Genomic DNA, 72,089 nt, shown 5'->3' with positions numbered 1-72,089 from the left:
TTTATACAGCATTTAAAACCAAATGGGACATTCTGCATAATGGGTACTTGTACTTTTGGTACTTTAAGTATATTTTGCAGTACTACATTGCAGTATTGATACTTTTATTTAAGTAAAACCATTTTGTACTTTTACAACCACTGGATAGTCGACTGTCATGGATAGAACATGAAAACAGCCAACGGCATCTCCATTGCCACAAAGTGCTTACTGTAGGCCACATGTTACAATTTTACAATGTAGGCATTTAGCAGACACTCTTAACCAGAACGACTTACATTAAGCGAGGTAAACGCATATACATCAAATGCAGAGAGACAGTGTAACAAAATAAATTCCAGCACACATTCTGGGGCAGCTGCAAGTAGTTAAATGTATAATTTTAAGCCACCTGGAGTATCCACCTGTATCCCTCTGCAGCACAAAGTGTACTGAAGAACAAATCAACCACAGCTGCTGCTAGACTAGTCTCCTATTTCCCAGTAGGCACATAAACACAGATGCCATGCATAATAAACTCTTATGGTTACCATTCGAGGAAAGTACATTCGTCAGCAATAGCATTTATATTATAACACTAAATCTAAAATTAGGGTTAGTCACTGACTTATACAGTCAAAATATCAAATGTATATTTTCACAGTCTCTAGAACTTCCGGTGTTGACCAAATCACAGTCAGTCACAGGTCCCACAATCCAATACCGTGGAAAAAGATCATAGTCATTTATAGTGCCATCATCAACCATTGGAATAGCTGCAACCTTCACAAACGTCAATCTAATAGCAAAGCCTCATCCCAATAGGGCATAGCAGTGGCGGACATTTTGTGGTTCCACAGATAGAAAGCCCATATTTTTTTCCCATACAGATCAAATGTTGTATGGTCATGATTCGCCAGGAGCCTGGATGGCTTGGTTCCAGGCTTAAAAAAAATCTGTGAAACCACAACATGGCTATGCTCTATACCAGTGCCATTTTACGAATGCATTAATAAACTGCCGACCAACAGTCACATTGATGTGTCGGGTGGAAACCTCATATGTCCAAAACTGTTACTTTTCAGGATTAAAAAAAAAAATAGCAAAAGTAGCAGATCTTCAAGCTCAAAATGTGTCGCTTCAAGCCGCGTTTCGAGCTTGCTGATATGCTACTTTTGATGCTTTTGTGTGACACTAGTATGATGAAGTAGGGCGTTAATTTTCGACACAAAAAGTGAAAATATGGAGATTAGAGGTTTCTGCCCGACAGCAACAATGTGATATAATGGATTTTGGCTGGTGCCAGTCCCTGTAATCAGCTAATGGGGGTCCTTTTAAAGAAATAAATTGGACCAACATAATTATACACAACACCAGATGCATTGTACAAAGACTCATTTTCAACTCTGTCCACACACAGATTTTATAAAGGGAAATGAAAATCGAGAAAAATAAATATCATCAACAGCTATTATATACGGTAACACAATTTGGAAGGGACAGAAGGGGGTGGGGAAAGAAAGGAAAGAAAGAGACATACAGAGGGAATTGATCAAGTCAAAATGATCCATTTCTGTTTTGCTAAACGGGAACCTTCCATTTCAGGAACTTTTGTGGTTAGAAGGTAAAAAGTATAATCTGCAACACAATTGTATACAATATGTTGTGGGATCCCTGCTTCATCTCTCTCTCAGCTAAGGGGTCCTTGACCTGGAAAACGTTGAATACCCCTGTTTTACAGTGTACAATGCTCTATAGAATTACCTTTACCCTGCTGCTATCACTGTGCGCGTACACACTTTAATTCACTTTGACCTTTAGAAGTCTAGGAAGTGTTGCCGTTAGCCTTCGTAGAGGAATGGTGCTTTATTAAACTTTATCCAAATTCTATGGGCCCTGCTGGCTTTAACATTCTGGTAAAATAAAATGAAAAATAAAAGCATTTTTGGGCCATTCAACCTTGGCGAACAGCATTGATGGAGTTACATTTTATTAACCTTGAATGAAAAAAAAAAGAAAGGGAAAATTTAAACGTTGACAAAGTTGACTAAAGTGACTAAAAAGAGAGAGAATCTGCTTGGTCCTTAGGGAGGGGGTGCAATAGCAATGTGCAGTTTATTGACACTGTCCAACAATTCTTCACACTTATCTGACCCTATTTGAACCTTGAACCACTTAAACCCTCTAGACTTAGTAAACTGGACCTGAGTTGGCTCTCTGTCTACACCAAATGTCGTTGCCAAAAATAGCCGATCTACAAGCTCATAACGTGTAACGCTGTGACGTGTCGAAAGCTTGTAGATCCGCTGTTTTTGGCTAATGTTCCTCCCAAAATATGAATGCTGGGGTTCAAGTGGAAGTCCATATCTGGTGCGGAATTCAGCCTTTTAACTTTACAGAATGAGATTCAGTTGTCTTATCCCCCTCCCCCCCCTCTGTCCAAGCTTTTACATGTGAATCTACAGTAAACGAGCTGACAACAGCAACGCAAAGAGTTCATAGATGGGCTTGGTGCATAGGAGTAAGAAAGAGAGGGAGGACATCAATAGAAATTAATTCTAAGATTTTACATGGCAGAACAATCACCTGCAGGCTGCAGGTATTGTTGATTTGATGAAATCTTTCTGCTGGGATCGTTTTAGGACACCTGTACAACAGTCGGGCAGACACCTTGTATACCCATATTTCAACTTTTTATGTTTTTTTCGCAATCTGGGAACCCATTAGGTAAAAAAAAAAAGGGAACTCGGTTTGGCTCCTCCTCTTTCATAGTCCACTTCCTCCCTGGTGCTTCTGTATTTATTCCTACTAACAACAACACTTCATGTTTAGGGCAGTGGTGCCCCGAGAGATTCGTTTTTTTCGTAATTCAATGCCCTGCTTCATCATCAAGAGTGTTGCATAGAAGTAGCTAAAATAGCAGAGAAAGGAACGGTATTGGACATACAAGGTTTTTCCACCCGACAGCGACCATATTCACTTTCTCAGTTACAGGTTTAGTTTAGTTTCTCGTGCTATTGAGCAGATGGAGAGCGTGAATCGGTGTTCTGGGAAATGTCCTCGGTTTGCTCAAGATGTTATGCTTCTGTCAACGCAAACATCTGTTGAGATGATGACCCATATGTTCTGAGCAAAGATACTAGTGTATTATTAACTAGTGTACTGTGAAAGAAGGTGCAAGGAGCTCTGTTCCGGTGCTGATGTTGTACAATCCATTCCTCAACTACAGTGGCAGTCAGCCCGCTAGAAACATGTCCCATGGGCATCAGCATACATCTTTGTTCTTCATTCTTTGTTGTTCTTGGTGCTGTGACGATTACGTTGTGAGATGTGAGGTGTCAGCTGTTTGCCAGCTTTGTTAAGAGGGTGTAGGAACAGCACGCTGTGTGTGAAAGTGTGTATTTTCAGGCGAATTATTATTGCTGTAGGAAAAAAACAGCGTGAATCACAAAACAAAATATAGCTGCAAGCAGCGATAATACGGGGCCAGGAGAGAGAAAGAAAATTCCTTTAACAGGTCAGTTCATGAAAGTCCTTGCGGTCTTGTTTCCAATGAGGGCCTGTGAGCAATTAGGGGTTAAGAGTCTTGCTCAGGGACAAATTTCATTGACACATTTGCTGACCTGGCCTGGAATCGTACCTGGGGCAACCAGAGCCTCTGGCTCCCTAGGCGGGCTCACTAACCACTCAGCTATGGCCGACCCTCTGAGAGAGCGAGAGAGAGAGAGAGAGAGAGAGAGAGAGAGAGAGAGAGAGAGAGAGAGAGAGAGAGAGAGAGAGAGAGAGAGAGAGAGAGAGAGAGAGAGAGAGAGAGAGAGAGAGAGAGAGAGAGAGAGAGAGAGAGAGAGAGAGAGAGAGAGAGAGAGAGAGAGAGAGAGAGAGAGAGAGAGAGAGAGAGAGAGAGAGAGAGAGAGAGAGAGAGATAGATAGAAACGGAATAGATTGAAGAGAGAGAGACATGAAAACGGAATAGATTGAAGATAGAAACGGAATAGATTGAAGAGAGAGAGAGAGAGAGCCATGGAAACGGAATAGATTGAGTCATGTTTTTTGCAATTCAACTTAAATGAGTCTGCATCAAGTGAGGCTTGAACCGGCAACCTTGCGGTCGTGAGGCACTCTTAGGTAGCTGCAACACCACCTATAGTGCTATAGCTTTGTCCAGGCTGATATTGTCTGTTGAGGATCACAAACTCTTGCCTTCTGTCATGACCCAAGGCCCTGTTTCACTAACACTAAGATCACTCGTTCACAAACCATTTACCATTGAAGAAATTGTAAATCTCCTCAGAACCAAAACTAGAGAAAGTAGCCGATCTACAAGCTCACAAACCATTAAAAGTTGTCAGATTGTACATCGGCTATTTTCACAATGAAGTATGTTATACATTGAAAAAAAAAATACTCTCATTGCTATCTGAAAAGTTGTGAGATTGTAGATCAGCTATTTTCACAATGTAATATGTAAAAAACACTCAATTAAGTATTTCATGTTATCTTTAACAATTGCAAATGTATTCATTGATAGTCATGTTGTGTGAAATGCAACTTAGATGAAGTCTGCACCAAGTGAGGCTTGAACCTGTGACCTTGAGGTTGTGAGACATACACTTAAGCGGGACGCTATTGGACCAACAGACAAACCTCTGAAAAAAGAGATCACGCTGATCATACAGTTTCACGCAAATAGCTGAAAAATCCTGGGTTTAAGTGTTTTTCAAACTGCTCAAGATTGCGGACAATCTAAGGGCGGTGCTTACTGGTCAACGTGATAGATGTGTTCCTCATTAGTCAAGGCACATGTGTAAGCAGGTCTAATGGCTGTCGGCCAAACGAGGCATGACTTTTGCCTGTTTAAAGTTTCAATTTTCAAAAAATTGCTATAGCGCCCCCGTTTGACCAATTGGAGTAAGATTGGTTTCAGTGATATTTGGAATGGTCCTTTACATTTCTGCAAAGTTTCAAAGAATGGTAAGTCTGCATGTATGTGTTAGGGGCAGATGAATAATTGTCATAAAACTGCAATATTCATTGGCTCATTAAAGCTTCATTTTTTCACTTATGGAAGATATTTTGCAAACGTTTTTTGGTATAGGTCCAAAGTTCATGTGTAAAAAGTTTCGTGCAGATTACTCAAAAATCCCAGGAGGAGATAGGTTTTAACTGTTTTTCATATAATTCGAAATGGTGGGAGATCTAAGGGTCAGAGGTCAAAAGTCAGAGCGTGAAAGTTGTTCATCATGAGGAGACGCATGTGTGTATTGAAGTTTTATGGCTGTAGGTAAAACAGGGCATGAGTTGTACCTGTTCAAAGTTGGCATTTTCAACTGAGTGCTATAGCGCCACCTTTTGACGAAAGATTGTGAGATTTATTTTTTGATCGTTTTTCATGACCATCTATCATATGGCCGAGTTTCATAAAAAGCGTATGCACGGTTCAGCCAGAACTGGCAAAAACGGCAGAAGAAGAAGAAGAAGAAGAAGAAATGGAATAATGCGAATAACAATACGGGTCCATGCTGGAAGCCTGGCCCCGTAATTACAGTGCATGTAGTCAAACATTCACATTGCTTTTGACGGATTAAATATTAAACACATCTAAACACATCATGGGAATATAAATCTAACCAGTTTCCAAAGTACATATTTCACTTTATTTGACTATTGGTTTGGTAAATGTCTCCAAATGGTCTATGCTCCCAGAACAGTTATCATAGCCATCTAAACACTTGGCAAGTTTTCCTAAACTAATAGTATTTTTTTGTATTTTCATTGTTGTCACACAAACCTCAAATCTTAATTTTGCCTTACTGTGATGGCTGCTTCAGCAGCCACACATTGAGACAGCCTATACCAGGGGTCTTCAACGTTTTCAGGCCAAGGACCCCTTGGCTGAGAGCGAGATAAAGCAGGGATAAAATATTATTTTTTTAGTAGATTTCATTGGCAGCTTCATGTTGTTTCTTGTTTCACAGCACTATCATGTTGGATTCATGTTGTGTATTTCCAGACATTTAACCATGCACTTAAACAATACTTAGTGAACCTGACCTTTCACTCTGTACTTAGTCTGCTCTTTTTTTCCCCTACACCAAACCACTTTGCCGAAAATAGCAGATCTACAAGCGCAGAACGCCTCGCAGTGCAAGGCGTTGTGTGCTTGTAGATCTGCTATTTTTGGCTAAAGTTCTCCTCAGAATAGGGATGCTTGGTTGAAGTGGTTAATGTAAAAATCACACAAAGATTTGGCGGACCCCCTGTAGTAACTCTGAGGACCCCTAGGGGTCCCGGACCCCCTGTTGAAGACCTCTGGCCTATACTGTATGGTGACTTTTTGGTTTATTTATTTAGTTTATATTTATTTTCAGTACATTATACACACACATACAAACAAATATAGATAACCACACACAACCAGTTGAAATAACATAGTTTATTGTTTAGTTGTTTTATCAGTGAGTTATTCATTTGCATTGGAGTTCACTGAGTTGTCTTTGAGTTACCAGTTCTGTGGGAAGGTGCTGGAGAATGGAGATGATTGGCTGGCCAAAGAAAGGGGAACCAGCTGCTCCATATCTGCAGCTGATGGGGACAATTGGACTGCACCACAGTCTCTCTGCACCATGGGGAGGGGCAGGGGTTATTGGTAGCGTGTTTAAGTTGTAGCCTTTGTCTTTACCCCCTTTTTGTTCCCAGTGGTCTGACCGGCCCATATATATCATCCCAGCATGTGGTAATCAGGATAGATCAGTTGTGTTGCTTAGTTCAGTTACTTCAGTTCATCTCCCTTGTTTTGGGCCCACATTTTGTTATTTGTGAAAACATTTATTTGAATAAAAAAAAGAACATTATTTGAAACAAACATGAAGTCTCCCTGTGTCTCTCCCACTGACCAACTCGGTCCCTGACAGATGGTGGCCTGTGGAGAATACAGGAGATTTTCAGAAATCCCCCCCCTTTTTTTGTTTTTACAAACCCTGATAAGCCAAGAAGACCACCAAAACTAACACAGGAGGAGGAGGAGGAGGAGGAGGATAGTCCTTACTCTGGAGCCACTGGAGGGGACACTGAGGAGACCAGCCGAGAGCCAACACTAGCGGACCTGGCTGGTATTTTTCAACGCTACTGTATGATGCACTGAAAAATCTGTTCCAGCAGCTGCAGCTGGAGGTGCAGGCTCATACTTCCCCAGGCCCAGAGCGCACTACAGGGGATGTACCTGGTCCACAGGCCGAAGCAACATTGTCTCCAGAGGGTTCTCCAGACGTCGCTACCTCAGGTCGGTTTCAGTTCTCTCCAGAGCCTGGATAGGAAAAACTAACAGAGTGATGATATTGAAAATGTTCTGATAACTTTCGAAAACTTTTCAGCAGCATGTAGGTGGCCTAAATCTGATTGGGTTTTCCGCCTAATTCCACTGCTTACTGGTAAGGCGAGAAGTGCCTATGTATATGGATGTTGATGAGACATACGAGAATGTTAAAAATGCCTATTCTAAGAAAATATGACATGAATCCAGAGACCTACAGTATAGGCAGAGATTTCGCTACACAGATGTTGAACCGGGTGAAACCCCCAAGGAACTGTATGTACGTTTTTTATTTTGGGGGGGGCTTTTTCTGCCTTTATTGATAGGTACAGTAGACTGACAGGAAATGGGGAGAGAGGGATGGGGAGTGACACGCAGCGAAGGTTGTCGGAATCGGGAGTCGAACCCACGACACGCTGTCAGGCAGCATTAACAGCCTAGGTGCCCAGACGGAGCCGTCCGAGCCAGGAACTGTATGTAAGGTTAAAGGAGCCGTAACAAAAGTGGGTCCGACCGAAAAACTGTTAATGATGTTGGTGAAATGTTGCTGATGTGTTTGTGGCAGCCAGGAGGAAAGGACAGCCGTGGAGCTACAACACCTGGAGGGCAGCAAAAGACAACCGCCTCTCCTCAATACCACCCGGATGCAACACCAGGTGTGGGTAAGGCTTCCACCAGGGAGAACCAGCCAACAAATACACAAACAAAACAGCTTAAAAGAGTACCCACTTGTTCCTTGTGAGGACAGGAAGGCCACATAAAACCAAATTGCCCAAAGAACCCACTCAAGCTCACATTCTCCGTCCTCTGTGTGATGCCCTGAATGAGCTGCGCAACCAGTTCCTGTCCAGAGGCGGTGAGGGCCTTTTCTTGACTGAGATACTCCAGGTTGGCACACGGGGAACAACTCTCCAGCCGGTAATGACGGCTATCTAAAGTGCTGAGGTCCATCTGCCTTCCTTCAGTAAAGAACTTGTCATCTGCAACAGCCATCTCAAAAGGAGGGACATCTGTACAGTACATGTTCCGGGAGCTTGCTGTGGTGGAGTAAATACTCCACTGGCTGCAACCAGCAAAAAGATCCATCGCGAGCTTTCTCAGACGAGGTGTGCACAAAAAAATAGCAGAAAGGATTCCTTGCCTTGATATCACAAGAAGGTTGTGCCAGCGAGTGCTAGTGTAATTGCGAAATTGTTCACTCAATTATCAGTCACCTGAAGTAGTTTTGTTCCTTGGCTACAGGGTTCATGCCATTTACTCAGAATTAGCATTTAAGTCGCTCTGGATAAGAGTGTCTGCTAAAAATCAATTTTGTTTTTGTGAAAGCTATGGAGCCTGAAGAATGGAGCAAGATAATGAGAGTGTTTCCAGATCGAGGAGGTGGGAGCAGGAGAGGGAGATGGAGGTAAATATACCTCTGAGCTTTATTCCAGGGTTGAGGCTTAAGTTATAGCCTTCATTTACAATGTAGCTCAGTTTACAATAACATAAAACGGTATAATCATTACAAATATTACAATGTGCAATTCAATTAGAATGCAATTAAATGCAAGAATGCAATAAACTGACAATAACAATCCAATACACTATAAATGCAAATTTAAATAAATAAATACAATAAGATTGCTTCACCTGAATCCATAGATAAGTTAATTAAAGCAGTTATACAACCAGGAGCAGAAATATTCAAAACTGTTGCTCTGAAATGGTAAATGGTGGTATAGGGCAGTGGTTCTCAACCTTTTCAGGCCACGAACCCCCCCCCCCCTTCAGAAACGTGCAGGTACCCTGTATATACTTCTACTGTATGTTGGTTTGTTTACTGTTGAGTGAGAAATCAGTGTTGCGCATTAAGCTAATCATCTGGGGACCCCCCAAAATAATTTGGGACACCCCTGGGGCTCCTGACCCACAGGTTGAGAACCACTGGTATATAAGGAACAGATTTTTAGAGTTTTGAGACTTATTCCAGGAGGTTGTTGGGGCCACCGACAGAGAATGCTGACTCATTTACAAAGCTCTGTTTGACCATGATGGACCCAAGTCACCCATGCAGGTCAGATAGGAAATAAGAGTTCCATTTCCACTTATAGGCAATGGCATCAACAATAAAAGATGACTTGCGCACTGCCGGGGAAGTGTGTGGGTAATCTTTGTTGTTGATGCTGTTCACTGTTTTTTTTTTTTTGCCTACGCACTTGCTTAAGACTTTTAATATTGTTGCTGTCGGGCAGAACCTCTTATGTTCATATTCTAACTTTTTGTGTTTTTTTCGTAAATTAACGCCCTACTTGATCCATACTCCAGCGTCACACAAAAGCATCAAAAGTAGCAGATATACAAGCTCGAAACGCGGCACGAAGCGACGCGTTTTGAGCTTGTGGTTCTGCTACTTTTGCTACCTTTGAATCCTGAAAAGTTACAGTTTGGAACATATGAGGTTTCCACCCGACAGACGAGATATACTGTAGGTGTGCGAAAGGTTTTCTTTTGATGAAATATCAGGAAGTAGCATTGCAACACTGGCCTCATAAAGTGCACAACCTTAACCATCACTAGTAATCCATCTATAAGGGCAGAATAACAGACTGTGTGTCAAGTCGCCTGAGAGTAGCTGGAGCAGCGGTTCTATAAATCATAAAAGTCATATACTAACAACTAAGAGGAATCTATAGCTTCGATAGTCATTTCCCTAGAGGTCATGGCCAGAGAAACCATTCTCTGTGATGTGGATGCGATGCTCTGGCCTGACAGAAATGAAAGGGTGGGTGATGAATAATCAATGTGGACACAAGAGTAAACATGCATTGTGGTTTTGCTTTTGAAGAAATTGTCATGTGTATATAATATCGTAACTGTGACAGATACTGTATGACATTATTACCACAATTGATGCACTTTTCATATCGCTGCTGTCGGACAGAAACCTCTTATCTCCATTTTCTAACTTTTTGTGTTTTTTCGTAAATTAACGCCCTACTTGATCATACGGCAGCGTCACACAAGCATCAAAAGTAGCAGATCTGCAAGCTCGAAACGCGGCGCGAATCGACACGTTTTGAGCTTGTATATCTGCTACTTTTGCTACATTTGAACCCTGAAAAGTAACAGTTGTGGACATATGAGGTTTCCGCCTGACAGAGACGGATGTGTAAAGATGTGAAATATTACATACTGCAGTAAGTTTGATGAACAGAGTATATTTTTGCATATAGATAAAATCATTGTTCATGAGAAAATTATGATAATTATTATTAGTTTTTAATAACATAAAGATTGCTGAACATTCTGATAAACTCGTTTTAGCTTCAGTACTCCTCTGTGGATATAGCTCAATATATTATGTGTGTGTATAGTTGTGATTACAATAACATTTTTATTTTTTTTATAAAGTTGCTATCTGAAATGAAAGCTATGCTTCATTTAGCAGTGGGGATAGGCTGTTTTGAAAAATTCTAGTCTGTTCAGACGGCTGTGTTAACTCATGTCTGAAGAGATTTGCCCAACCAATTGAGAAAAAACAAAAACGGTTAATAAATAATTACACTTTTCCACACGTGTGTAGGAGAGGAACAAAGTAACATCTCATTGCTTACCATAAATGTAATGCCACAAATAGAAAAGGATTGTGCTGTGATTCTTAGATACAATGTTCCACACAGAAGAATACAGATTTTGATACAAACATACGTAGTGTGTGCTCTCAGTAGGCTGAGCACATTAAGTTTCGTGGAAATCCACCCATTCAATTTTTGGAAAGCATTTGTGCAAAACAAATGGCGACACTAGAGCAGTGGTTGTCAAACTTTTTAATTTCAATGACCCCCATAATTATGAGTGTACAAATGGAACCAAACTGGACCCGCCATTGGGTCGGCAAAGAAAGAATCAATAAAGGGTCCTTGTCTGGACAACATGTATGCCCTTGTCGTTGTCGCTGGTCCTACGTCTGAGGGTGGCCTCTGAAGTGAGCTTTATGTATGTATTTTTTTAAATATTGTTTTATTTTGCCTTTTTTTTGTATTAATAGCATTCCGTAGCCTATGTGAAATTATGTACATTTTGCTTTAAATTAGATCTTACAATACTGTAGGAGGAAAGGTCTTGAGAACAAAGGGCACATTATAAATTAAATTGCATGTAGTCAATCAATAAGGTGAATATTTCACCCAAAAAAGTAATATTTTTGAGATTATAATATTTTTGTTGCATTCCTGAGCCAATAATTTGATGACAGGTTGGCTGGTCGGTAGGAGACTCAATTGAGTCAGTCTCCGCTGGTCATCAAATTATTGGCTCCAGAATGCGACAAAAACTAAAAAATCTCCATGAATTCAAAGCTTCATTGGGTGTGTAATTGATGGAAAATAAGTATTTTTTTGGGGGGTGAACTACTCCTTTTAAATGGGAGTCATTTCATAATCCAAGTCAAAGCTCACACCAGTTAATGATCTACTTTATGACAGGTGACCAATAGGACCTCACGTGCCCTGTGTTGGGAAAGCAACAACGAATAAATGATTTGACGAGGTCAAGTCATTGAAAGTTCAAACAGAGCTTTGATACAGTAAATGCAGGAAGAGAAGGGCACATGGAGGTAGTTCTGTCTGTGTAAAAGCACTGGTGGACAGTAACTTACAAGTACATTTACTTTGGTACCGTACTTACAGTAGGTAAAACATTTTAAGTATTTGATTTTTGTCTTATTTGCAAGCTGATGGCTTTCACTCTGCTACGTTTTAAATTGAAATATTGTACTTTTGACTCCACTGCATTTCTAGGAAGGGACCCTTCGGACCGTAACGTAAATATATTATGAATTAACCACTTATTTCAAGCCCTATTTCAAATCTATACTAGATTTTCAGGCAGCTACTCAGCCTTCAAACCTAGTCCTATGTTGCACATATCAGAGGTAATGGCTACCAAAGTAATGGCCATGAAGTGTTAAACACTGCTGTAACACTGCTGCCGTGGCCCATGTGAGTGCAATGTAGGTTTGTCGGTGGCAAAGTAAAAAAAAAACAAAAAAACATTTCCCTACAGCCATTTACCATTTAATGGTTTTGGGAAGAAATAACATACTTAAAGCTTGTCAGTCAAATCCAGTCTGTAAGTGTTCAATTCTGTAAACAAAAGTCATCCCCTTTCTTATATCCTTCAAAGAGATTTGAATTGTAGTTTGGAACAGAATGTTCTGATGATAGAATGCCTCTTTTAGCCCAGTAGTTCTTAACCTTTTCAGGCCGTGACCCCCCAAAATAATCATATTTTAACTGGGGTCCTCCCAAAATAATCATATATGAAGTGGGGACCCTTCCACCATGACAAGCACTTGGAATGTAGGAGTTGAGGCATCACATGTAGTTTGGGCTAAACTTTAGCACACTAACCAAATGTATAAATCTACCCTTCTATTTGTCTGTCTAATGTTGTGTGTGACACCAAGGTGCCCTTTACTTTTTTCAGATAGTGCTGTGCCCCCTGCTGGAGAGATTTGGTATCACAACACTTTCAAATATTGTGCTCTAATTGAGAACTGTCTTAAGAGGGATCTTGTTGATGGTAGTGTGTGAGGAGAGTATAGTTTTAAAAGTCTTTAAGATAGTGTCTTAATTCGACATTGTATATTGTTGCTGTCGGGCAGAAACCTCTTATCTCCATATGTAAACCTTTTGTGATTTTTTGTAAATTCATTCCCTACTTATTCATTGCCCTTATCATACTACAGCGCCAAACAAAAGTATCAAAAGTAGCAGATCTGCAAGCTCGAAACGCGGCGTGAAGCGGCACATTTTGAGCTTGTCGATCGGCTACTTGATGTACAGTACATCTGAGGGGACATCTTTTATCAGCTAGATTACTACAATACATCAGCATGAGTACCATAGTGGTATCATTTCTGTTCAGATCTCCAGTCACTGTGGATGTGCATCCGTTGCCAAAGTTGGTGTTTAGATTGTTTAGTTACGGTTGGTGATTTGTTCTTTCTCTCTTGACAAGTTATAAGCTAAAGTTACCACAGTTGTTATGCATTTAGTTGGGCGAGTTGGGTTAAATTACGTTTGTCTGTCAATTAAGTGTGTGCACTAGCATGATGCATTCATTATTTTGTACAGTAGGCCTACTGTTCAGAGCCCGTTTATATCTTTTGGTTAAATGCACAGTGTTAAAATACTCATTTGTAAGGTTTATTGTATGGTTTAAATGGTGTTTGTTATCTCTATCTTATGTTTGTGTGCAATCACCACAAACGGAAGCAAATCCTGCTTCATACATGTCCTGACTAGACATGTAGGTACCATTTCATAAGACCTTCAAAACACTAGACAAAAAATATACATAATCAGATGGCATTTAATGAATCAACACCAGACAAAATCACTTGAATAATATGAATCAGTGTCGTGAAGCTACATTTAGGCAGAATTAGGCAGAATCTGACTGGTTCTTCTAAACATGTTAATGGGACACAATGCATTGATACAGTACAGATTTTAAACTAGATAACACAGTTTTGACTTAAAATAATCTACAGAGCCCAAGTATTTGTACAGAACACCTGAGATTAAATTCTATAAACCTAATTAGATGTGGTGATGTAATGTTTCCTCTTTAGTGACCTTTGTTGTTTGTGTGTTGCAGGCTGTATGGAGGGGCTCAATTGCAGAGGTGCAGGAGGTGACAAACAACTGGATCTGGGAAATTATTGTGACATTTGTAACCCTGGCCGAAATTGGTGTTACTAAAATACATAAAATCTTCCTAAAGATCTTTACTTTATTTAGGTAGTGGGTTTGCAAATATAAATCATGTAAATGAATTTCCAAATGTAGGCCTAAATAAAGATATTACACAAACCAAACACATATAAACATTGAAACAATACTAGTATTTTTCTATTAGCTACAATGGTGATGTTCACTGAAAATAACTGATATCAACAGGTATGAGTTTGTTGGTTTTAAAACTGCCATGGTTAAAAATGATTCACCTGTACAAATACAGTCAGAGTAACATTAATTCTGTATTGGTATTCATGTTGAAAAGTTTAGTTTTATTTACATAGAACACCATCACAAATTCTGAATAAAAACGTTTGAAGATAACACGAACCAAAGCAAAACTACTCCCCCCCCCCCCCCCCCGCCCCCACTAGAAACTGGGCAAAAGTACAATGTGGGTTATATAATGTATATAACCTCTGCAATTTCTGAACATGTATTTTACAAATCTAAATCTAGATCATCATGATATGGAAATTCCATTTCAAAGCTTTCTGTTTTTAAAACAGTGGTGTCTCAATAGCCTGGAAAGAGGTAGAAGTATTTTGTCAAAGTGCATCTGTCTTTGGTGGGCATCTGTCTTATTTTGTCAAAGGCTCCTTCAAAGCAGTTCATGACCTGTGTGGTTAAAACAGTGTATTAAAGGTACAGTAGTTGGACTGTAGTCAATAGAGCAGATCACACATGCATTATTTTGCACTTAATTATTGTTCATCCTTGCAGTTAGATTGATCACAATGCAAAGCAGTGAAATTGTAGTCAACACTTGCCCTCATGAACAGATCCTCAATGTGCTCCTCATGGGCATACTTGTGGAATATCTCAATGATGAACAGGATTAGAAAGGATCCATGTACTTGATGTCTATATGAAACAGTATCTGCAGGATAAAATAATAGAAAAGACATCACATACAGTAAATGTTTTGAAAGTAGTTAAGTATCATCTAGGATTTAATTTACAAAGCTCTTTTAATGAAAACATATTTTTTCCCACACTCACCAGACACACTCACCTGGGGTGCATGAAAGGAGGGAGATGAAGTCGTTTTCTTTGTGTGCACGCGTGGAATCTCCATCAGCCTCTATGCCTTCTGTGTCAAGGTAAGCGTCACTAACAATGTCAGCATCACTAGCAATGGCACCATCATGGACAATTGCGGATCCATCCACCACTGAAACAAGAATGTCTTATTTTTAACTTCACACACTGAAAGTCAACAAGCCTGAATTCAGTTACACAGAAAACAGTTGTCATAACAATGGCCAGGACAATAGGTAGGAAAACATTGCAGCGCAACTTCAGGGGCATTCCTATTGTAACGAGAGCATCACCTCCTCTGCAGGCCTGGAGGATGAAAACTTTGGGTTTGTTCAGCAGAGCCGGACAGTTCTGTGTGTTCAAGTGTGTGTGTAGAGCTTTTCAATTTGGAAAATGTCATTATTTCTCGGTGTCCAGTGGATGCCTTTGATGACTCCCAAATTCCCATGAGACATGATGACGACAAAAACGCTGTCTGTGCCATAGAGACCCGGATCTTGCGAAAACTTCAAGACAGTCGAGTCCATCTCCTGTGACAAAACATTAAATCAATCAATGAATCACTAAATCACATCACATTAAGTCAGTCACTTACTACATCACTCAGTTAAGGATGAAAATCCTTCAATTGGAGACAACAATTTCCCTTGTTAAGCCTACAGTACCTTCGCACTGAGATTTCTGTGTTTCTGCACATCGTATCCCAACTCATTGAGCAACATCAACATGGTCTCATCTTTATCAGTACCATTCCTTTTCATCTGAGGTATATCAAACTCCACATTATTGATTAATAAGGCCAGGCGGTTCCTAGAGTACTTCTTACACACAGGGTAAATCTGTGAAGAAAACAGTTTTTAGTACAACAGATTAGAATATTTAGAATAGCCTAGGGTATGGGGGTAGTTAAATGACTGTAATAGGCTATACAGGGCTGGGTCCAGCTGGAATAGGCTAGACTAGAATGTTCTAGGCCTTACTAGACTCTAATAGGCTCTATTAGGCTGTACTAGGCTCTTGTCAGCCCTGTAGCCCCTTTGCACTTGAGATTAACCACTGTGTCCACGGGCGATAGTTTTACATGGGTTTGTGTCCACCGGCAATAGTTTTACATGAAAATGTCTAGGCTATAGTATAGTACTGCCCCGTACAACCTAACAGAGCCAAGCACATTCCAACAGATCCCATTATAGCCCACCAGAGCCCAGCAGTCCGGCACATTCCAGCACACAAAGTCCAGCCCACTGGGAATATAGCCTAGGATATGGGGGTAGTTAAATGACTGTAATAGGCTATACAGGGCTGGGTCCAGCTGGAATAGGCTAGACTAGAATGTTCTAGGCCTTACTATACTGTAATAGGCTCTATTAGGCTGTACTAGGCTCTTGTGAGCCCTGTAGCCCCTTTGCACTTGAGATTAACCACTGTGTCCACGGGCAATAGTTTTACATGGGTTTGTGTCCACCGCCAATAGTTTTACATGAACATTTCTAGGCTATAGTACTGCCCCGTACAACCTAACAGAGCCCAGCACAGCCCACCAGAGCCCATTATAGCCCACCAGAGCCCAGCAGTCCGGCACATTCCAGCACACAAAGTCCAGCCCACTGGGAGAATAGCGTAGGGTATGGGGGTAGTTAAATGACTGTAATAGGCTATACAGGGCTGGGTCCAGCTGGAATAGGCTAGACTAGAATGTTCTAGGTCTTACTAGACTCTAATAGGCTCTATTAGGCTGTACTAGGCTCTTGTCAGCCCTGTAGCCCCTTTGCACTTGAGATTAACCACTGTGTCCACGGGCAATAGTTTTACATGGGTTTGTGTCCACCGGCAATAGTTTTACATGAACATTTCTAGGCTATAGTATAGTACTGCCCCGTACAACCTAACAGAGCCCAGCACAGCCCACCAGAGCCCATTATAGCCCACCAAAGCCCAGCAGTCCGGCACATTCCAGCACACAAAGTCCAGCCCACTGGGAGAATAGCCTTTTGTATGGGGGTAGTTAAATGACTGTAATAGGCTATACAGGGTTGGGTCCAGCTGGAATAGAATAGACTAGAATGTTCTAGGCCTTACTAGACTCTAATAGGCTCTATTAGGCTGTACTAGGCTCTTGTCAGCCCTGTAGCCCCTTTGCACTTGAGATTAACCACTCTGTCCACGGGCAATAGTTTTACATGGGTTTGTGTCCACCGGCAATAGTTTTACATGAACATTTCTAGGCTATAGTATAGTACTGCCCCGTACAACCTAACAGAGCCAAGCACAGCCCACCAGAGCCCATTATAGCCCACCAGAGCCTATCAGTCCGGCACATTCCAGCACACAAAGTCCAGCCCACTGGGAGAATAGCCTAGGGTATGGGGGTAGTTAAATGACTGTAATAGGCTATACAGGGCTGGGTCCAGCTGGAATAGGCTAGACTAGAATGTTCTAGGTCTTACTAGACTCTAATAGGCTCTTTTATGCTGTACTAGGCTCTTGTCAGCCCTGTAGCCCCTTTGCACTTGAGATTAACCACTCTGTCCACGGGCAATAGTTTTACATGGGTTTGTGTCCACCGGCAATAGTTTTACATGAACATTTCTAGGCTATAGTATAGTACTGCCCCATAAAACCTAACAGAGCCCAGCACAGCCCACCAGAGCCCATTATAGCCCACCAGAGCCCAGCAGTCCGGCACATTCCAGCACACAAAGTCCAGCCCACTGGGAGAATAGCCTAGGGTATGGGGGTAGTTAAATGACTGTAATAGGCTATACAGGGCTGGGTCCAGCTGGAATAGGCTACACTAGAATGTTCTAAGCCATACTAGACTGTAATAGGAGCTATTATGCTGTACTAGGCTCTTGTCAGCCCTGTAGCCCCTTTGAACTTGAGATCAACCACTGTGTACACGGGCAATAGTTTTGCACAAGTTTATGTCCACCGCCAATAGTTTTACATGAACATGTCTAGGCTATAGTGTCCCCGAACCACACTTTGGGAACCAGCCATGGACCCCTTTGGAAACCTTCTGTACACGGTGTACACAGAGTAAATTTTCCATTGAGTTAACTTCCAATAGTTTTGGAAAATAGCCTGCCACCCTGTGGAATTATGCTTGAACTGCAAAAAAAATCATCCGTGGGTGATGGGCGAACAAGTGGTGTCCACACGCAGAGGGGGGCCAAGAGGACATTTAGAGTCCCCCCGGTGAATTTTCATGCCCCCACAGACTGTACAGTGGAACCCAGAAATTGGCCGTGTCCACAGGGCATAGGGACTATGGCTCGTGGACACAAAGCGCTATAAGTGTAATAATAATAATAATAATAATAATAATAATAATTTGACCCCACCTTTAAAACGTATAAAACCATCAATACTGAATACCGTCAACATTCTTAGCGATCCCACTGTTTCTTCATGAACAGTACTTTCTAGTGTTATCTTTACAATTTACAATTTATTATTATTTAATCGTTTTTTGACGGCTAACTAGTCCTTCATACTTTTAGCTACAAACTCTGTTCCAACTGTGCAACGTTCGGCCTACTTAGGACATATTGGCTACAATTTGATTTTTTAAAATAATAACAACACACACACACACTCACGCACGCACGCACGCACACGCGCGCGCGCACACGTGCGCACACGTGCGCACGCGCATACACACAAGCGGACAAGGCGTTGTTTCTTTTCTGCCCTGACTCTTGTTGCCTTCCCATTCTTAATAAAAAAGTATTCAAACTTTTATGTAACCAATGAAAATAATTAACAAAAGATTAACTATTGGAACACAGGCTCCTTTTTCCATTTCCTGAAAATGTATGGTTTTGTACAAGTTCCATTAAGAACCTCTCACTCCGGAGTGAGAGGTTCTTAATGGAACTAGTTTTGTACACCAAGGTTACGATTCTACAGTCACATAAATGACTCAAACTTCTAACAATGATTTATGATTCATGTTGGTGACTCAGGACATGTCAAGAGATATACTGTATTATCTCCTACTAGTAGGATATAAAGTAAAGACATTACCTTCATGTGTACGTAGAACAGATGTTTAAAGAAAAGACGCTGCTGATCTGATCTGTGTGAGTTCATCTGAGGAATGTGGGGTTAACTACCTCAAACTCAACTAACTGTGAAAAACATCTGGCGTCACACTGATCTAAACAGACACTGGTCTAGTGTCAGGTTACAATTGTGTCTCTGTATTTAAGGTAGAAAGAAATGGAGTCATTGGATTTTGTGGAAATTAACAACTTTAAGATTTAAGCTGGCCTTATACACTACAAGACTTTTCCAGTCTTAAACGATTTTGAAATCTGGTATCATCACACACACTACAAGATCATGCACACACTACACGATTTTAAAAATCGGGGGCATCAAGATTCTATCCAGATTGTCGGGCTTGCCCGAACGCAGCAATAATAAATACTTTAAAAATAATAATACATTATTCATAATTAATTATTAATAATAATTATAATTACTGGCAGTGATGTCAGGACTTCGGTGCTCTATAGGATCCTCAAATTTTCTGCTAAACCAGCGAAGTCCACCGGAGTTTGCTGGTTTTGCTGACTCCAGGCTCCACCCCCTTTTGACCTCCAACCTCATTGTGAGCTTGGAGGTCCATTCAGCTGTTCTTATCAATGATGAACGAAACCTCCTAACTCCACTTTGTTTTCATTTCCTGAAAAATGAACATTTTGGAGTTAGCTGGTTTCTGCTGGACAGCAGAGATATGACATAATGGATGTGACAGTGGTGAGCTTCCGGGGCACATGTGGACTCCTGTCATTGGATGAGAGGGAAGGTGATGATGATTAGGATGAATATGATGATGGTAGACGATGAAGGTAGATGATGATGATGATGATGGTGGTGGTACATTGGTACAGGGTCCGAGTGTCTCCATTAACACTTTGGTCCTGGCTCTGACCTGAAGCGTTGAAGTGACCCAGACCCAGTAATGGAAAGTTCTTAACCCATTAAGACCTGAGGCCGATTTTACAAAATGTCTTCTAAATCCTAGCAGGTTTCTGAAAAACGTGTGATGCTAGATGAGTGGTGCTCAAACTTTTTCTTGTCAAGGACCCCCAAAATTATATGTATTTGGCCGCAGACCCCCATCTCAAAATATTTTGTTCCAGGGACCCCCAGAAGCAAAGATTTGAGTTACAAATGTTCGCTTAAGATTTGCAAAAATGTTCATGATTTAAAAAAGAAAGCAGATATACAAGCTCATATTTTGAATAGCCAAATAAATCTTGAAATGACACAGATGCGTTCCCGGTCTTAATGGATAAAGGCATGGCAGTAGGCTACGCATTTCAGTGTTTCGGTGTCATATCTTGCTTAGCATCGCTGAGGAAGATTTGACGCAAGAGAGGCCCTTTTTACCAGATTCACACATAAGGGGCATGTGAATACATACAAATGAAATATATCTTTATCAGATCTATCACTCTGAATGGAAAATTTGTAGTTTTTGTGTGCTTCCATGTCCACATGTTTCACTGAGTTAAACACACTAGACCATACCCGGTCGACGCATCCGTGGGGGGATATGCGCACATGATGTGGCAACCAGGGAGGCAGTTCGTCCCATAGCTGGGCAGCCCCGTAACCATGGCGACAGTGTTTTACACATAAACGCTAATAAGAAGCTGAGATTTGATGAAATTGAAAAACGGGCTTCACAGTTAAGTTCAGATGGTAATGGTCAATGGCTGTGTGCAAAATCAGAGTAATTGGTCCAGCCACTGAGGAGAACCGGGTAGCTTCACCTACCCCCACTACAGACGGACCCACTACAGACAGAGGTTACTAGAATTATAGTATGATAAGCCTAAAGCATAATTATTATTATATTCATAATTTTTGTGTCAGTTTGCCTTAGGCGTGAAGTCGGTCAGGGGCCACCATGGACAAAAATGTTGTTTGACTGGCATGTTTTTCCTACAAGGACATCCTCCTTTCCAGTAAGACAAAGTTAACACTGAAGCCTTGAGATATATTCAACCTTCAGGAAGCTCTTATACCACTGACTGTAGTCTGCATCTACACAAGATGAATGGTAAGTGTAGATTACTTACTACTTTTCCATCAGCAACTTCATGTGTCATTGCATAACTGATTCAGATCTTGTAGACAAGGCAGGTAAGGCAGTTTTAATTGTGTGGCACATTTCAACAACAAGGCAATTCAAATGTGTGAAAAAGTGCTCCTCGGAGCACAGTTCTCCGCCAGGTCAGGTAGGTTAGTGTGGGCCAGCAATGTTTGGAATTCACCAATCAGGCTGGAATGTGAAAAATGTTATGGATTGGACGGATCCGTCTTGACTAAAGAGATAATATATGATAATATTTTTAAATCCTGGTGGTGCTATAATAGGGCAATGTTGAAAGGGTGGCATTTGTTCCTTGGCGTAGTGTGAATGTGCTTGCAAAGTGTCACCGCAATCAGACGCTCCCTTCATGCTTTGCGGCATTTTGTTCAAAACGGGACACTCCTGCAAACTTTAGATGTCAATCTTAGCCGGGATGGATTATGAAAAATAAAACAGATCCGTCTTGATCACCTGACTATAGAGATCATGTGTACCGATTTGTGTTAAATTTGGTCGGTCTCCTGGTGGCGCTATAAAAGGAAGATGTGAAAAATGCATGGGAAAGGTTTTTCCTTGGCCTCTAGGGAGTGCACATCCAGGGCCATATTTTCGCGGGTGCCTTCATGGGTAAGGCACCGGTAAAAATAGGGCCCACAAAGTTTTACACAGATTGGTGCAGTTGTAGGTACAAACACGAATCGTCTTGCAAAATTCACAGAAATTGCACGCTGTGTTCATGATTTGAGCCATTTTGTTCAAAATGGAGCACTCCTGCAAACTTTGGAAGCCATTCTTAGCCAAACAGGATGGAATATGAACAATCTGAAAGACCAGTTTCGTTTACACAACAAGAATTCATTGGATAACATATCCGATGTGAGAGTGTGTGTGTTCAGTGTTGTAATGCTACTTTAAGAAGTGGGGGGGCGTACATGCATGCACATTCACGGGCACGCGCATTTTCGTGCACATGCGCAACACGCGCGGACGGACACACACTATAAAAACATGCTGATGTACAGCGGAAACATTGTGACAGCACACCTTGACTGATATGAAAACATTACATTGCATATGTTATGAATATCATAAAAAATGTGAATAACATCAATAAATATGAATGACCAATTGTACATGTGAGTCTATATCATACATGGGCAACTGGCGGCCCGGGGGCCACATGCGGCCCCCACCTTTACTTAATGCGGCCGCAGGTTGATATCGGGGAATACTGATATATTATTGATTTCAGCTTTACAATTCCAAACATGCAAATATTTAATTACTTCAGTCTATATTAGTAGCTTAATGACTAGCTTAAAGTATTACGATTCTATTGTCTTTTTTATGTCCAATGTCTTTGTATTAAGTTCTTAAAGTTAACATAAGTATAACTAAATGCATTTGAAATTAAAAACAAATGTTATTTTTCAGGATTCTAATTTACTTCTAATCTCAAAAATAGCCGATCTACAAGCCGATCTACAAGCTCAAAACACGCCGCAGTGCGACGCGTTTTGAGCTTTTAGATCGGCTATTTTTGCTACTTTTGTATGACATAGAATGGCATTTTAAAAAGTTAAAATACAGAAATAAGAGGTGTCTGCCCAACAGTATGCTATGTGGCCCTCTGGAGTGAGTGTGGAAATATAGTGGCCCTCTCCATCATCAAAGTTGCTCACCCCTGGTCTATATGCATGGCAATAAGTGCATGGCAAAGGGTGTATTTCTGCCTAGCAAAAAACATTGTGTTTTGATGTGAATAGTTTGTAGTAGTTACAACTAATATAATTTATCTGACGCTTGCTCCAGTCTAATTGCCCACTCTACAATCATCAGCAGTACTGTAGATGAACGTCGGATTGTTTTTCTAGTGATTGATAAGGTTACAATATAGCAGGATATTATTGCATGTCTTCCATACACAGCCACATGAACACTCATTGTGTTTTCTGTGGCTGTGTATGTATCTAATACATGCAATGTATGGAATTAAGCTGCAACTCTACTGACAAACGGTACAGGTCCTTACACACCGGGGGCAATTTTTTCATGCGAATAATTCGGGTTTTTTCATCAACGACAAAGGCTTGCTCCGGATCAATAATTTACTTGAGTGGAAGTACACAAATATTGGTCCACACACCACACACACACACACACACACACACACACACACACACACACACACACACACACACACACACACACACACACACGGATGGACAGGGTGCAAAAATAGTCTGCAGTTTTCTCGTTTTCTGGGAGTTTGTTCCAGATATGTGGTGCATAAAAGAGTATAATGGAAGAAAAAAAAAAGATACAGTTACAGTATGCAGTTATTCATTTTCATCCCAATTTCACATCCGCCAACAGCCAACCAACCTCACCTCACCCAGTCCCAGGCTACAGAGCTGGTCGCCCACCTGTACGGGTTGACGGTGAGTGAGGTCAGTGATCTACCCAGCTACATGGACCAGAACTTCTGTGTGGTGGACCAAGATGGCAGGAAATACATCCTCAAGGTCATTAATTCTGCAGAGAGCCAGAACCCTAGGCTGCTGGAGGTACAGACGCACGCCATGGGCTTCCTTCAGCAGCAGGGCCTTCCTACTCAAACACCACTGCCCACCACCACGGGACAGCTCATGAGTCTGGAGGTAATAGGTAGGACAACTCAATCACATGGGTCAGGGGTACATATCTAACGGGATACATGCGGTACGTATTGTAGCTTTCGGGCAGAAAATATCTCCATATTGTGACTTTTTGTGTGTAAATTAAAGGTAGGGTAAGTGATTTTCTTTGGTCAAAATAAGTGTTAAATAGTTCTATATTCTGATAGTACTCATTGCTATAGAGTGTTTGTTCAGTAACAGGAGCCTCCATGTCTCACCAGTTCTTCAATAAAGAGAATATGCGTTTTCAGGTCAGGATACCAATTTTATCCAATCAGGATAGATAGAGAACTCAGTCAGGATACAGATTAAACAAGTGAAGCGAATCTATTTGTGTAGAGCAGTGGTTCTCAAAGTGGGGTCCGGGGACCCCCAGGGGTACTTGAGGGGGTTCCAGGGGGTCCCCAGCTAAATGATGGACAGGAACCAAATGGACCCTTATGGGTCTGTAACTCTGAGAGTGTACAAATGGAACCAAATGGAACCAAATGGACCCTGACGGGTTCATTTGGTTCCATTTGTACACTCTAAGAGTTAAATTAACATTGATTTCATGATATGATTTGGGGTCCCATAGATAGAAATGCCATTAAATGGGGGTCTGTAGCCCTAATGCATGTCAAACTGGGGGGTCCTTGAAATTAAAATGGTTGAGAATCACTGCTAAAGCCGTAAAAAAAAAACTTCTTTTATTGGGGTCCCTGGCATATCTTTTCAAATGGGGGTCCGCGGGCTAATAAGTGTCAATTTGGGGGTCCTTGACATGAAAAAGTTTGAGAACCACTGGTGTAGAGTGAAATAAGAGCGTACCAAATGCGTTCTTTACTGGTCTGTTTTATTAAGTATAGAGGGTTTAAGTGGTACTGAATTTGCAGCTCAATAAAAGCTACTTATTCCTAGAGCATAACGGAATTTCACGATACATTAAAATCTGCGTGATGCGATTATTGTGTGCGTTTTTTATCACGGTAAACGATAATAACGATTATCGCCCCATCCCTAATGTACTGTATCTACCCTCTCTCGTTAGACTGTGGATTTGGCTGCCAGACATATTGTGTCCGGCTGTTGAGCTACATGTCTGGAACAACTCTCTCACGGATCCCTGCCTCGCCACAGATTCTCCATGAAGTGGGCAGGCTGGGGGCCACCATGGATAAAGTCTTGCAACAGGTAAACCGTCGCTGTCGGGCAGAAACCAGCTATCTCCAGCAATGTTTTAAAAATAAATCAGTGCTATTGATCACCCTTTACATCTGTGTGTTGTTTTTTCATTTCCTGAGAAGTTTATATTTTGGACATAGCTGGTTTCTGCCCCACAGCAGATACATCAAAGGTTTATCATCTGTATGTTTATTTATTTATTTTTGACTCTGCCATTGGATTATGTCCATTCCTTTCTACTGTATCAAATCTGAATAACATTAGGTACACAAATATTAAAGCCAGACAGCAGACACCATAATACATTATACTATGCAACCACTTTGTGATTGAAATAATATGAAATATGAAATGAGCTTGTATATCAGCTTTATTATTTAGGCCATGCGACACCGCCATACAAAGAACCATAGGACTCAAGTGGTTAAATAATCTGCTATATTCTCAGATGACATCTCCACACCTTGGCGTTCTACAACAAGATGAGATGTTCTGGAGCCTGTCCAACATCCATCTCCTGGAGCCGTACCTCCATGTGATGGATGGAGACCCCCTGCAGGAGGTGATAAAGGCCATCATAAAACAGTACAAGACTTGTGTGCGGCCCAAACTCAGCTCCTTTCAAAAGGGTAAAGACAAGTTCAAGATCCATTTAACAAACTCTGTTGTCATCTCTCAAACCAGTTCTCTCAACTAGAGCTTCTGAATTCTAAATTCAAAATGTGAAGTCTCTTTTTTTCTAAATAAATATCCATATTTGTGATGCTGTCATTTGGCCTACTTATTGAATGGCGTTTGTTGTCTGTATTCTGTCTGTATACTTTATGCTAATATTTCTGCATAGTATGGGATTATTTATTGTTCATTTAAAGAAACCTCTCTCTTGCTCTCGCTCGCTCGCTCTCTCTTGCTCTCACTCGCTCTCTCTCTCTCTCTCTCTCTCTCTCTCTCTCTCTCTCTCTCTCTCTCCCCCCCCCCCCTCCCCACAGGAGTAATTCATGGGGACCTCAGTGACCAGAATGTCGTCGTGCAACCTACTACCAATGGTGGTTACGAAGTTTCCGGTATCCTGGACTTTGGCCTGCTGAGCATAAACTGCTGCGTGTTCGAGGTCGCCATCTCCATCATGTACTTGATGCTGGAGAATCCCAGTCCCCTGGACGTGGGAGGAGCGTTTCTGTCCGGCTGGGAAAGCGTCTGGCCTCTGAAAGAGGCCGAGAGGGACTCCCTCTACATTCTGGTGCTCTGTCGGCTTTGCCAGTCTCTGGTTATCGGCCGATACAATGCCTCCAAATACCCAGACAACAAGGAGTATTTCCTGACGACGAGCAGCAGTGGAACAAGTCTTCTGCACAAGCTCTGGGGGCTGGGGAAGCAGGAAGTGGAAAGGAAGTGGTTCCAAGACGCGAAGGCGTACAACCTCAGTTCTGTTTAGTCGATGTCAGTGGGTCATGTTAGAGAACAGAACATTTTGTGTACTATCATTAGTACATTAGTGCATTCACATTATGCAGAATGACAATAAAAAACATGTTTTGATTGTGACTTTTGATTGATTGGTTTTGAAAAAAACTAACGTTTTTTTCTGTATTTGCAGTTCAATCAAAAACGACGTTGTTATCAATCTCACGGTGATGCTGTGTAAACTCCTTCCATATTTCTCATGCCAACCAAGAATAGAATGATGAGATGCACAGCACTATGGTTTCACGGAGATGTCTGTCTTCCTGTCTTCAGTGTTGTTTATCGTTAGTCTTTTCACAATCTGGGAACCCATAGTAAAAAAAAAGGAAACAACAGCGCCCTCTGAGATTAGTCTTTTCGTTGTCCATATCCAGTGTATATGATAGTAGCCTAGTGCACAGAGCATGCATGAACACACACACACACACACACACACACACACACACACACACACACACACACACACACACACACACACACACACACACACACACACACACACACACACACACACACACACACACACACACACACACACACACACACACACACCTCCCTGTGTGTTGACTCTACTGAGTGCATCTCATCCTACTTTCTCCTTGAATCTCATTTTCTTACATGGAGTTGGTAGACATTAGACTTAACTAGACACCCATTACAGCCCATGTGTTGGAGCTGTTATATCTTATCATTTGATGCCACCCTCTGGCCACAATTAGTATTACATCAGAATACACCCTTTGGCAACCCTCATTGAGTATTTATGCTGAAATCTATGAATGAGAGCAGGAAAGCATTCTGTTTTAAATGTATGGGCAGGCCACAATTACGTAGATCCTAAAAGAGTGCAGAGGATGTATGATCTTCATTAAATGGCGCTGAGCAATACTTTAAAAAAGGCAGATATAAAACCATGTAGTAGTAGGCCTAGCAGTATTTTGACTGCAAGTGAGGTTACATTAGTGTTTATAATATTATTTATGATAGGATTCTGAGTAACTTTTGTTGGTAGCAAATACATTTTAGGCTTTAAATTCTTATAACAAATAGTGATATTCAAGCGCATGTCACCTGACCTGCCTGTGGTTTTGTGGCTCAATTAATTAAATGAATTATGCATTTCCAGAAGCACTGGCAAACACATCTATGTATTACTGTGAAAAGAACTTGGCAGGGAAAGGTTCAAATGTGTGTATGTAGGTAACTATGAATAACACCCACTGGCACTGTCAGTCTCAAATGGAATGACTGGTTTGCAATATTTAACAGAGCTTTCACCGGTGAAGGCAAGAGGTAGAAACACATGAAAAGACGGGTTGAGTTGCAACAAGTGAGCCTGTGTTTGAAGCAGGATACAATTACATTTTCTGTATTTTTAGTAACCTCCGTTACTCAAGTACTGTATAGGCTACTGTACTTAAGTACAATTTTGAGGTACTTTTACTTCTACTCCACTACATCTCAGAGGCAAATATTATACTTTTACTCCACTATTATTTGAAAACTTGAGTTACAACTTACTTTGTAGATTTGGATTATTATTACAAAACATACATTAACCACTTCAGTCCTCTATACATGTTGGCCATTTGAATATATCCAATCTACAATGTGAGCTTTTAGGCATCAGTGTTCAGCTATAAGTTCATGTAGGCCTAAATATATGGTGTGTTTATAGCCATAGGTCTGATAATGATGCACCATGCATGTTCAAATCATGTTAAAAATGAAGACACAGTAGCTAATGTAATATTGAGGCCCACTCTTCCTTGGTGTCCACTCTTGTGTGCCTGCCTGCGCGTGCGTGCATATGTGCGCTCGTGTGGCCTATAGTCGCTTCCTGTGGGCTTGTTTTTTGTAGAACTTGATTCCCTCGCAAGATCTGGCAACACCAATAGGGCTCTGTGCTGCTATGTATCATCAAGCATCACCTGTGTGCACTGTAGTGTGCAGTCGGTTGTAGGCCTACACGCCAAGATGTGAAACACTTAATAATAACAACTGCATGTTGAGTTGCACCATAGACTACTTCAACATTCCCCAAACATAGAAAAACCCACTGTTTATTATTTTGTAGGCTGACATTGTTTAAAGTTTGAAACACAACTGTCGGTCGCCTCTATGCTACTTTTTAACACAAACAAGTTTGTCAACACCGAAAGAAAGAAGTTATGCAACAGTTCAGTTAAACAGGGAGTTCAGCTGCTGCTTCAAAACTTGTGGAGAATGAAATGCCTCCTGAAGAAGACAACATCTGGTAAGTAGGTTACGTTGTAGCCTTTGTTGTTGTAGCATTAGCCATTTAATTGAGGCTAATAGCCTAGCCTTAATCTAGAATGGGTGTCAACTGTCAAGGGTTTGGGTTTTATTTGTCAGCCTGTGCCTGTTATACGATTTTGTCACATTTGCTGTGGTGTGACATGGCGTAGCTGTTGAATAAATATGCTCCCCTCCGATAAAGACCCTAGTTCTGTAATATAAGGAGATAATAGGCCTAATTTTCTTGTTATTTGATTAATTGGGCTATTGTTCTAATTGACAGATTATATCTTTATGTTGGCAAGCAATGGTGGAAAAGGTGCTGCATTTTTTTCTTAAGTAAAAGTATCAATACTGCAATGCAGAAATACTCCATTACAAGTAAAAGTCCAGAATTAAAAATGTACTTGTGTAAAAGTACAAAAGTATTAGTATCAAAATGTACTCAAAGTACCAAAAGTAGAAAGTACTCATTATGCAGAAGGTACCATTTCACAAGTTTTCAAATGTATAAAATCTTTTGCAAATAGCAGATGTGACTCATTGTGAGCTTGTAGATTGTCTATTTACAAATGGCCTGAAGTGGCTGTGTGTTCACTGTTTTGTAATAATAATCTAAATCTACAAAGTAAGTAGTAACTCAACCTTTCAAATAATTGTAGTGCAGTACAATTATTTGCAATATTTGCATTTTAGATGTAGTGGAGTAGAAGTAAAAGTATTGAATTTAAAATACTCCAGTAAAGAAAAAAATACCTCAAAATTGTACTTAAGTACAGTACTTGAGTAACTGTACTTAGTTACTTTACACCACTGTTAGCAAGTCGCTTTGGTAGGCTACTAGCTTTATTATGAACGATTTGCATTGTGGACATAGTAGCCATTAGGCCTAATAGACTAGATGTCATACCGTCATGTCACCACTAGAGTTCACTCAACCTCCATGTAAAACAACACCTACAGCACACAGCCATTATTTTCAGGTCCAGTTGTAGGCTACTGTTGATATGATTCCACTCAGACGGTTGGTTGCATTTTGTTGCCTCCAGGATTCTTTCAGACATGAGACAGACGGGGAAGAAGGGAAATGCATGGTGTGCTTTCTTATTTCATATTATTCATTATCATTATGGTCCATAACATTTTCACCTGTTGGATGGTTGTGTTTGTATGGTACTGGTCATTGTCACATGTGGTCCGGCCCTGGACACTGGTCACGTGTCCAGGGCCGGCCGCTGGCATAAGCAGTCTATGCGGTTGTTTAGTAGCGTGGAAACCAGACAAATCTGCCAAAAATAAACAGCCCTTTGCATCTACACAGTGATATTAGTCTGGCCATGCCAGGCTGGTTGCTTAGGGGAGCATATCCCACCCCCTCACACACACCCTCATGCACACACTGTATAATCAAGTGAAATCATCTCTGGAGCCTGTTATAGTCACGGAATTGTTCAGACTAATTGAGAAACCTGTGAACATTCCCACCTCAGAAGATCACACTTCTTATGAAAGCTTGGACTTTATTTCTTTCTGCTCCTCTACAGTCATCTCTGGTGATGGCTTGATTTTTCATCGATTTAATACTTAATTAGTCAGAAATGTAAACAGGCACGGTGACACAGTCGGTAGCGCTGTCACTAGACAGATGGAACTAGCCCAAGCAGGGTTGAGGAGATGACTCAGGGAAGTAAATTGGGCATCAAACTGGGTGATGATGTGGTCAAGAAGAGGAGCAGCCATGTTTCATCTGATGTACTCTTATATGGTTTCTGCAGGAGCAGGCAATCAAAAAGTGTGATCCTATGTTCTACCTGAATGTTCACAAGATTCCCAATTAGCCTGAACCCTTACTCTGACAGGTATCTCAAATGACAGGTGAGAATTATCAGCCTGGTCAAATTAGTCAAACTTGCAGTGGTGGTCACATACTTGTACTTGATCACATACAGTAATCAAGTACACTTGATTACTGTACATTTTTGGAGTATCAACACTGATACTTTAAATCAAGTAAAGTACAAATATACAAAAGATACACTTACGTACAGCATTCAAGTAAAGGTACATTACTACTGTCCACCACTGGCTTTATGGTTTATTTTACAGCACATTTATGGACAATGAATCGAATGATCACTTGATAATTAGTTGATATTTACATGAACAAAAACGCAAGCTTCAACTATTCTTTCTGCCTTCCTTTTCCATGCCTGTTCCAGTACCAGACCCTTCCCCATTCGTCTGCGCCAACTGCAATAGAGACTGTCACTCCAGAGTGGGGCTGTACAGCCACAGTCGCCGCTGCAAGAAAAATTGACCCCTCAGGCGCAACCCATCGTCATCACTGACGGACGGATGCCTATGATGGTGTGTAACTACTTGTCATCGTGTTTATGGTATGTCTATTTATGGTACTGGTCATTGTGTCTAGCTGGCTTTGTGTTTTCACACCCTTTGGTCCTTCTACACTTTACTAATTCTACCGATTTGACCAGAATGGGTTATAGTTTATTTCTGGAAAGTTCCATATCGGATCAAGAGTAGGTTACAGTGGCAATATGAATATTGTCTCTTTTGGGTGGAAACCTCATATGTCCAAAACTGTTTACTTTTCCGGATTCAAATTCAAAAATAGCAAAAGTAGCCGATCTACAAGCTCGAACCGCGGCGTAAAGCACTGCGTTTCGAGCTTGTAGATCTGCTACTTTGTATGCTTTTATGTGACTCTGTAGTATGATCAAGTAGGGCGTTAATTTATGAACAAAACACAAAAAGTAATATGGAGATAAGAGGTTTCTGCCCGACAGCAACGATATGGTTGTACAGCGGTCATCATTAGCTGATGTAGACGTGCTCTCCACCCACGTATCGGAGGAGAGGCGAGCGTCTAGTGTAACCACCAGGCTAAGCGAGTAATGAAGAGAAAGTGCATATAGGCACACAGTTTGAAGTCATATTCCTTTTTTCACTGAATAAACCATGCAAACATCTCAGAGGAGTCGCCCCCAGCGTGACATTTAGGAGTGTGCATGAAGAAGATGGCTCTGGCTCTGACAGGCCTCCGATGGCCTTGCACTGTCCTGTCCTGTCCTCTCTCAAGCTCTCTTAAAATAATACACCAGAAAGCTACTGCAGCGATACCAGCCCTAATGGTCCCCCTCTCTCTCGCCACCATCCAAAACGCTGCCATGCCAAGACCACACACACACACACACACACACACACACACACACACACACACACACACACACACACACACACACACACACACACACACACACACACACACACACACACACACACACAGAGTACGTGCAAAGCACTCACCCAATTTGCAATTAGAGTTCGGATCCGGAACCAGATCCAACATTGTAGAACCATAATCGGTTTCATCACATTTGGATTGGAACCGTTTCCGGAACACACTGTAAGAGCTGGTATGTGGACTTCACGTCTGCTCTACAGGGTCCCCACGGTCATGAAATTCCTGGAAATATTTTGAAAAAAAAAAAAAAAAAATCCAGTACTGGAAAAGGTTTGGAATTGATCAAACTTCATCAAAGGTCCTGGAATTTATCAAGGGTCCTGGAAAAATATTTGGCTATGCATTGTTTTTGACTATTGATTTTTTTTAATACAAAACCTTTTCATAAAGATGTATAACATTACACGAAATATGTAACATAAGTAGTTTTTCGCCGAACAGGCTGTGTAACACCCCATCCGCACTGCCAGCGATGCGACGTGACGCGACGCGAGCGGGCGATGAAATCTCATTAAAATACATGTTTTTGAATGAGACCGTCCTGACCTTCCGCAAGCGACAACGAACCGTGCAACGACGTCGTCCACCCCTCCTATTTTTACTCACAGGCTCTATTTGAGCGAGGTTTCGCGGCTGTGCCCCACCCCCAAACACTTTTTATTGTTTTTTATTTATTTATTTTGCTACACTGCCTATCTTTGGGCATTGTACATAGGAGTAAGAGACACATTATTGCGCTGAATGATTGTTATATAGGCCTGGAAATTGGGCTAAATATTCTAGAAAAGTTTTGGAAAAGTTTTGGAAATTCATTGCTAAAAATGTGTGGGGACCCTGGCTCTACAATTACAATACCAGTGGTTCTCAAACTTTTACATTTCAAGGATCACCATAACTCTGGGAGCGTACAGATGGAACCAAATGGACCCTTACGGGTCCATTTGGTTCCATCTGTACACTCCCAAAGTTACAGACCTGTAAGGGTCCATTTGGAACCCCCTCAAGTAACCCAGATGGTCCCTGGACCTCACTTTGAGAACCACTACAATATGTATGCAATATTGTATATTATGCTGGAATTTGTGTTTGTAAAAAAAAAATAATACCAACGTCATATATTAAAGGGAACCTTTGGACTGTTAAGGAACCGGATCCAAACCCTATTTGCAATGCATGCGAAGATGCACGCAATGCTGTTTTGCATGCCCTCTCTCACACAAACAATTTACAATTTAGGCATACAATACATCACAATGCATAAAGACAGTGTAGTGCCTCAGTAATCATCAGTCTAAACATTATAATATCAAAAATAAATATTTACATTGAAACTATACAAACTATAGGATGCCAGGGCAACAAAGGAACCTGGCATCTGTTTAAGTAACATGCTATCTAAATTGCATTTTAACCTTTGCATAAGCCTGTAAGGTTGTCAAGGCTAGGGCCAGTGCTACGGCAAGTGCAACGGGCTAAAGTGGTAGTCTGAAGAGGTGAGTCTTCAGATTACGCCGGAAAATTGGGAGTGCGTCTGCAGTTCTGACTGCGATGGGGAGTTTTGTTCCACAGTTTTGGGAGCCAGAAGGGAGAAGAGTCTGGGGACGTGTGGAGCGTTGTCCCGGATGTTTTAGGGAAGGTTCTGACAGCTTCCCTGGCAACAATCAATGCATGTTCACTCTCTCCTTCCTCGTTCTCTCAACGGGTCTATCATATGTTTCACCCTCCTCCCTCCCCCACCTCAAAGTATAGCACCATCTGCCCTCTGCCCCAGCAGCCTCCATGCAGCTCGTCGTGTGTTCCGTCCAGTCATGCAGTAAAACTCCCAGTGAGGCTGTTTGTTTTTTGTGCTGCTCTCCATCTGTGCCTTCGCCACAAGTTATTGACATCCAGGCTCAACCGGCCTGAAAGTGGCTTATTTACAAAAATCTCTCTGCTCTGTATATCCTTCACAAGAACTGTGCTGCATTGGTTCTGGTCCGGGGACCCCCCATGGGTCATTGAGGGAAAGCAGATATACAAGCTCACTGTGAGCTTGTACATCTGCTATTTTTGAACATTTTTGAAAAATCTTCAAAGTGTTTGACATTTTCTTTTATAATTTAGATAAAACATTTTTAACACAAATTCTTCTCTCCTGGGGGTCCCTGGCACAAAACATTCTCAGATGGGGTCAATTTTTCAGATCAATTTGGGGGTCCTTGGCACGAAAAAGTTTGAGAACTAAACTGATTTATAAGGCATTAAGAATCGGCTTCAGCTTAATGGGTTATTTACCAATCTGTCTGCAGTGTATATATCACAAGTGCTATACCATTCCCCTCTCTCTCTCTCTCTCTCTCTCTCTCTCTCTCTCTCAATATAATTTCTTGCTATTCCCTTTTCCTCATCCAACTCTCCCCCCACCCACCGCACCCCCACACCGCACCACCTTCTCTCACTCTCTTTCTCTCTTTGTCCTGTGCTCGCTCTATCGTTCCTCTGTAATACTTTAATTCTCTGCTCCACAAATTGCCAGTTGAAATGGAAATGGCAAAACTCAAAGGAGTCGGCCCTAATGCACCGACCCCACTTATGGCCATCATAAATCCTCTTGGCATTTTAAAAAACAGAGCGCTCGGGGTCTGCCTTTTTAGAATACAGCAGAGGAATTAAATTTGCACTCCAAAGACCACACATCCACAACCTTTTTCAGACGTTGATAGGTTTCAAAATATGACTCTGCGCCTATTGCTGGCCCATTGGAAGGATATTATGATGATAATAAGCACTTTTCAAAACAAAGGTTACTACGTGATGTACAGTGCAATGCAGCCTAACGTAGCATTGCTAAGCTATGCAGTAAAAGTGAGTTTCTGAAAACCGTTTAGAGGAGGCCGGTCTGCAGGCCTCAGGGCCCCAGGCAAATCATTTCATAGCCGGAGGACCTCAATTGCGAAGGTCTGGTAACCGTTTGATACTGATTAATGGTTGCCATTTCATATCATTAATTGTATTACCTATACCAGGGGTCTTTCAGGCCAAGGACCCCATAGCTGAGAGAGTGAGAGATGAAGCAGGGACCCCCCTTATATTGTATAAAATTGTGTTGCAGATTAAACTTGTTCATAGATGTAATAGATTGCTTCGTTCTCATAGGCATTTTTGACAGCACTATCATTGTGTAGTGTTGGGTTGTGTTGGATTCATGTTAATGTGTATTTTCAGACAGTTAACCACTTAAACCCTTAATACTTGTACAAAAACTTGTACGTGTTCTGCTTCCCCATCCCCCCGCCCCCACACCAAACCTCTTAGCCGAAAATAGCCACTCTACATGCTCACAACGGAGTTGTAAGCTTGTAGATCGGCTATTTTCTGAGTTGGGATGCTAGGGTTCAAGTGTTTAATGTATAAAAAGAAAGAAGAATGGTTCCTACCACACAAAGATTTTGTGGTAACTGTAGTAACTCTGAGGACCCCAAGGGGTCCCGGACCCTCTGTTGAAGACCCCTGACCTACACTCTACTCAGGGATCAGTCGGCAACGATGCAAGTTGGGAATGCATGCACCACCCTGTTATTATGCAACACCCGTTGTGCCTGATGTCACAGTACTCGCTGTGCCCGTTGTTAGTGTACCAGTGCGGTACCCATTAGGTTATTTATAAATTGGCACCGGCCTTCTTGGGAACGATGCCTACTTTTTGTACTTCTTGTCAGAGTACCTGTTGTACCCGTTGTCAGAGTACCCAGTGCAGTACCCACGACCATGCGACCGATCAGCTAAATATGGAGATACGGCCGGGGTCCATGATGTCGCGTTGACGTCGTGTTGATGACATAGTAAGTAACTAGTAGCCTTGGGAACCCCTGGGCATGACGCTAGTATGTCGCAGGTACTTACCCTGAGTCCAACCCTTGATGCTGAGTGCCAAGCAGGGAGGCATAGGGTACCATTTTTATAGTATTTGGTATGACTGGGCTGGGGATAGGACCCTGACAATAATTGTAAATTGTTGACTGATATTCTTGGTTTACCTATGATCCAGATTACTGAGGCACTACACCAGTGGTTCTCAAACCTTTTCATGTCAAGGACCCTCAAAGTGACACTCATTACTCATTAGCCCACGGACCCCCATTTGAAAAGATATGCTAGGGACCCCCATAAGAGAAGATTTGTACCGCTCTTTTTTTTTACGGCTCAACCATTTTAATTTCAAGGATCCCCAGTTTGACATGCTTTAGGCTACGGACCCCCATTTAATGGCATGTCTATCTCTGGGACCTCAAATTATTTTGTAAAATCAATGTTAATGTTAATTTAACTCGTACACTCTCAGAGTTACAACCCATAAGGGTACATTTTGTGACTAATTATCAATCATTTAGCTGGGGACCCCCTGGAACTCCCTCAAGGACCCCTGGGGGTCCCCAGACCCCTCTGTGAGAACCAATGCACTACACTGTCTATGCATTTGATGCATTACCTTGTGTTTACCTTGCTCTGTAAATCGCTCTGGATTTAGAGCGTGTCCTAAATGCCTAAATTGTTAATTGCAGTATCAGGCGGACACTCTAGCCGCCACAAGGCCACTGAGCTGCCACTGAATGGTGATGACGTACATGGATATAAATGGGAGACAGCCAGACCGACAGAACGGGTCGACAGAAAGGACCTGTAAAAGAATTCTATTGTGCACGCTCCCACTTTATATTGGTGCAGTGTGTAGGCCTGTCACAATTATTAGATAATCGTCTAATCGCAATTATTTTATATAATCGCAAGTATTTTTGCATAATCGTCATAATCAATTCCATATTAAAAATGTCATATATTTTTAAAAAATGACAGAAATAGTGGAAATAGCAGATCTATAAGCTCAAAACGCGTCGTGATGCGACGCGTTGAGCTTATACTGTAGATCGGCTATTTCCACTATTAATGATTATTTTTAAGTATAAAGTAATTAAATATGTGTTATTTGTCATATCTGCCCGGTGCAACTTTTGTTTCCGAAAGCTAAAAGCCAAACAGAAATGTCATTTTTATTCATAATGTTCCATTCATTTTCAACGACAGAAACACAATTAAATCGTTAATCGCAATTATTTGAGTGATAATTAATCGTCAACTTAAATGTGTAATTGTGACAGCCCTAGCAGTGTGGCACAATCGTAACGTAAGCCTCAGTCAAAGCGTGTGGATATACTAATTTTGATGCTTTTGTGTGACACTGTAGTATGATCAAGTATACGGCATTAGTACAAATATGGAGATAAGAGGTTTCTGCCCGACAGCAACGATATACCTTGTCCTACTACAAATAGCAAAAACAGCCTATCTACTTGTAGATCTGCTGTGAGCTTGTAGATCTGTTATTTTTGCAACTTTTTTGTGAAATTGGGAAAATATGCCCAAAATAGGGACACCGGGGTTAATGCGGCTTAAGTTACTAACACCCCCTCCCCTCTCCGCCCCTGTGTCCTTCATTGTGTTTATTTAGACTTCCATTTGAGAGAGGGCTGTTTTGACATTCGTTGGACACTTGGAGCTGAATTTGTCAGACCATAACGAGTTTTCCCCTTTAGTGTTCGTTCCAACGCATGGCTTTATCGAAAGCGATTCCAGGACTCCATCTTTAATTTGGTTTTGTGAGACCCCCCCCCCCCCCCCCCCCCACACACACTCTCTCAGCTGTCTCGCCAGCCACTTTATCCACTGCCAAGCGAAGCTGCTAGGATTAATCCATCTCCTCCTGACTCCGGGACAGGCCCGGGTGTATAATGCACACATAGCCCCAACCAGCCTCGCGGCCAAGATGTCGGAATTTGATGCCGGCCCTAATGGGGCTCTCACACCTAACAAAAATGTTTCTAATCTGTTACACAGGTTGACAAATGACAGGTCCCTGTGTGTGTGATTCTAAACCGTGTTCAGCAGAAACCGGGGTGGCTATTATTACTTGATTTGGCTTCTTCTTCTTACCGCTTGAGAAGTCCTACCATTTTATTGAGTTGCTCAGCAGATTAGGAGCTCATTATCAGTTAGAGGTGAGACCCAATACCATCAGTTATTTTCCACTTGCCTCTCACTCCCTTTCCTCTCTACTCTGGGAATGAGAAAGGCTCCATCCACGTATAATGCACTAATTTGTATTCAAAATAAATTGCACTTAAAGGATAAAGTCTCCTCTAAAAACAAAAGAAAAGTAACATAACTTTTAAACAGAAACTACATTTCAGAAGTGCTTAGGTTCTTAAAAGAATAAGAAAAGAAACCTGCACGGAAACAAAAGGGATGCTCCTCACAATGGGGAGTAAGCCTGGGGAGGAGGAGGCGCACGCAGACGTTTCGTAAGCCACCATTGTCGCTCGCCGTCTTCTCAGCCGTTATCAGTTGGTTTCAGAGCGTCTGTGCTTCACGGGGCCTCCATTATGAACGGCAGCATCCACACTCTTTACTCCCATTGGACCCATAAAACTCTCCAGTTAAAACAAATAATAAAAAGCTGTCAGCGTGAATTCATTAAAACATTCACTCATTAGCACACAGGACCTTTAAAGCAGAAGGCTCGGGACTCACTGCAACGACGCGTGTGTCATGATGGCGGCCTATCTGTGCCGAACAGGTGGGAAAGCACTGCGGGGTTTCAAAGCTGCTAGACGAGTGAGACACTTAACGGTGGCGGCAAATCGATTTGGACAGACCAGATTTACTGAAACCACCGCATCACAGAGGACTGGAGAGACTAGGAGGAGAGAGACCTGGTGGTGAATCGTTGAGGTTTTCTTTTATAACAGTCTAGCATAGAATTGTAGCTAAGGGGCATTCAGAAAGCCTGTGGGGCATTGAGAAATTTGGTGAGTTTCTCTCATGGAGCCTTTCCATGGAAAAATACTTTGACGGAATTCTGTGTCGCATAGGTTATTGACTAATGCAGTGAATCCCGAACTGGGGGTGGGGACTCTGGACCCAGGGGGGTCCCCAAATTATTTGGGGGGGTCGTGCAACATTGTTTTCTTACTCAACAGTAATAGTGGAGCGGCTAAATGCTTTTTATTGGCAGAATCTTTCAGTTGATGATACAAGCGTGAAAATTGGCATGAGCAGTCTCCATGGGTCACTTGACAAGAAAATTGTCCGAGGCAGTTGTAATTTCAAGATGGCGGCCATTTTTCAAGATGGCCGACACCTTAGTGGGCAGTTAAGTGATATGATGGTTTATTTGGTGATACAAGCATGAAAATTTGCATGAATAGTCTCTGTGGGTCACTTGACAATAGGCCACCCACAGCTACTTGAAATTTCAAGATGGCGGCCATTTTTCAAGATGGCGGACACTTTAGTGGAGCATTTAAGTTATATAATGGTTCATTTGGTGATACAAGCATGAAAATTGGCATGAGCAGTCTCTGTGGGTCACTTGACAATAAGCCACCCACAGCTACTTGAAATTTCAAGATGGCGGCCATTTTTCAAGATGGCCACCACCTTAGTGGAGCGGTTAAGCTTAAGAAATCATTTAGTTGGTGATACAAGCATGACAATTGCCATGAGCCGTCTCAAAATGTCATTTGACAAGAAACCCCACAACCACCACTTGAAATTTCAAGATGACTGCCGCCCGCCATGTGGATCTTTAAATGATACCTTTTTCTCATAGAAATGTATTGGGTTGGGGGCACGGTGGTGCAGTCGGTAGCGCTGTCGCCTCACAGCTAGAAGGTCCTGGGTTCGATTCCCACAGGGGACGCTGTGGGCACTGGGGGCGTGTTCTCTCCTCCGCGTCATCAGCGCCCATACCCTAGGCGGGGTTGGCGAAAGGGCCTTTCTGTGTGGAGTTTGCATGTTCTCCCCGTGTCTCCTAGGGTAGGTACCCTCACAAAAACATGCAGTAATCCTGGTCACTATACTGCCTCCCCCTGGCCAGCCGGGGCGCCTGATGGAGGGGAAGGGAACTGGTTGGAATAACGTGTTCCTTCCACGCGCTACGTCCTACCAGGGAAACTCCCCCCTGTCAGGTGACAAGAAGGTCAGTTGGCTCTCATGCATTGAAGGAGGCATGAGCTCGGCCCTGGCCTCCCTAGGTTGGCAGAGGGAAGGTAGTGCCCAGGATTACATAGACAATTGGCACTGGGTGTTAAAAATAGGGTTACAAAATCGTGGGATAAAAATGTAAGTTTAAAAAAAGAAAGAAATGTATTGGGTTCCTCAAAAAGCTCTGTCAAGAGAGGTTGTTTGACTGTGTTTTGTCTGACTCCTCGCCCACAACCTGTCCAGTTTGGTAAAACCTGTAGGAGTTGCCTCCCACTGGCATAGCTCTCAGGGTTCACTGAGGTACACAAGCTCCCTTACCACGACAAGGTAAATGTCACAAGGGAGGATTTATGTTTTATTTTTTAACTAACAGCCATTACATGTGTCAAATAAATACTAAGAAATGGGGAAACAAAAAATATGACTAATAAATGAGCACAGTTGTGGTGCTGATTAGCACAGTTGTGGTGCTGAATGGACAGTGCTCCAACATTATAATTGAGCAATGGCTAATACTGAATGGCAGTAGCCACAGAACCATGACAAACCTATACTAAGGAACTAAACTGAAAATGTGCTTCACTGTTACGTATGGCAGTGGAAGCAATGTTACAAAGTAACAACTGAAAATTACACACTAATAGGCCTACACTTGAAAACACAGAGGACAACGGGGAACAACTCTGGCAAAATAAACATGCAAATAGGTTCTAGCAGGGGCAACTACATTGGCATGTGCAACCATATCTGAAGCACTTACACCTTCCAGTACATGCCTTGGTGCACCCACATTTGGTCAACTCCCAACAACTCTCCGCAATAGGTGGAAGTGGAGTCCAGAAGACTTTCCACTTCTCGTCCTGTTCCACCCATCCCCAGTCAGATGGGCTCGGCATTTGTGGATGTCGCTTCAATGCCTGTCCCCACACGTATCCAGCCTCATAAGAAGCACGTTTGGCATGCTCTTTGAGTGCTGCTTGAGTTGGTGGGATCAAGTCATAATGTCTTTGCTTTCTGGCAAAGAGATCAAGATGTAGATGCTCTCTTTTGGGCCCTTTCCAGCTCTGTGTTGTTGAACCTAAGTTTACAGCTTAAATTATATTTTGCTCTGTTTCTTGTCAATGTGATTTCTATGCCATCACCTTCATCTAGTCGGGTTAGACTAAGTAAGATAGGCAGAGCATTGATCTTATGAAATAATGGAACATTTCTTGCAATGGTATCATAACCAGTACGATCTTGCTCTCTGTTGAATAAACTCGGCTGAATGAGTTTTTCCTTGGTGACCTGCTGACAAATGAAACATCTGTCCCAGTTAGTTTTCTCAGCTGTTATGATGGCTTCTGCCATGTCTGCAGCATAGGCAGAGGCCGAGGGTTTATCCTTTTACCACCTTTTACCAAGCACTTTGATGTATGGGATACAACTAAGTTCGTGCCTTAACCCTACACTTAGTCCGATCGTTCATCCAATGCCATTTAAATCCCGTGCGATCTGTACACCATCCGGTTAACTAAAACCCCATTAACCTTGGCTCGGCTCTCCCGCGCTGGCACAACCTGTCAATTCAGGTGCGGCTATCTAATTGTTTTGGGGTAAATTAGACAGCATTTGGGGTACTAACTTTCAATTAGCTGACATTGAACCCCACTCTGAGTTTAACAGCAGTGATATATCACCAGTGTGCCCTGGCAGTGCGGATATTCACTCTTATCTAATCTATCTATGATCAACAAATCAACACAACTGTATTGTGATGTGTTAAAAGTTGTTCTTTAGCATAATAACAATAATCGTATAATTGCCCTTAATGAAAAAAAAACATACATTTCTATGAGAAAATGTATCTTTTGAGGATCCAGGGGGCGGCCATCTTGAAAATAGAAATTTCAAGTGGATGTGAGTGTTTTCTTGTCAAGCAACCCTTAGAGACTGCTCATGCCAATTTTCATGCTTGTATCACCAAATAAACCATTATATAACTTAATTGCTCCACTAAAGTGTTGGCCATCTTGACAAATGGCCGCCATCTTGGAATTTCAAGTAGCTGTGGGTGGCCTATTGTCAAGTGACCCACAGAGACTGCTCATGCCAATTTTCATGCTTGTATCACCAAATAAACCATTATATAACTTAATTGCTCCACTAAAGTGTTGGCCATCTTGAAAAATGGCCGCCATCTTGGAATTTCAAGTAGCTGTGGGTGGCCTATTGTCAAGTGACCCACAGAGACTGCTCATGCCAATTTTCATGCTTGTATCACCAAATAAACCATCATATCACTTAACTGCCCACTAAGGTGTCGGCCATCTTGAAAAATGGCCGCCATCTTGAAATTACAACTGCCTCGGACAATTTTCTTGTCAAGTGACCCATGGAGACTGCTCACGCCAATTTTCACGCTTGTATCATAAATTGAAAGATCGTAGCGCTTAGCTGCTCCGCTATAAACAAACCAACATAAAGTATAAGTGAATACAGGGTATCTGCACATTTCTAAAGTTTCAATTTAATGATTTTAGACCTTTTTTAATACCAAATTGGCCCAATTGTATAAGAAAGAGGCAAACATTGTGAAAATAGCCGATCTACAAGCTCACAACGCGTCACACACTGCGAGGCGTTGTGAGCTTGTAGTTAGGTTATGTTCTTGTCAGGGTGGGGGGTCCAGCAACCATCAGTGGGTTGCAGCAGCCACCAGGACCAGAGGAAGCTGCGGGGGGAATAGCATTTATGTGACATGTGGTACAACCTTTTTGAGTTTGTGGTGTTTCGCATTTGTACAAAGAGGCATTACAAAGAGACATTATTTATATTGCTGTCATTCAGCCTGTAGTGGTATTACTGCAGTGTGGTATGTCCACAACTTACTCAGCTCTGGGTAGGCATGAGCCTGGCCCAGTTCTGCTCTCCTGAGCGCTCTCTTCTAGTTAACCCATTAAGACCTGAGGCAGTTTCTGAAAAACCTACAGTATGTTGCTACTGTATATCAGTGCCAGTGGTGCTCAAACCTTTTCATGTCAAGGACCCCCACAATTGTGTTTGGCCGCGGACCCCCATCTCAAAATACTTTGTTCCAGGGACCCCCAGAAGCAAAGATTTGAGTTAAAAATGTTCGCTCTAAGAAATAATATGTATATTCAAAGATTTGAAAAAAAATCACAAAAAAAAAGAAGCACATCCACAAGCTCATAGCTTGTCTGACCATCTGACCACTTAACGTGTTAAGTGGTCAGATGGGTGGGCCGCAAACGCTTTAGATAGTCGTGTGCATTTTCAGAGCATGTTTATTTTAATGATCAATTGATTGTGTTCCGGCTTGGATGAATGGAACTAATGTAGTATACTTTAAGTGATCCCAAAGAAACGCATTTTGTTCAAAGTTTTCATTATATTAATGTTATACTATCGTTAAAATCTTAGTGTATTGCCAATTATTTGGGGGGCCCATTTGCAATACCCTCGCGGCCCACAGGTTGAGAACCACTGGTCTATGATGACATGCAGCCCAACATGGGGACACCAGGTTGAAAGTGTTTCGTCAGTCACAGCAGAACTGCATTTGGAAGGAACTAAGGAAGAGAGGAAGGAAATGTGTGGATGGAAAGATGGATACAGGGTCAGGGAAATAAATAATGGCTCCGTTTCTGGCATCCTTTTTTTTATATAATAATATAACCACACTCATAACTGTGAGGATGGGTTTAGTGGAAGGAAGCCAATATGTCTTCAAAAATAAAAACGGCAAACCGTCTGTGTCGGGTCGGAAACCTCATATGTCCAAAACTGTTACTTTTCAGGATTCAAATTCAATAGCAAAAGTAGCAGATCTACAAGCTCAAAACGTGTTGCTTCGCGCCACGTTTCCAGATTGTGGATCTGCTACTTTTGATGCTTTTGTGTGACGCTGTAGTAGGATCAACTAGGGCGTTAACTCATTCAATCTGGGAACGCATCTACAAATGTGTACTAAATCCGGTTTCTGAAAAAGTATGTTGCTATAATATCAGTGGTGCTCAAACTTTTTCATGTCAAGGACCCCCAAAATGATAATTATGTATTTGGCCGCTGACCACCATCTCTATATCATTTAGTTCCAGGGACCCCCAGAAGCAAAGATTTGAGTTACAAATGTTTGCTTTAAAAATGTATATTCAAATATTTGCCAAAAAAAAAATCACAATTAAAAAAAAAATGCAGGTCTACAAGCTCATAGTGCGGCACTCTGTGCCGCACTATGAGCTTGTATATCTGCTATTTCTGAATAGATGGTTATAGCTAAAATTTAAAATGACACAGATGCATTCCCGTATTGAATGGATTAATTTACAGGAAATAACCACACAAAGTAAAAATATGGAGATAAGAGGTTTCTGCCACTGTACAGAGACAGCCTGATGTTGTGAATCTGGGTCCCGCTGAGCCCTGCAGAGCGGCTGATGGGCTGGAGGTGTCTGCTGTCACTATCTGTCAGGAAGAAACGCAGTGATGACACACAACTCCAGCTTCCCAGGATGGACACTGCTTCTAATTAGAGAGAGAGAGGGAGACTAGCGTTGCCAGATTCTGTGAGAGAAATGAGCAACCCGGTCTATGAAAACTAGCCCAAAAGACTATTATAGGCCATGTAAGTACTTTAAACCTATATACATTGGATATTTGAAAAAAACTGATAATTTTATTTTGAATTTAGAGTCGCCAATACTTTTTACCCCCCTTTTTCTACCCAAGTTAGTCCTTATGCCAATTAATTCCTCCCTACACACATTTCTGTTGTTGTATCCTACTGACCCATCTGAAAATAGCAGATCTACAAGCTCACAACACATCACGTGTGGTGCGTTGTGAGCTTGTAGATCAGCTCTTTTCAAAAGAAAATCTTGAAAAAAGTGGAACATTTTAAAAAAAAATGATTTTTTTTTTTAACACAAATCTAGTATGGAATGGGAGTCCCTGGCACAAGGGAGGGGGGCGCGGTGGACAATTCAGTACATATTAATTTGTGGCGTCCTTGACATGAAAATGTTAGAGAACCACTGGGTTAAATAAAACCCAAATAAGTAACTACACTTTAGAAACGAAACAAACAAAACAAAAAAACGCAACTCGCAACTACCAATATTTACAAGTGACTACAGAAAAAACAAGCCCAAATTCGCTTATAATAAGCGGACATGGCAACACTGAGAGAGAGAGAGAGCGAGACTGTGGCAGAGAGAGCAGTCCCTACTTACAGTATATGCAGAGCTTGGCGAGAAACGTGCATGTCGCTTCTCTTCATATGCGGAGCAGCTCCATTGGCCCTGTGTTTGTCATTTGTTGGAGCCATCATTGATTGTCAAATACGGGCCATCAGCTGAGCCAGATTGCTGTAGTCAAGCCAAGTTAATCACAGTCACTGTGTGTGTGTGTGTGTGTGTGTGTGTGACTGATCAGTGTGGCATGTTTGTCATAAATGTGTGTGCAAGTATTGTGTACTGTTTATGTGCATGAACCTGCAATTTAAGTGTGATTGTGTGTGTGCGTGCGTGCGTGTGCATGTGCATCTGAGCACTTGCAGGGAGGACAGACAGACAGACAAGCTGTCATTTTGGGTGGAAGTCTGTCAGCCGGGGCAGCTGCCTGCCAAGCAGGCTCCGTGGACGATGATGGGGGAGAACTGGAACTGAAGGGAGGAATAAAGAATGGTTGAATGAATGTAGACAGAGGACTAACAACTATAGCCCTTTTTTTCAGGGGAGATGATGAAGGGACAGAATAATCTTCACTTTTCAAACCCCACGGCCAAAAAGTATGTTTATCTGTCTCCCGTTTGACAAATGACTTCCATTAAGAGAAGAGGTTGAGAAACGCGAAGAGAAAAGCCAAACGAGGGAGGCGAGCCATTTTAGTGAAATAATAAAGACATGTAAAAATTTGCGAGGGGGGGTAGCTAAGATGTTGCTGCCAACATTCCCTCAATTTCTGTTTCCACTCTCATGGCCTTCTGTTTTTGGACAGAGTCTAAGTTTAAGAGTTTAATTCAACTCGTAATTTCCTGTAACGCTGCCAAAAATGCCCTCATTTTGTGTTTTTTAAAGAGGAGAAATTGAGTTGATGTGAAGGTTCGTGTTTATTTCTTTGCCTCTGGTGAGACTGGCAAAACATAATAAAGATCGTTGTCGTTTTGCTCTCTTGTCTCGTTGATACATAATATTCACGGCTCATGATAATCATCACAATATTTTGTTTCTTCTCAGTGTTAATTTTTTTTGGCTCCGTGCGGTCTCCACCCATGACAGATGTTTCTGAGATAATGATGTAGACGTGTGTGTGTGTGTGTGTGTGTGTGTGTGTGTATGACCTTGTGTCGTGTGTGTGCGCGTGCTTAGGCACACGTGTGTATGAGAAGGATAGATCTTAGTGATATTGTTGCTGTCGGGCAGAAACCTCGTATCTCAATATTTTAACTTTTTGTGTTTTTTCGTGAATTAACGCCTACTTGATCATACAACAGCGTCACACAAAAGCATCGAAAGTAGCAGATCCATAAGCTCGATTGCGGTGCAAAGCGTTTCGAGCTTGTAGATCTGCTACTTTTGCTATTCTTTTTTTTATTTGAATCCTGAAAAGTAACAGTTTTGGACATTTCCACCCGACAGAGACGATGTAGAGCTACCCAAGAGATTGTAAAAATGCATTGGCGCGTGCAAACTGTATGGCAGAGAAACAAGAGAAAAATATGTCATTAAAGCAAAAAAAAAGAACGGCACCAGAAGGGAAATAGATGGACAAAGATCAAGAGAAATGATTGCGTGTGTGTCTGTGGGTGGGTGGGTGTGTGGTGTTGACATCCAAACTGTGAATCACAGGGGTGGGGGGGGAACACGCGAGCCAGCATGAACCATTCACGCCCTTTGTCGGAATTCCTCCGAGTTGTATTGTTGACCCACGGCGCTTTCTCAGGACGACCTCTACTGTACGTTCAGCGCCAGCCTTGGCAGGGAACATCCTCTGAACTGCATGTGAAACCTCGACATCCAGCCTCACAAGTGCTTTAACCACTTAAGCCCTATTATACTTAGACCATAGGCCGTAAAAAAAAATATGGACAACGTTACGCCATTGGTTTCTATTGCCCGTAAATGAAGCCTATTTTTCAGCGATTTCAAGTCCACCATCTTTCTGTATCAGTCCGAAATGCAACCGGAAATTAATGCTATGGACCAGGGGTTTTCAACTGATTTTGACCCAGGGACCACCATCCTGACTAAGAGCAACCTGGGGACCACCACTATTGTGCGTGGTGGGTCCATCATAGTAGCCTGGTAAACCCTCCCTCCAGAAATCTCATTTCCATTTGATTTCTGGAGTGAGTCTGGCCTGAACGCCCATTGTGGGGGTTTCTAGTATATTACCAAATAACCGAGCCTATCAGCGTCGTCGCTCATCGTTCTGTGATTGACAGCGACAGTTGGCCAATCAGGTGGCGAGTTCGAGTGAGCCCGAATGAAGCCGAGTGCAGCCTGAGTGCAGCCGACAAAAGACGAACGGCAGCCATTGTTGTTGTCCGAGTGCCTTCACTTCTTACTTTTGTTTTTAAAATGGTCTCAAACTTCTTTTTTGAGGCACGGAATTTACTATTAAGATATCGTTTGGATAGAATTTAGTTGTTTAACTTCATATATGTGGTCAATTAATCATGACAGAGCCTATTTAAAAATACCAGTAAGACTCCCTAATCGGGAGATAAGCGACCGTAGGTCACATGTATACAGAAGAGGGCTGTAACGGCGATTCGGCATTTTATGTGAGCTGCAGTGGCAGGGGGTCCTCCACTGGGGGCGCCACCACTTTTGCATCCGTTCTGGAGCACCAGGAGTGGGTGGTCCCCGGGAATGCCCCGTGAGCAGCCCCGTTGGGGTGGTCATTTGGTAATTAGTCCACATGTGCTCATTTTTTACACTTGGGGGTCCCCGAGGCAGCTGGGGGTCCCTGGAGCTCCGGGGGTCCTTGGAGGGTGTAGTTTGGCAGGTAAGGAGTGTGTGTGCAAAATGTGGCATGGATCGGGGCAATGGGTGCGGAGATATGAGCAGGCCAAAAGTGTGACGTGTGTGACGGAGTGACGGAGTGACGGACGGACACCTGGAGCAGCTTTCTGTAGTAAGTGCGACCTACGGTCGCAATAAATTCAGAGAACCGGCAGGGGCGGGGAGTGACACGCATGTATCCCAATAAGGCAACATATTTTGGGCATGGCCGTCTCAAAAGTCCCGTTGCGTCACATAGTCTGGAGGTGGTAAAAATGAACTGCTGATTGGCTGAAGGGGAAAAACGATCATTGGCTGAAGGGGTTGTCAGTCAACGGTATTACTCCCGCCCAACTCCAGCCCACAGCCAATATTGCAGAATGGGCGATCAGGCCAGACTCACTCCTGAAATCAAATGGAAATGAGATTTCTGGAGGGAGGGTTTACCAGGCTACCATCATAGACCCACCCCACACAATAGTGCTGGGGGGTTCATGCACCACAGGGAGCTGGAGAAAATAGCCATAATATCAATATAATATTTAATAAAATACTGTGATTTTGTTTGAATATGATGGAATATGATTAAGGATTACTGTGATTATGGTAAGCTCACATTTCATATCACACATACAATACAGTAAGAACTCCTGTTACTTATTAAAAGTAACAGGAGTTTTTTTAATGAATGGCCAGGGACCACCTGCAATACCTCCGTGGACCACCAGTGGTCCGCGGACCACCGGTTGAAAACCCCTGCTATAGCCCATATTCACACAGCGGCTATTTTGCAATGAAGTTAATGAAAATGCCACCCCGTTGCCACCCCATTTTCTCAATGCAAAATGCCAACATGGCCGCAGTGTGACTATGGTCTATTGGCTGCAACCGCAGCGAGGGTGGATCTTCACTTGGTAGAACCAGTAGAAACCCTAGAAACAGAAAAGGTTTACTAAGGTAATAAAATCAAGTGTAAAGTTCGCCAAAACCTCATTGACTTCTATTGAGATTACTAGAAGCTCGCCCCCGCTACGCGGGGGCTCGCGTCTAGCCCGCGGCCACGCCCACGTAGCGCCCGCGGCCACTTGGCAGCTCATGTAAGTGGCGTAGCGTCCTGAGGGCCAGTGGGGCCGTGGCTCGGTCAGTGAAGACCCTGTAGTGCGGATGATATGTGGCATAGAGGGGCAGATTGTAAATCCCCAGAGGAAACATCTGTGGGCTACCATTGGTTCAGCGATGTGTGCGGTCGCCCTGCGGCCCCTCCTCCTCCACCAATGTGCAGTATTGAGAGCCCTGACGTCACAACAATTGGAGCGATGGGCACTGCACTCTGGTTGGTTAGGGTACACCTAGGGCCCAGGTAGAACCCAGTTAAAGCCTGCATGGGCAAACCCAGTTAGGACCCGCCTTGGTCCCACATAAACATGGCTAGTTGGGGCCCACCTAAGGGCCAGGTAGAAGCTACTTATAGCCTGCATGGGCATCGCAGTTGGGACTGAAGTGGATGCCGCTGACATTGCTGACATGGGGTCCATATGGTTTAGCCCACCTTGAAACCATATGGGAACTACGCTGGCATGCAGGCTGGAATGCAAACGCTGCATCATACCTGTAGTGTGTAGTTTGATGTTGTGTGTGTAGCAGATATACCTGCAGTGTGTAGATCAATGTCCATATGAAAGTCAATGCCCAGCAGTTTTTTTTTTTTCTCCAGCAGAGTTTCTAGTGTCTCTGTCTCTCTCTGGAAGAGGTTGCACATGAACTCTGCAGCCGCACTGAGACGCTCCAACACAAACACTCTGACATTAGGCTGCTTCACACAACAAACATCAGCACCACGCTGCTGTTTGTCCAAAAGACACAATATCTCCTCTCCCACCGACGTCATGTGTTCATTTATCGACAGCCGTACAGACTCCTTTTGACACATTTTACCTCGTTTATCCAGCTCTCACTGACTCTCCACATCGGGCTGTTATAGCGCCACCATGAGGCTGATTAGAGAAATCTCAAGTGGAATTTCTTCCTCGGCATAGTGGGAATGTGGGTGCAAAGTTGCACGGAAAGTGCATGCTGTGTTCATAATGTGAGGCATTTTGGTCCAAACGGAGCAGTCCTGCAGACTTTGGAAGCCATTTTAGCCAATCAGGATGGAATATGAAAAATCTGAAAGGGCTTTTTTTTTAATGACTGTGGAGATACTGTGTATCGATTTGCGTGATGTTTGGGCAAAATATGTAGGAGTACTGTGAGAAAAGGTGTTTAGCAAAAAGCGGCCTCCTGGTGGCACTGTAACAGGGCCATGTGAAAGAAATAGGGCAGAGGTTCTGAATTGGCATCCAGGGAGTGTGTGTGCACAGTTTCGCTGCGATCAAGTCAACGATGTGAGAGATTAGCTATCACAGACGGACGGACAGGTCTTGCGCCATGCCTTTCGGCCTGGCGGAGACAATAAAAAAACGAAAGTAAAGGAAATTACCATTTCTGCAACAAAAGTAGTCAACAAACTATACTATAAAAACATTGGCCACATTGTCAAATAATCTAAGAAAGAGGCAATCATGTAGAAAATAGCCGATCTACAAGCTTACAAAGCCTCTCAACGTGAGGCGTTTCGAGCTTGTAGATCTGCTATTTTCACAATATTTACTTGTGGAATGGAGTCAAACAAAATGGGGGGGTGGCCAGATCAATTACGTTTATTTGGGGGGGGGGGGGCGGCCTGAAAGGGTTGATAAGCACTGCTCTAATTGGAGCGAAATTATCTGAAATTACTACATGACCATAATGCAGCCTAACATGCGTTGCACGGGGCGGTCCTGCCATTACGTTAGTTACTGTAGTTGCTGTGGAGCTACATAGTTCTCCAGAAGACACACACAAACATACACCATCTACAATGGACTAACTGAGCAGCAATATTGACATTCACCACACGAACGTGCATTGTTGACAAAGTGATTGCACAGCCACTGCAGGCATGACAACCACGTTAGCGTTAGCTACATGCCACTATCACAGCTCCCTGTCCGTCGTTGCTGCGACTGAATGTGATGGCTACAGCAAGCTCTCTGCGATGCCATTGTCTGGAGACTGCTCCTGGCATGACACGACCAATGAGAGTGAGCGCTGTCGTTGTTGCTAAGATACGGTGGCGTCACTGCCCCATAGCTTGTAGATCTCTCACACATGATTGGCGTAGGCTGCGTTGCCAGGTCTGACTGTTTGTATAAGCGATTTTGGGCTTATTTGGGTGCACTTTTGGGCTCGTTTCCATAGACCACGGCAGCGCTTATTTCTTTCCCGTGACCGATGTGGCAAAAAAAGGTGCAAAACGAACCATCCGGAAGTAAAGTGCGAGATGAAATATATAGCACTTTTTGATTATTAGAGAAGGAGACAGATGTGAAGGTGGAAAATGGAATGTAGGAGATTATATAGTTTTTCATGAGCGATTTTTGTAGCAAGTTGTGAGTGAATTGGGCCACTCCTGTGGGCGGGGGGCTGATTAGAACCATTGGGGTTTGGGAAGGAGACGCTCTCTGTTTGAGTGGAAAGATAATGTATTGCAAACGGTAGAAGGTGGAATAGCGACATCTGCTGGGCCATTAATAGGAACAGCAGGCTGCCCCTTGACTTAGACGTACGTACGGCCTATCAGTGAAAATAGTCGATCTGTGAGCTAATAACAACGTGTCGCATATTTTAGCTATTTGAGGTTTATATTTTTACAGCAGTGGTTCACAAAGTGAGGTCCCAATTTTTCTTTGACACTATGTAACTTGTTTTTTAATGAACACAATGTCATTTTGTCCAATCTGTGAGTATGTCAATACAATATAACTTATACTATTGGGATGGTTGTATTTATCTCCCTGCTCTTCTATTGAGACATTTAGATTGTGTCAAAGGTCGTTTCTCACCTAGACACAGAGTCTGACACGAATCTTGACCCGATGGTCAAGATTCAATTTATCCCCTGAGCAAGCAGGCATGCTCTATTGGCTCAATGGTAAAAGATTTGGTCATCGGTCAGTAGGAGACTCAATGGTCATGAAATTATTGGCTTAGCGACAAAAACAAAAAAATCTTCATGAATTGAAGGCTTCATGGGGTGTGTGATTGATTGAAAATAAGTATTTTTTTGGGTGAACTACTCCTTAAACCCATTAAATCCGGGAACGCATCTACAAATGTCTTCTAAATCCTAACAGTTTTTTGAAAAAACTTATGTTGCTATATATATATACATGTCAAGGACCCCCAAAATTATATGTATTTAGCCGTGGACCCCCATCTCAAAATATTTAGTACAGGGTCTACAGTACAAGCTCATAGCGATGCACTCGGCTCATAGCCTGCTATGTTTTAAAAATAAAATAATGGTTAAAGTGGTTACACAGATGCATTCCCGGTCTTAATGGGTTAAATGGTAAATGCTGCAGTTCTCCAAAGTGCTTTACAATGTGCATTACGTTCATCCATTCACACTCTGATGGCGGATAGGAAACCATGCAAGGCATCAACCTGCTCATCAGGAGCAGTTAGGGGTTCAGTGTCTTGCTCAAGGACACTTTCGACAGTAACCGGGGTTACCTTACCCGGGAACCTTATGATTCCCAAGCGGCCAGTGTACCTAGTGACTGTTAACCACGTGTTTACCCTGCTTACTGTAAACCGCTCTGGATTAAGAGCGTCTGATGACCCCCAATGTTGCTGTACTACAGTATCAAATATTAGGATATTTAGAATACTGTCAGTTATATTATAGTATTGTAAATACTGTGGCCTCTGTCTTGCTACCAGCTCAGCTCAGAGATAAATAAATGTCTTCATTCCTGTGCAGACTTAATATTATTACATTATTATATACTATAATGATTCACCCCTTAAGTTCTTTTATACTTCGGCTGTTTGAGAATAGCCAAAGTAGAAGTACAAGCTCGCAACGTGTTGCATGAAATGTCACTTGTGTTTTCGAAAACTCTTGAAAATTGTACATAACATAAAATAATATTTCACCTTCAGATGCATGGAGTGTACGCCGCGTATCACATCAGCACACGTCCCGTACAGTCGGGTGTGTGAGATAAATCGTCTTCCAAACACTTTTCCAGTCAATATTTGGCTTTTCTGGCGGCCTCACTTCTCTCGTATTGTGTGGTCGTGCCAGCCCCTCCCCTCCGCTCCCCTCCCAACTGGCAATAAAATACTCTAAAACAAACTTTTACAAACTATTCTTCAAATTCTATTTGACCAAGGCCCGGTGTCATCGACCCCACTGTAAAAAGGCTCCCGACTCAGCGGCTGCATATCACTCAACGAGGGAGTGGGAAGAAGACAGAGGAGCAGAGAGGATTGTGGGAAAGGGTCGGAGGCAGTGTTTTGGCTGTACTCTGCAGCCTCATAAATCTAGTGTGTGTGTGTGTGTGTGTGTGTGTGTGTGTGTGTGTGTGTGTGTGTGTGTGTGTGTGTACATACACTGGCCCTGATGATGAGAGAAGGACACAGAGGCGTCTGTTGGCCCTTTGGATCAGGAGCAGACAAACAGAGCCAGGAGCCCTGTGTATGTGTTTGTTTTTAATGGATGTGTGTGTTTATGAGGTTGTGCCATGCATGGTCATGGAAGTGGAACTGTGTATGTCTGTATTTGCATATAATGGACGTGACTGGGTGGTTTGGTGTGGGAGCCTCATTCTTAATATATTGTCTGGGAAGGAAACCTCTTATCACCATATTTTACACAAAAGCATCAGCAAAAGCAACAGCAAAAGTAGCAGATCTACGAGCTCAAAACGCGTCGCTTTGCGCCGCGTTTCGAACTTGTAGATCTGCCACTTTTGCTGTTTTTGAATTTGAATGCTGAAAAGTTACAGTTTTGGACATATGAGGTTTCCACCCGATAGACGATATGCTCCGTCGTATGGCGGTGTCGTCGACACTCGTCGTGCACCAAGAAGCTTGTAGATCGTCTGTTTTTGGTTGCGCGACACCGTCATGCGAAGGAGCATAAATCGAGCTTCACGTCAGCCTGACCGCATGACTCGGCCATGTCTGCTAATTATCTGCGACTTTGGGCTTGTCTTTCTGGAAAGTCGATCGCTCGTAAATATTGGTGGTTGCGTTTTTTTGGCTTGTTTCTAAAGTGTATAGTTGCTTATTTGGGCTTGCTTCCTAATGTTGTTTAAACCAGTGGTTCCGTGAAACATTTTCATGTCAAGAACCCCCTAATTAATATGTATTTGTCTACGGTTTCAAAAACATTCCACATTTCTCACATTTTTGTCTAGGACATTTTTTAAAACAGCCCATCTAAGCTCAGCTTGTGTGTGTGCTCATATGGCCTATAGTCCCTTCTTTTGGGCTTGTTTTCATAGACCTGGTTGCTTGTTTCTCTCGCCAAATCTGGCAGCACTGGACACCACACAGATCGATTGCGTCAGGGCTTTGTGTGTATTTCATAGCGGCCGACCGCCGGCTCATTGAAGACTGTTTGTGTGTGTGTGTACACTAATGTCTGGTATTCAGGACGCCTGTTCCCATGCCACATAGAACAAACACAGCTCGCTGTTTCTCAGTTTCACTGGACCGACAACAGGAACGTTTGTCAGCGATATAACAGCCTCAGCGTGAATTCATGATCGTTACAGGCTTATATTTTACAGTTTAGCCCTTTGAGACCTGAGGCCGATTGTACAAATGCCTGCTAAATCAGTAGTTCTCACACTTTCAAGATCTTTCAAAAATGTTTAAAATAGCAGATTATACAAATGCTTTCTAAACTACATTTTTCAAACACGTTCAAACATTTTCTTAAATGATCAAAAATATATATCGGGTATTTTTGAATAGCCAACGCAAAAATCTAAAATGAGGATGCTTTCCCGGTTTTAATGGGTTAGAAATGATGTAGATAAATATTCAAGCAGATTTTTTTTTCTTTGTCTTTTTTCTTTGACAAGGTCTGATGTGTGTTTATTGGGCAAAATGTTAGGAAAAAAAAATCTTGAACTAAACAAGCTAGCTCTCACACAATGACATACCTGTCAAACAAAACATTCAGAGCAAATCAGTTGAATGAGTCCCAGTGGAATTATACTGCTGACAGCAAGTTGAACAAACCCTTCAAGCTAAATAATGTGATGAATGTGATATGCATAGCCTTGTGGTAATACCATGCAGTGTCCTCCCCTTGTGCTGTAACCTTGTCATTGAATGCCATGCATGAGCTGTGAATCTCTGTAATGCTGCCTTCACACTAGCAGCGACACAGTGACAGGCTACAAGCCATTTTCAATGGAAGCCCAGTGACATGAAGATACAAACTGACGCCCGAAGACGACCGAAAACTGACGACCTCCCAAAAAAACTTGAGCTGGCGTCAACTTTTCTCAGCACTCCGCAGTACTGCACTGCAGTGACGCTCCCACACACACGAATGTGTACCCAGAAGAAAGATTTTTGATGGTCTAACCATGATTGAATGCTGGTCTTCTCTATTATCTTTGTTGACACTGGAGATTTCATTTAATTGTCCTAATGTTCTTTATTCACAATTTGTGTGTGTGTTTGGGGTGGGTGACCTTTTAGCCTTTTGTTTCTTCTTGGTGTGATTCTCAAGTGGTTCAGGTTACCAAGTTGTAGGCTACAACTAAGACTTGTTTAAATGCAATGTCATGTCACCATGCCTCGTGCCATCTTTCCCCACTGTCTTTTGAAAAGAGGTGTGGCCTCACAGCAAAAGTAGCAGGCTGACCTAGAGATACTGGAAAACAGTGGTTATTATTAAGCTTGCGGTACAAATATCCATTCACAGTCATGCTCTATGGTGGTTTGGTTGATGCACAGTATTTTTACAACCAGAAGGATGTAACACACATGTTGGTCACAAAACCATTCCCACAGGTTGTACCACCGGATCTGAACTTAATGGAGAATGCAACCTTTGGGTCTTGAGGGAAACCAGTTGAGAACCATTGGGTTTGATTCTAGCCAAGTTGTCAAAACATCAGAAAGAAAACAAACAAGTACTGCGCAACGTTTGGAAATGTCTTGTACATAGCGTTTCTAGACTGCTGCATTTCTAAACACCTGCTGTCAGAATCAGCGTTGCCAGATTTTGCAAGAGAAACAAGCGGTTAGGTTTACAAAAACAAGCCTAAAAGAAGTGACCACAAGAGCATGCATGCACGCATGGCTATCTGAAAACTACAAGCTTGCAACGCGATCTGTAATAAAAAAATACATAATAAACTTGTCCCTGGCGCACAATATAGGCCTACATATTAATTTAGGGGTCTTTCACATGAAAATGTTTGAGAGAACAACTAGTTTAACATTAGGAAGCAAGCCCAAATAAGCAGCTACACTTAAGAAACAAGCCCAAACCAACCACCAATATTCACAAGCGACTACAGAAAAACAAGCCCAAAGTCTCTTATAATAAGTGGACAGGGCAACACTGGTCAGAATACAAATCAGGCAATGGTGAAATCACCCCCAATGTCAAACCATTCCAGTATCATATTGTGTATCATTTATGGTCCTGTTTTTTTAATACAGTACTTGCCCTCCCCTTGATTTATGCTGCATCAGTGCCATCCATCCTTCATTATTGATGGGGGAAACATACACTTCACCCCACGTAATACAGCTTTTTTTAGTACCACCACCCCACCATCCCCACCCACTCACTGCAGCCTCCCGTGACTCAATAACAATTCTATTCTATGACGGTGGTAAACAGAGCGGGGAGGCCAGCTAGGAGCCACCAAACATCAGCATAATGGCACTCAGCCTTTCATTTCACATCATCCACAGCGTAATTCGGGCCTCTGGAACCCTCAGAAGCGAGGGGCCATGTTTTTACTGCTTAAAATTGAAGCTCTTGATAAATGCGCTACATGAAAAAACAATGAGTGGCAATAACTTGAGGATTCTGAAAGCGGCGGCTTTTTAGTCTCCTGTGCGATCCAAGGACATCTCTTATCGCATGCCTTTCATGTCACTTCCTCCTATAACTAATGGACAAGGTGTGTGTGTGTGTGTGTGTGTGTGTGTGTGTGTGTGTGTGTGTGTGTGTGTGTGTGTGTGTGTGTGTGTGTGTGTGTGTGTGTGTGTGTGTGTGTGTGTGTGTGTGTGTGTGTGTGTGTGTGTGTGTGTGTGTGCACGCGGCCGTGCGCTCATCTGTGTCGGTTTCTGTGGTTTGTGTATGCTAATGTTGTCACACTCACATCTCTGGGTGTGTTTATCAATGCACTGACATTCATGTATTTGACTGTGTGTGTTTGTGTTGTGTTTACTGAATGCACTCGCATCTTTCTTAAGTGTTCCGCTGAGGGCTGCCAAACCCTCTCTCCCTCCTCTCCTCTCCAAGGCTGGGTCATAAAAAGGCGTAGTCCCATTTTCTGAAGATGTCATTTGTGTCAAAGCCCATCTTCTCTAAATCACCATATCTTATTTGTGTGGGTGTCTTTGTACGGGGGGAGAAGAATGCAGTTGGTTATTGAATACATTCCTACTGGACAACTTCCAGGGATTTGAATTAATGGGGAGGATACTGTGTGACAAGCTAACTTTATTTGATCAGATGTCCCACATCACTGCAGAACCACATTTGTTTACCACATTTACATCTATTTTCTCAGACCGTGAAAATTATTCCCATGGTTGTCCCATAGACACGGCAGTAAATCACCTCTAGTTAATACAGAGAGACACGGAATGAGATGGAGACAGATTGTGTGTGTGTGTGTGTGTGTGTGTGTGTGTGTGGCTGATTGGCTCAGTTTTACAATTTCATTGCAATTCATCTCCATGTAGAACAATTGGCCCTTTAACTCTTCCACATTCATGCATGCATGTATAGTGTGAAATTCTGTTCTGTGTAAGCTTAGTGTGTGTGTGCGTGCAGTGGTGGAAGAAGTACTAAAACATTTTTCTTAAGTAGAAGTATCAATACCGCAATTTAGAAAAACTCTGCTCCAAGTAAAAGTCCTGTACTCAACATTTGTGTGTGTGTGTGTGTGTGTGTGTGACTGGCTCCATTTTATAATTTGATTCCAATTCATCTCCATACAGTATGTAGAACAATTGACCCTTTTAATTATCCACCCAAATCAATCAATATTGACTCCTAGTCCCCACGCCCACTCCTCCCTCTCGGACTCCCAGAAGACAAATGTTCTTTTCCCAGATCTCTGATGTGGACACGCATTTGGTTTCTGTTTAGATTCTTCCATTCAGATTGACTGTCATAAAGACAGTGACGAGGCCATAAGATGAGTAACAGGACGGCGCTTGCGGCTCACTTTGGAACCCAAGTTCGGTGCCATGAACAACAAACTCCGGTAGTGGTTGCGTTCCACGACAGCGAGCCATTGCCTAGCATGCGCTTAGCCTCCCACGCTTATTTAAACCTTAAAAAAACATTGACTCCCCCGCCTGACTTCATCAAGGTTGTCTCTGTAAACTTTAATTCTGGGAAGGATAACTTTACCACAGAAAACCACACATTATTATCTGCTCAGTCTTAAACCAAAGCTATTGTTTGCATGACTAAAGTAATATCTCAGAATATTTCCAAATATCTCTGAAACTCGCTGATGGTCGGATTCAGCGTCCCTTGCAGTTCCGTTACATGCTGCGGTTGACATGTATTGGTTCACTTTATTGCCAGGTTATATATATATTTACAGGGCATTTTTACAGGTGGTTTAAAAAAATCTCACTGGAATTTTATATTCATTAACTCATTTTGGTTGATACCCAGATGATTAGCCTAATGTGCAACATTGTTTTCTCACTCAACAGTAAACAAACCAACATTCAGTATAAGTGTTTACAGGGTATCTGCACATTTCTAAAGTGACAATTTAAGGACTTTTTAATATCTCTAAAATAAAAATAAATTAAACAAACTAAGACCATTACTAGGTCAACCAACAAACTATAAGCTTACTATATTAATTGTCAAACATTGGTCAAATTGTCAAATATCACGAGGCGCTGTGAGCTTATAGTCTATTTTCACAATATTTATCTGATATATTCACAATATTTCACAATATTTAACCGAGTAAATGTAATGCCTCAACTCCGACAATTCCAAGTGCTTGTCAGGGTGGGGGGTCCCCAGTTCAAATATGATTATTTTTGGGTGGGGTCACGGCACTGAAAAGTTTGGGAACCCTTGTCCTATAGAAGATGGTATGGAAGAGGGAGGCCGTTCTCTCGGTAAGCCACATGTCTGTGGAAACTAAAGGCCCAGAGACGTCATTCATTTAGCTGTTTGAAGATGTGGGGTCAGCCATTTTAGCTGTCCTCCTCCCTGGGCCAATCTGACTGTCATAACTCCACCGACGGCATGTGTTTGCTGTTTTCCAAGGCAGCTTTGGGTCATTCTCCTTGACTCGTCTGGTCCCCACATGTTTTAGATAAGAAAAGCAAATTTGCCCGTCATTCTTCGACTTTTGTTCAAGACCTGGATAGATTTGATATCTGCGGCCGGGCGTACGTGCAATAGAAATCCGTCAAAACGTCCCCACTGACTGCATGCATTCACCCTGCAGCCGTTGATGGAAGAAGTACTCAAATGTTTTACTTAAGTTAAAGTATGAATACCACAATGTAGAAATACTCTGTTACAAGTAAAAGTCTGGTATTCAAAATTCACGTGTCAAAGTACAAAAGCATTAGCATCAACATATACTTATAAAATACTAAAAGTAGAAGCACTTATGTAGAATGTCAAATGTATAAAATGCATACAAATCTTTTGAAAATAGCAGATCTACAAGCTCACAACGGGTCACACATTTTGAGCTTATAGACGGGCTATTTTCAAGTAGCCAATGTTAGCCAAAGCCAAAAGTCTACAAAGTAACTAGTAAAGTTAATGGAGTGCAAGTACAATATTTGCTTCTGAGATGTAGATGTGGAGTAGAAGTACTGTAAAAGTATTAGAAATACTTTGCATACGGAAATACTCCAGTAAAGTTAAAACACCTCAAAATTGCACTTAAGTACAGTACTAGAGTAAATATGTACTTTGTTACTTTCCATCACCCTCCTGCAGCTATTCTCCACTTGTATCGCAAATAGCTGCAGTACCTTTTTTTTTGTCACATGTCAATAGAACTGAAAAGGTATTATTGTCTCCATACACTGTTAGTTTGCCTTTCCTTGCACCTTTCTGGTGAGTGAAAAGGGACACAATCTGACCTTTCCGATCATTTCTTCAGAGAGAAAGAAAAAGATGGCTACACTTTGGGGGGCGGCCATAGCTGAGTGGTTAGTGAGCCCGCCTAAGGAGCCAGTGGCCCTGGTTGCCCCAGGTTCGATTCCAGGCCATCCCAGCATATGTGTCGATGAAATGAAATTTGTCCCTGAGCAAGACTCTTAACCCCTAATTGCTCACAGGTTCTCATTGGAAACAAGACCGCAAGGACTTTCATGAACGACCTGTTAAAAGGAATTATCCTTATCCTACACTGGCTGCATTTTGCAAAATGTTCTTCTGATAGTATCCAGGAAAGTGCCCTAGCGTGACCATTAATTCTATGTGTCAATACAACTAAATTAACACTTCACAGAGGAGATTGTGTGCACATCTACCTGTACTGTATTTAGGCCAGGTGCTGGACATCAAGGCAAGAATCAAGGAGAAGATATATATATATATATATATATATATAGTATTTATTTATTTGCCTGATGAAGACCTATAAGGTCGAAATGTTGCGGCATTAATAAAACCAGTTTTGGGAGCTTTAAACCTGATGTTTTAACCTTCTCTATAAAACTAAATTAGTAAAGCATGGAAAGAGGTTATTTCCAAAGACGTTTGCCATGGTAAGAAAATAAAATATTACTTTGACACAAAATTATTGTCTGGCCAAAATCTAAACAGATTCTACACACTCCCCAGTGTATACATTGACAAAATAACCATACCCACGGGAGTAGATCATCTAAATTAAAAACAAACTGAAGGAAATTACTGCTTTTCCATTATTGAAGTGTACAATTTCATGCTGCAAAATTGTCTTGATACATTTTTGCAATGATACCTTTGCCATCTGCAGTATAGTGACAGCCAACCCGCCGGTATGGAATCTGTAACCATTCATCATCAGTAGCAGGGCTTATTATACGATGCAATAATCTCAAAACCGTATCCGCCTTCCTTATCCTGCCCAAGGAATTTATGTTGGCCATGGATGTCATTCTCAGTCAGCGTCCGCAGGAAGGGGGGAAAAAAAGGAAACCTGCCGGGTAACAAGAGAAAGGGACTTTATTATTTGTCTTATAAAATGTCTCGGGGACATAGGCGATGAAACCATTAAACGGTTATAGGAGAAAGTAACCCTGCTGACACTGATTCTATCAGAGGCCACGCGGGGCGAGGGGAAATGTGCCCGTGACCGGGCCTGGGCGAAACCTGACCTTGTCCCCCCCATAAGCCCCCCTGCTGTTCTGTTCAACAGGGCAGCTGAGTGTGTGGAATTCCGTCTCCTTCTCCTCCTCAGCCCTCTCTCTCACTCCCTCGCTCAGTGTTGCCAGATTTTGCGAGAGAAATAATCAACCAGGTCTATAAAAACAAGCCCCAAAGTAGCGACTATTACAGGCTAGTTGAGCACTTTAAAATAGCCGATCTACAAGCTCACAACCCCCCCCCCCAAAAAAAAAGTTATATTTTTCGAAACATTTTGAACAACACACATCTGGTACGGGGGTCCTTGGCAATATATTTTTAGATGGGAGGGGGGGTCCGTGGACAAACTCATATTAATTTGGGGGTCCTTGACATGAAAATGCTTGAGAACCACTGGTTTAAACAACATTAGGAAACAAGCCCAAATAAGCAACTACACTTTAGAAACAGGCCCAACCTCAACCCGCAACTACCAATATTTACACGCTACTTACAGAAAAAACAAGCCCAAAGTCGCTTATAATAAGTGGGCATGGCAACACGCTGCTCTCTCTCGCTCCCTCTGCATCTCCCATTTTCCCCTCAGTCAATCAGGACCATGTCCAAGTCTCCCCACAATGGCCGCCGCCACCACTCTAGCCTGTTCCAGCTACCATTTCCAAACCATTCTCCTGCTGACTAATTAGTGTTATGGTTAGTTAGCATTTTTTGGCAGGCCAGCAGGTTCCCTGTGACACGCCGGCTATTATGTCTAAAGCACTTGTCAAAACAGGCGGTCAGAGGAGCCGTGCAGCCTGCTGGCTGGCTGGGGGGGGGTTTGAGGCTTTTTTTTGGGGGGTCGGCTGAGTAGTGGGTGGGTGAAGGGAGCCAGGGAAACTGCGGGTGGGCGATGGAAAGAGGCAATCGATGGCCCTGGCGATTGCCAGGGCTCTGACAGCTCCTCGGGGTCCCCAACCACTCCACCGCGGCGCTGCCCATAAGCAGGACCGGTGAAACCTATCCATGGGGGGGCTAACTGGCGTTACGCTAACTCATGGTACGCTAATGCCCCTGAAGCAACGTACGCTTTTGCTCCCCGTCCTCTCAGAGGTTCATGTGTCGGGCTGACCGAGCCAGGCTGCTGTCAGCGTTTCACCGCATTCTCACCAACCGTAGGAAACTAAACAATGAGGGAAAGCATTACGTTGAGACGCCTTCTCTTAACCCTCACATTCCTCTCTCTCTTATCCTTTCACACGCACGCACACACTTCTCCCTTGATGTTCTCCCCATTATCTCTGTCCCATTATCTCTGTCTCTCTCTGTCCCTATGTGTCTCTCTTCTTTCCGGCTCCTTTCCTCCAACTCAGTCTGTCGGACAGACAGACTGAGGAAAGCTAGGGGACAGACTCTGTCCCCTAGCTTTCCTCAGTCTGTGCGATTGGACCACGAGGCACTGCTGCCGCTGTTTTCTCAAGTGTCTTCCATTTGCGAATTGTAACCCCCCTCCCGCCTGCTGTCCATTTAGCTCTGATCTTAACTGATCCCCCCATCAGATAAGCTGTCATTCACGTTAAAGAGAAAATCCTACTATACTAAGGCTTTTTATGGGGGAGGGTGGGATATGTGTGTGTGTGTGTGTGTGTGTGTGTGTGTGTGTGGGGGGGCATCTGAGAAGGGAGGACGGGACAGTTCAGCTGTTCCCTCGACCAGACAGTCACAAGTTCAGATGGAGCGTGAAGATGAAGTAGCCGATAAGGACTGGACGTGTATAGATGCCTGCATATGCCGCCACACACACACACACACACACACACACACACACACACACACACACACACGTGTGCCCGGTCGGCGGTCCGGTCATGTATCAGATTCTGGTTGGATGAAATTGAAGATAAAGATAAAGTGTTTTCAGAATGACAAGCATTTCCTTCACTGTAGAGCTCACTAGTCAAAACGGACATCTTTTCCTCACCGTGTAAGGTGTTGATTTAAACTCGATACCATGATGTCACCACCACTCCAAAAACCTCTGCCAGGACGTGCCTTCGGTCCAAAATCTGTCCACTGATCCCTCCCTCTCTCCCCTTAAGTCCTGTATTTATTTGAAATGTTCAGACCTTTCTCTTTCTCTCTCTCTCTCCTGCGTGTGTGTGTGTGTGTGTGTGTGTGTGTGTGTGTGTGTGTGTGTGTGTGTCTGATTTATGACATTTTAAAAACTTGAGGGTTTATACTATCGCCGCCAGTGCTAGACTCCCAGGACTGCATGCTAGCCTAGAGAATGTCCTGGAAACTAGCCTCTTCCCAGACAAAACCATTACTCAAATCTTTCCACGACCATGTACTCAGCTTGTTCACTCACTTACTTACTCTCTCACTGATTCACTCAGGTTAATCCCAACCTCCTCCACCTCTGTTTTAAACCTATACACACAGACTACACTTTGCTTTGCTTTCCTTTTTCTTTCCTTTCCTTTTTTTGCTTGTGGTACACAATGCGTGTTACAGTGACTTGAGCACAAAGCTCTGTTTCCTTTGGATTCCCATCGGAAGCCTTTACCCCACCCTCCCCTCATTCTCTGGAGCTGGCTGCGGCCATTTGCAGCCAAGGTTTTCCTCATGTCCTCACCAGCGTTGCCATGTCCGCTTATTATAAGTGACTTTGGGCTTGTTTTTTCTCTAAGTCACTTCTAAGTATTGGTGGGGGGGGGGGGTTGTTTCTAAAGTGTAGTTGCTTATTTTGGGCTTGCTTCCTAATGTTGTTTAAACCAGTGATTCTCCAAACATTTTTATGTCAAGGACCCTCAAATTAATATGTGTTTGTCCACGGACCCCCCCATCTAAAAATACTTTGTGCAAGGGACCCCGTACCAGATTTGTGTTGTCAAAATGTTTCAAAGAATATAGAAAATGTGTAACTTTTTTTCAATTTTTGGGGGTAAAATGGCCGATCTACAAGCTCAACAAGTCGCGCTGCGTTTCAAATAGCCGACATAGGTTTAAAGTGCTCGTGTGGCCTATAATAGTTACTTATTTTGGGCTTGTTTTAATAGACCTGGTTGCTTGTATCTCTTGCAAAATCTGGCAACACTGGTCCTCACATTTAGTGCTGGAGATGGAGCCAGGCAGCTTGAATAATATCAGTGTTTTCCACTCTCTTAACCCCGATACTGCAGTGTGGTTTCACATCGCACACTGTTTTACTGGCAGTCATAGTTTTTTGTGAGGAAGCTAGAGATGTTAATGTCCACTCTCAAACAGATTCCTGTCATTCATCGGGTTCTTCCTTGTAGCTAAATCACAATTTAGCTGTCTACAGTATCTGTCTATCCGTCACTCCCTCAATCACATACTGTACAGATTTCCAAAATTAAACCCAATCATCGTCCCCTCCTTTTACTTTTCTAAGCAGAATTTCCGGTAAGAGAGAGGAACATTTTAATGGGGATTTCTGGGATATCTGGCACTGCATATCGGCTGGTCAATTCAACCAACTAACGGCTGGCAGTTAGTTGGTTGAATTGACTGGCAGGTTGGTTGGCTGGTTGCCTGGGTTGGACTGCTGGTTGGTTTCAAGATGCCAGAAGTTTTATTTGTCCCTCACTTATGCAGGTGGTACAAGCAGCGAAATGTTGGTCTGACATGTTCCACAAGACTATGCAAACAATACAATATAACAAGATGATAATAGTGATAGTAGGCTACTGGATGTGATAAAATGAGAACATTAAAACAAGAGAAATAAAGATAATTGAATAAAGTTGGCAATTGTACAGGTAAGAAAGGCAGGTAAACCTCAATGGGATGGTGGAATATGGCCAGTCTTTGTGCATTCTCCAAGTCAGGTCCTTTGTAATATAATGCAATTACTAAAGTAATTGGGGTGGCCATTGCTCGCCTGGGAAGCAGAAGGTCCCAGGTTCAATTCCAGGCCTCAGCAATGTGTTAAAGTGTCCCTGAGCAAGACACCTAACCCCTAACTGCTCCCCTCTCTGTGCTCCTCTGTGGGCAGCACTTAGCAAGGTGAAGCTGAAAACAGAGTTTCTCCTGTGCAGATGGAAAAAGGTTACACAAAATAAAATTGCACAGCACACCATCACACTGCCATCTCCTCCAGGTATAGGCCCATCAGTAGGGTTTTACATTGGGGCCACCACCACTGTTTCTGGCCACACAGTCATGACACATGGGTGCACAGGACGTGCATTATTGAGGGTGGTGGAGGTGTGAATGCCAACCCTAGACAAGAAGTCCAGGACCCAGGCACATGCCACAGGGAGACAGTTTGCTATCTAGCCTGGTGGGGACACCAGAGACAGAGCTGTAGTCAATACATGACAGCCTAACATAAATCCCCTTCCCTGTTGTTGTTGAGATGAGAGGGTGGTATGCAGAACCTGGGAAAGGGTGGGGTTGTTGGGTGGTTGATGGCAGGCAGGCTAGTTGGGTGGTTGGGTGGGATCTTGCTTGCTTGGTTGAATGGTCAGTTGGTTGGGTGGATGGTGTGCATGCTGGCTAGTTGGGAGGTTAGCTGTTTGTAGGTAAAATGCAATGTATAGACCATTTCCCCCACAGGCGTGCAGACGTAAGCACACCTATATGCACACAGTTTTGTGCGCACACACACGCACGCACGCACGCACGCACGCACGCACGCACGCACGCACAAAATGTGTGTGAGCATTGATAGAGCCCTCTCTCCATGCTGAGTACAAACGCACGCACGCACGCACGCGCGCACACACACACACACACACACACACACACACACACACACACACACACACACACACACACACACACACACACACACACACACACACACACACACACACACACACACACACACACACACACACACACACACAAAATGTGTCTGAGCATTGATAGAGCCCTCTCTCCATGCTGAGTGGACCATCAATAATGCAGGGGCGGAGAGAGAGCTGAAGCCTTGGCGTGAGGGAGCAGACCATCTGCCCTCAGGCCCGGAGGTCTGGTCAGACCCCGGAGGCAGTGTGGTAGGACAATGGCCTCAGGGCAGAGGGCCACACTCACCAACATATAGCCCCGAGGTAGGGTAGGATAGTGCAGGGCCAGGGCCCCACTGCTTGGATTACAACTGGAAGTGTCAGTGTGTACTGTATGTCTTTCAACATTTGCGTGTTTGAGTGAGAGTGCACGTGTGTGTGTGTGTGTGTGTGTGTGTGTGTGTGTGTGTGTGTGTGTGTGTGTGTGTGTGTGTGTGTGTGTGTGTTAGGAGAGGTCCCTCTGTGTGCGATCAGTAACCATTAGCACCTCTGATCATTATCGCTGTGGTCTGACTGAAGCACAGCAGCAAGCTGTGATTTAAATAAATAGAGTGCTCTGACCGGGTTAGCTGTTAATTATCTATCCCCATACATACAGCAAAGGAAAAAAGACCGCTACACTTATAAAGTAGTATATGGGAGAAAACTTTTTGGTAAAAGACCAAAATCTGTCTGTGACAAATGAATATATATAGGGTCAAACTATATTATTTTCAAATACAGTACATTTGGTATATTGGGCAGTTTTTTTATTTTGAAACATGAAATGTATGTATTTTAATTGTTTTTATGTGTGGCTGAGTAGTGACCGCTCAGTTGAAACGGTAGTTACATTCTAATATTTAAGTCTCCATGTCTATTGTGCCTGTGGGCTACATTCAAATATCACCTCATCAAATTCAAAGCCCAGTTCAATTCACTAACTAGATGCATCATTTTGCCTCTTTGCAGTATCTTAGAGACGTTAACTACCTTCACCTTTTTGTGGATGCAATGCATGCATGGTAACCGCCAATTAGTGGTCTACGCCAAACAAATTCAGCGCAGCCATAAATCACGCCAGAAATACAAGGTTTGATTCCCACCCCCACTTAACCCACTACTCTGTTTTGCTCACTAACGAGACATCTCCACAAACAGAAATACGATCTCGCCCACGAAATCCCACAAAAGGAAAAGCCCTCCTTCCCCCAGCTCCAACTCCTCCAATAATGCTGCAGCGCTCCGGGTTTACCTTACCAAAGGGGAAATCTATGGACGTTCCGGGGTCCCTGCTCAGTGTGAAGCCTGTTGGCTGTAATTACGAGCAACGCTAGCCAGGTACTGAGTGGGTCGTTACAAGGAACGCCTCGGTGGTTTGGAACCACCGCCATGCTTCCCGCAATGAGAATGTCTTGTCAGGACATTTCACCCCTCCTCCCACCCCACCAAAGACTAGCCCTCTCTCTCCCACCAGTACAAGGGATACCCACCGGCGTTGCCATGTCTGCTTATTATAAGCGACTTTGGGCTTAATTGTTTTTTTCTGTAAAGTTGCTTGTAAATATTGGTGGTTGCGGTTTTGTGTAGTTGCTTATTTGGCCTTGCTGTCTAATGTTGTTTAAACCAGTGGTTATCAAACATTTTTATGTCAAGGACCACCCTCAAATTAATATGTATTTGTCTGTGGACACATTTTGGGCCAGGAGCCCATGTACCAGATTTTAAAATATTCCAAATGTCACCACTATACATCTTTTTTTCAAGATGTATACAGTAGTCGCTTCTTTTGGGCTTGTTTTCATAGACCTGCTTGCTTATTTCTCTCACAGAATATGGCAACACTGATACCCACACTAATATGGCAACACTGATACCCACACTTAGTGGGGAGGTAGGCTATGCACGCTGGGATCCATGAGGTCCAGTCTGTCTGTGGTACCACTGTTCTGGGATCACTAGGTGGTTACATATGGAGGCCGTCTGGTCTGTGAAACACATTATCAACCAGGGTGATCCATGCATGCTGCTGCTTTTGGCCTCCTCCTACTATTACTCCTACTCCTACTACACCCCCTTCCTTCTGCAGCCTCTCCACCACCATGCAGGCAGAGTGACATTTATAGGGTCCTGTGCAGTGGTCTGTGACAGTGGAAACCATCGCCCTGCTCCTGAACGCCACCTCCTCCTTCTCGGTGTCAGTCAGATATAGAGACCATGTTGTATATAGGATGATGTGAAGAGGAATGTTTGAACTAAAGTCTGCTGCAGACTTGAACCACTTTTATTTTGCTTTTTTACCATTTTTTCACCCAAAATTTGTCGTTATGCCAACTGATCTTGCACAGGTGTGATGACACTCAAGCCCCTAGTTATATAAGAGAGCCATAAAGGTATTTGATTAAAAAAACACATACTGTAGGTGCCATCACTGCAGCATCCTAAAGCCTTTGAGGAAGGATAGAATCTGGAGGAAGGATAGAATCCAGAACATTCTCTTTGTTCAGTGTGTGTTTGTACAGAGATTTATTGACTAAGCATTTTAAGCATCGTTTTATTTTTTATTTATACCAACGCCGTCCATCCAGGATATGGCCAGTCTCTGGAGCTGTTACTGTTGTGTGAACTTTGACAACAACAGCTCCAATGACCTTGCTGCAGTTAAAACATGTTGATGTCGGGGATGAATTTTGCATTGAAAAAATATTGTGGCTTCCGCATCATGGAGCTGCACATTAATCATCATTTGAATGTCAGTTTATTTGTATAACATATGTAAACAACAAAGCAATTCAAAGTGATTTACATGAAATATTAAGCAACAATACACAGCAAAATGCACATTTTAAAGAACATTTGAAAGAAAAGTTGAATTATAACAGAAAACTAAGAGCATAACATTTCAGTGCAAAAGAATGATACAAAAAAACTCAATAAATGTCTAGAGCACACAAAAAGGTTTTTACCACTTACTTTTATAGAAACAACTTAAAGGACGACTTCACCGATTTTCAACCTATCTTCATATAATTGGTCCTCACTAATACTCATGATAAAATGTTTTTTCCTACTCGGTCTGTGTCTCAGAGGAGGGCTGTGGACAGTTCAGAATCCTGTCTACCAGTGACATCATCAATGGGGAATCCAAGCAAATAGAAACTGCAGGCTTTCTATTCCTGGAAAGTTGCAATGCAATAAAAGAAGCCATTGTTCTCTTGTTAATAAAAATAAAAATAAAAAATGTGAAATCTTGTTGGAAAAAAAAAATCATGCCTAACAATGATGTCACTGGTAGACAGGTTTCTGGACTGTCCACAGCCCTCCTATGAGACACAGACCAAGTAGGAAAAAATTGTACCATTTTATCATGAGTATTAGTGAGGACCAATTATATTAAGATAGGTTGAAAATCGGTGAAGTCGTCCTTTAAAGCCCTATTTCAAATATAGCGAAAAACGCGATCTACAAGCTCACAAGCTTGCAGCACTGGTGCCTGATCAATGGAGTAATCAAAACAATGGCACCCCTACTTTTTATAAACCAAAGGGGGTGGAGTTAGCTGGATTTGCTGACTCCAGGCTGGAGTTAGCTGGATTTGCTGACTCCAGGCTCCACTCACTTTTGACCCATTCAGCCGTTCTTATCAATGATGAACAAAACCTCCTAACTCCACTTTTTGTTTCGTTTTTTCATTTCCTGAAAATTTTACATTTTGGAGTTAGCTGGTTTCTGCCCGACAGCAGAGATATGGAGCATGGCTACCTCAGATCAACCCCAACAATCCCGGATTGAATTTGCACACGCACACACGCGCGGGCAAACCAAGGGCAAAGTGTGCATCAGGACTGTACGGGTGATTGAATATACATTTCCATGGAATAACCATCAAAAGCAATATGAAAATGCTTATATGTGCAGGTAGGTGTACAACAAACAACACAGTGGAAGGGAGAGAAGGGAATGGTTAGAGGAGGCTAAGTAGAGAGGACATCATTTGGAGGATGTGATATCAGGAAGACAGTGACTGTCTTAAGAAGAGACTTCACCAAAACACTCAACTCAGAGATCCGAGACACTCTGCTGGCATCCAAAACGTGAGATCACTTTAACCTTGTGTTCATTGTTCACTAGATTAGTTGTTGCTTTGAGAAGCATGTTAAGAAGAGTGGTTTAACATAATTGAGTTGTGTCATTGTAATACTCAATCAACTGCACTCAAATCCTGCCGTTATGTCTTCTGAACGGGCTACAGGGCAAACACAGAGTCTTAGGATGAATGGCACGCTGGAAAATGCCACCAACTCCTCCATCCCCTTCATATCCTCAGAAGACGACACCGAACTGGCACTAGCAACTGCTATGAACTCTATCTACCTCATCCTGGGTCTCCCCACCAACAGCTACGTTGTGTGGCTGATCCTGAGTGGAGCTGGTGGGACGATAGCCTCAGAGCTCTTTTATCTCAACTTGACTGCATCTTTGATCAACGTTTCACTGGCCTGTGTCTTTTTCTTTGCATGGCGCTTCACACGCAACTTGATTTTGTTCATGCTTCATTCCTTTTTTTTTGTTTTTTTCTTCTTCTTCTGTGTTCCATCGTTCCAGTGTTGTATCTGTGTGGAGCGTTACATAGCGGTGGTTCACCCTGTGGTATTTCTCAGGTACAAAGCTCTTCGGTACAGGGTGGCCTGTTGCTGCATTGTCTGGCTGACGGTATTTGCATTCAGCTCGTTATATTTTTGGTCACCAACAGTGGTGTTTTACACCTTTCTGGCTTTTGCCATTGCGTGCATTTCTGTGGTGTCTTTCTGCTGCTTCTCGGTCCTCAGAGCTCTGAAACAGCCTGGACCAGGAGAAGGACAGAGGGACAGTGGGGAGGGAAACAACATGAAGAGAAGGGCTTTTAGAATTATTCTGATCAGCTTGATAGTAATGGTACTGACTACAATGAGCTATATTCCCTTTGTTCTGATCCGACTACTGAATTATTCCAGCCCAGTTGCTTTATACATCTCATATACAATGGCTGGGATGTCAGGGTTTGTGCATCCTTTGCTCTACATCCACAAAGCTAGGAAACTGCCATGCTTCAAGGAGCTCTGAAAGCAGGATAGGTCTCTTACCAGACCTGTGTGATGTTTTAAATTGAATCTAAATCTTCCACTGTCAGAGAAACCAATTCAAATCATTCAGCTATTTGTTATGATAATGTTCATTAAATTACTCATGCTAGAAAAAAACAGTTTTAGAAAATTTGATTTTAATTATATGATTATAATTACATTGCAATTATATATTATTGTTCAGCATACGTAGTTTTTTCATTCATGAAAACATAGTTTTTCATGCTAAATGCATGTGTGTCTTGTGTAGAATTTGGTACTGGATCTGGGAAGGGTGTCCTCCTAGCCATGCTCTGACACCAGTTAATACTGTAGCATTTCCCTTTATCAATACTGTCTTGATTAATATCCGCTGTCTAAATAATTCAACCTGTTTATGAAATAAATACTTTTAATTCATATTTTCTTCATATTCATAAATATGATTTTGATGGAACATGAAGCAATATGTTCCTATGCATATTCTATAGTATGAAACGTACAGAGACAACCAAAACAATCTTTGAAGAAACATTGCTTGGCGTTCCCATTGTCAGACTAGAAAAGGCCACTCCATTAGTTACCTAGCTTGCTGAATACAGTCATGTTTCTGCAACAGTGACATTTCTCTCTTAAATTGTTTTTTTCTAATGTTTTAACACTTGCTTTGGCAATGTAAACGTATGTGGCACAACACCC

At 42.6% G+C, this 72,089-nt stretch overlaps 1 protein-coding gene across 1 annotated transcript; it reads left to right on the top strand.

The window, feature by feature from the left end:
- Window positions 1-19,866: 19,866 nt before the first annotated feature.
- On the top strand, window positions 19,867-26,503 carry LOC311051413 (hydroxylysine kinase-like; the record flags this gene model as incomplete). Its single annotated transcript, XM_084065979.1, has 5 exons — window positions 19,867-19,930; window positions 23,603-23,886; window positions 25,024-25,077; window positions 25,517-25,697; window positions 26,058-26,503. 5 exons carry the CDS (start codon window positions 19,867-19,869, stop codon window positions 26,501-26,503), a joined length of 1,029 nt encoding a protein of 342 aa, XP_083922105.1.
- Between the last annotated feature and the right edge of the window lie 45,586 nt (window positions 26,504-72,089).

The sequence above is a fragment of the Gymnoscopelus microlampas genome, assembly GCF_963454915.1.
Source record: "Gymnoscopelus microlampas genome assembly, chromosome: 9".
Classification (NCBI taxonomy): Eukaryota; Metazoa; Chordata; class Actinopteri; order Myctophiformes; family Myctophidae; genus Gymnoscopelus; species Gymnoscopelus microlampas.
The sequence above is the reverse complement of the archived record's forward strand: the minus strand, read 5'-3'. Positions and strand labels throughout refer to the sequence as shown.